General features: G+C 36.9%; 6 protein-coding genes and 1 long non-coding RNA gene across 12 annotated transcripts in view; 3 read left to right on the top strand and 4 right to left on the bottom strand.

Annotated features, from left to right (window-relative positions):
* LOC132183730 (peroxidase 7-like) overlaps window positions 1-3,951 on the top strand; it is a 6,588-nt gene extending 2,637 nt beyond the window's left edge. The window contains exons 3-4 of the mRNA XM_088518654.1: window positions 2,952-2,966; window positions 3,832-3,951. Of these exons, the coding sequence (XP_088374780.1) occupies window positions 2,952-2,966; window positions 3,832-3,951 (135 nt within the window). The remainder of the gene's footprint in view (window positions 1-2,951; window positions 2,967-3,831) is intronic.
* A 5,359-nt stretch (window positions 3,952-9,310) lies between these two features.
* LOC148584516 (uncharacterized) lies at window positions 9,311-10,063 on the bottom strand. Its single transcript, XM_088518489.1, has one exon. It carries the CDS (start codon window positions 10,061-10,063, stop codon window positions 9,311-9,313), a length of 753 nt encoding a protein of 250 aa, XP_088374615.1.
* Window positions 10,064-17,503: 7,440 nt separating this feature from the next.
* On the top strand, window positions 17,504-35,247 carry LOC132183727 (peroxidase 7-like). The gene is made up of 2 exons (XM_088518289.1): window positions 17,504-17,728; window positions 34,501-35,247. The coding sequence occupies exons 1-2, from the start codon at window positions 17,504-17,506 to the stop codon at window positions 35,245-35,247; spliced, it is 972 nt and encodes a 323-aa protein (XP_088374415.1).
* On the bottom strand, window positions 20,996-22,001 carry LOC148584515 (uncharacterized). Of its 2 annotated transcripts, XR_015912852.1 has the most exons (4): window positions 21,674-22,001; window positions 21,344-21,569; window positions 21,151-21,210; window positions 20,996-21,060 (listed from the first exon to the last, which is right to left on the bottom strand). It is a non-coding gene; the product is annotated as an uncharacterized LOC148584515 (long non-coding RNA). The 2 variants fall into 2 exon arrangements; XR_015912851.1 differs by having other exon boundaries at window positions 21,151-21,569.
* On the bottom strand, window positions 24,672-27,278 carry LOC148584514 (uncharacterized). Its single transcript, XM_088518288.1, has one exon. The coding sequence runs from the start codon at window positions 27,249-27,251 to the stop codon at window positions 24,672-24,674; it is 2,580 nt and encodes an 859-aa protein (XP_088374414.1). The 5' UTR covers window positions 27,252-27,278.
* Window positions 35,248-54,276: 19,029 nt separating the features above from the next.
* Window positions 54,277-54,702, top strand: LOC132185207 (uncharacterized). Its single transcript, XM_059599012.2, has one exon. The coding sequence runs from the start codon at window positions 54,277-54,279 to the stop codon at window positions 54,700-54,702; it is 426 nt and encodes a 141-aa protein (XP_059454995.2).
* Window positions 54,703-62,859: 8,157 nt separating this feature from the next.
* Window positions 62,860-65,359, bottom strand: LOC132185797 (uncharacterized). 5 transcript variants are annotated; one of them, XM_088518271.1, is made up of 5 exons: window positions 65,185-65,359; window positions 63,859-65,032; window positions 63,513-63,774; window positions 63,306-63,362; window positions 62,860-63,030 (listed from the first exon to the last, which is right to left on the bottom strand). In XM_088518271.1, the coding sequence occupies exons 2-4, from the start codon at window positions 64,850-64,852 to the stop codon at window positions 63,314-63,316; spliced, it is 1,305 nt and encodes a 434-aa protein (XP_088374397.1). In that variant the 5' UTR covers window positions 64,853-65,032; window positions 65,185-65,359; the 3' UTR covers window positions 62,860-63,030; window positions 63,306-63,313. The 5 variants fall into 5 exon arrangements, 4 of the variants coding, with proteins under 4 accessions (XP_088374397.1, XP_088374396.1, XP_088374395.1 ...); XM_088518270.1 differs by having other exon boundaries at window positions 63,513-64,634; window positions 64,712-65,032; XR_009440640.2 differs by having other exon boundaries at window positions 63,306-63,386; window positions 63,513-65,032.
* Between the last annotated feature and the right edge of the window lie 6,730 nt (window positions 65,360-72,089).

Here is a 72,089-nt window from a genome sequence, read left to right as displayed (position 1 = left end):
AGAGAGTTTAGGAGGTCAGTTGTGCCATGAGGTCGGGAGCTAGTGATGAGAGTGTCGTCAACATAAATGAGGACGTAGGTAGTGCATTGAGGTGTGTGGAGGATGAACAAGGAGGAGTCAGATCGGGATCCGATAAAGCCAAGTTCCAAGAGGCGATCACTAAGGCAGGAGAACCAGGCACGATGACCAGGCACGAGGGGCTTGTTTGAGGCCATAGAGGGCCTTGGGTAATTTACAGACATGCTGAGGAAACTGAGGATGGATGAAGCCAGGGGGCTGGGCCATGTAGACATCTTCGGAAAGCCAACCACGGAGGAAGGCGTTTTGTACATCAATTTGTCGAATGAGCCAACCTGAGGAGATGGCGAGGGACAGAACAAGTTGAATGGTTGTAGGTCTGATCACAGGGATATAAGTATCTCCAAAGTCAACGCCAGGTTGTTGGTGGAATCCTTTAGCAACTAGGCGAGCTTTGTGACGATCGATGGATCCGTCGGCTTTCCGTTTGAGACGAAAAACCCATTTGCAGCCAACTATATTCATTGTGGAGGTGGGAGGAATGAGAGTCCAGGTGCCATTGCGGAAGAGGGCATCAAACTCGATGTTCATAGCATCACGCCTGGCGGGGTGCTTGGCCGCTTGGGAGTAGCAGGTGGGTTCAATCTCGTCGAGGTTGGCAGTGGCAAGGAGCGCTTTCGGAAGCAGGTAGCGAATTAGACCGTCTGGAAGAGACTTGGGCTTGAAAATGTTGTTCTTGGACCGACTCTGCATTGCATGTCCTGGTTGAGGCATGGGAGATGCGGAGGCTGGAGAGGTGACAGGAACCTGCAAAGAGTCAGAAGAAGAACTAGTGTTAGTAAGGGCAGGTGTGTGAGATGTAGGAGGGGATGGTGGGTCAAGGGATGGAATGGCAGTTGTTCTTGGTGCATCGCAGGGTGAAGTAGATGATAGGGTTGGGGTAGGAGGGTTTGCAAAGGGGGAAAAATAGTGGTGTGGGAAGTGGGGGATGGAACTTGGGGAGTTTAGGAAGGGAGGTGAATGGGTAAAGTGATTCATCGAAGTTGACGTGTCGAGAGATGTAGATCCGACTGGTTGATGGATGAAGGCATTTGTAGCCACCGTGAAAGGGACTATACCAAATGAAGATGCATGTGTCGGAGCAGAAATCGAGCTTGTGTTTGTTGTAAGGGCAAAGATACGGCCAACAAGCACATCCGAAGACGCGTAAAAAACTGTAAGTTGGTCGGAGAGAGAAAAGTTTTTGAAAGGGTGATTCATTATTGAGGATGGGTGTGGGTAAGCGGTTTATGAGATAGCAAGCGGTTTGAAAAGCCTCAGCCCAATATTTGAGAGGGGCGGAGCAATGGGCCAAAAGGGTGAGGCCCATTTCGACAATATGGCGGTGTTTGCGTTCCACAGACCCATTTTGTTGATGGGTGTGTGGGCACGTGAGTCAATGATGGATTCCATGGGATGCGAAGTGGTGACATAATTTTTGATATTCACCACCTCCATCTGTTTGGATGGATTTGATCTTACGATCAAATTGGCGTTCAACATAGGCCTGAAACTTAGGAAAAATAGAGAAAACATCAGATTTGCATGCAATGGGATAAAACCACGTGAATTTACTAAAATGGTCGACAAAAATAACATAAAAGCGTGCACCATTATTGGATAAAATAGGGGAAGGTCCCCAAACATCAGAAAAGACAAGTTCAAGTGGGACACTTGATTTATTTTCAGAAATATTAAAAGGAAGCTGATGACTTTTGCCTCGCTGACAGGCCGGGCAAACAGGAGGCTTTTTATTTTTGGTAACTGGAAGTAGAAATCTAGTGACGACATGACGAACAATGCGATCAGCAGGGTGGCCGAGGCGAGCGTGCCAATCCACGAAGCTAGCACTTTCACTAGAGAAAATACTAGGGGGTGCAGCTGTAGGTGAAAACCAATGGTAGAGGCTGTGTCTACTCGAGCCGTGGTGCAGAATTTTCCCGGATGTACGATCCTTGACAAAAAAACAAGAAGGGTGAAATTCCATATAAACATTATTATCATAAGTGAATTTTTGGACTAAAAGTAAATTTTTGGTTATTTTAGGAACATGTAAGACATGACGTAAAAGAAAATTAGGAGAAAGTTTAGAGTTGCCTGTATGTTGGATGGCAAGGTGGGTACCATTGCCCACTTGGATTTCATCGGGTCCATCATACGCTTCCGAGTGAAGATTCAAATTGTTGAGGTCGGAAGTGACATGGTGAGTGGCGCCGGTGTCCGGATACCAGTTGAGATCCCGGGTTTGGGCCTGAGCAGCAGTGTAGGCAGTGAGATTGGGCCCTGTAGTTTGAAAGGCTTGGTCAAATCTGTGATAACAGGCCATGGTAGTGTGGCCCAATTTGCCACATACTTGGCAGGTGGGCCGAGGGCCTGGGCCTAAAAGAGAGGCGGACCCATGTGAAGATGAGGAATTTTGAGAGGGAGGCGTGATATTTCCACGCCCCATTGTTCTGTATTGCCCAAAGGAGTTTGGGGCAGAACGGTGCTGCCCATTTGAGAAGCGTGTTCTCATGGAACTGAGATGCCGTCCTCTGCCACGATGAGGACTCCGACCGCGTGAAGCAAGGTTGGCGGCGACAAGGAAAGTGTCGTTCCGGTGGTGTTGTTCGAGTCTAGTTTCGTGAGCTAGCAGATGGCCGAGCAGATCGTCCATGGTGAGAGGTTCAACCCGGGTAGTCACGGACGTGACGAGGGGGTCATATTCGGGACCCAGTCCGGCAAGGAGCGACGTGGTGAATTCGTAGTCGCTGAGTGGGTGACCGGCGGCAGCAAGGGTGGTTGTGGTTTGCTTGAGCCTTTGAAAATATGCTGTGATAGAGGAATTGCCCTTCTTTGTAGTTGCAATTTCATAATGAAGGGTCATGGTACGTGCTCGGGAAGCTGAAGAGAAGGTGCGTGCTAGAGCAGTCCAGAGGTCTCGGGCAGTGCGGCTTCCAAGGACTTGGGGCAGCAATTCTTCAGAGATGGTGGACATAAGCATGCTCAAAATAAGCTGGTCCTGGCGGAACCATCGAAGTGTCTCTGGGTCGTTGGAGATGTGGAGAGAGCCATCAATGGCGGTGGAGGTGTGAGGATGGGGAGGCTTATTGGTTCCATCCACAAACCCATAAAGATCGTGACCTTGAAGAAAAAGTTTGAAGTTGATGGTGCCAGACCAGGTAATTGTTTTGGGTGAGTTTAGAAATAGATTGGGCAAAATTTGAGAGAGATGCGGGTGATGGGTTTGAGTTGTTTGGGTTGTTTTCATTTTGGGTAGGGGGAATAGGATTGGTGACGTTCTGGGTAGAGGGGTTTGGGTTGTTTTCATTGTGGGTAGGTGGAATGGGGTGGGTGACATTCTCGGCAGAGGGGTGTGGGTTGGTTTCAGAGGAGGTGGATGAGGCCATTTGGTATGCAGTTTAAGTGTTTGATGAAACACTTCAGAGAGAGGAAGAAAAAAAAAAAAAAAAAAGGGAGACAACGTGGGTTGCTCGTTAGTGCTTTGATACCATATAGAAAGAGAGATTGAAATAATTTTGCCTTGCTAATTTTCATTGATATGATGGGTTTATATACCTGAGATTGCATTTACATAATAGGAAGAAAATACAAATCGAATAAATGATTTCAATTTTAGAAGTAGCCGTTGCTGCATTTATTCTTGATTGATTTGGGTTTCCTTGTTGATGGTAGCCGTTGCTTGATTTGTGGTTGCATTGATTTAGGTTTTAGCCGTTGCTTTAGTTCCCTTAGAGAGAGTGGTTTCTTGTTGACCATATGTAGGTTCAATAGTCTCAACCCGGAACCTTTGAGGAGCTATTTTCGGATGCAATGGTAAAGCTTGGGAACATTGGAGTTCTTACCAGGAATGAAGGTGAAGTTCGCGTGAATTGCAATCTCGTCAACAGTTAGTTGAACTTGAAAATCAGTAGTGTCGTGGTCCTTGATTCTGTAATTTTCGCATTCAATAAAATGTTGGGAGTACGTGGATTGCATGGCTCCATGCAAGTATTTTAATCAAGGTTTTGTTTCTTATAAATTGGTTGTGCAATGTGGTGAACATTTTTAATTTTATACGATTTTCTGAAGGTTATTTATTGATGTAACACTTCATAACAATTATTAAAGTACGTTTTATTATTATTATTATTATTATTATTTTTTACCAAACTTTGCATTAGAAACAAGAGATCATACTACCCTCAAGGGGGAAAGAAAACAGAAGGTGGTGCTACACCACTACAGTTAATAGGAGGGAAAGGAGAAAAAGGAAAAATGGGAATGCAGTCAGAGTGTACTCTAGCCGCGGCCCAATAAGCCACATGATGGGCGCAGAAGTTTACACTTCTGTTAATCTTCTTTGCCTCCCACTCAGGAGAAGGAGGAAGAAGAGCTAAGGTATCTTTGATGGCCTTTTCAATGTGCTAGTCTTGAATGATCGATGGATGTTGAAGAGCTGTGATAACAATGAGGGAGTCTCCTTCGATGGAGAATTTTTTGAGCTTCAATGACACTGCTAGAGTGGCTGCCAACTGAGCTGCTAGAGCTTCCCCACTGTTAGGAGTGCAAGGAGGACTGATCATGGAGATAGCTTTGATGATTTTTCCTTTATGGTCTCTGCAAACGACTGCTTGAGCAGAGAAATGCTCACTAATGGCTGTATCAAAGTTGAGCTTGTGATAACCTTCCTAGGGAGGAGACCAGACTTCTATTCCTCTAGGAGAAACAGATTTCCAAGTTGCAGCATAAGGTAAAATGGTCTTTTTGATGGATGAAGCTATCATGGCAATATCTGGAATGACACCTTCATGAAGAGCTTTATTCCTGCTGAACCATAACAGATCACAAAAAACAGCAGCATAAATTTGGAAAAGGTGAACCTCAGATTTTGAAATGCCAAACGTAATATGGGGATTTATGATACCCTTAATCCAACTAGAGAGACTCATAGAGGACCAGGCCATGGAATCCAAAGGCTAGAAGGAATTTCTCCAGGCTATACGAGCAAAGCAGCACCTGAAAAATAAATGGGGAAGGGAATCTTCTTTAGAATTGCAAAGGGGGCAGAGGGACTCTGAAGGGGGGATTGGGAAAATAGTCTTAAGTATGGCTTTAGTTGGGATTACCTCCCAGACTATTTTCCACATAAAAAGTTTGAGTCTGGCATTCAGCTTGAGGTTCCACAGAAGTTTCCAGGAGAAAGAGCTAAGAGGGGAGAGGTGAGAGGAAACTCTGGGGCTGCTGATCAATTTGTAAGCTGATTTTGTGGAAAATTTCCCAGAAGAAGAGAAAGGCCAAAAAAAATCAGCACAAGGAGAAGGGCTGATAGAGATTTTAAGGATTTCCCTAACACTATGTATGTCAAAAGTAGAGAGAAGAAGGGGGTTTTGCAGGTGGCATTTGGATTGATAAGGTCCGAGATAAGACGAGGAGGGGAAGAGAAAGAAGCTGGAGAGAGAGGAGTGGGGAAGAAGGAGGGGATAGATGGGATCCATGGGGAATGCCAAATAGAAAAGCTGGACAGAGAATGAACTCTATGGCAGGCTCCTTTGGAAATGATAGGTTGAGAAGAGAGGATGCCTTGCCATAGCCAAGAGGGGGAAGAATGGGGTGGGGGGGAGAGAAAAGAACCAGATGGAATATACTTACCTTTGAGCTGCTGCACCCACAAGGAGTCAGAGTTGATTTGGAGCTTCCAACCTAGCTTAGCAATGAAAGTAAGATTAACTTCTCTCATTTTCCTGAATCCCAAACCTCCAGCATCTCTCGGCATACAGAGAGAGTCCCATGATTTAAGAGAGAGATTTCTAGCTTTTGTTGGAGGGAAACCCCACCAGAAATTCTTGAACATTTGATCTAGCTTTTTGCAAATGCTAGCAGACAACAAAAACGTGCTCATAGCATAAGTGGGGATAGCTGCAGCCACTGCTTTGATGAGCACCAACCTACCAGCTTGGGAGAGAGTCTTGGCTCTCCAACCTTCAATCCTGTTCTGGACCTTGTCTATGATGCTTTGGCAGGCAGCACTTTTGGATCTACCAATGAGAATAGGGAGTCCAAGATAAATGGAGCAAGATGGATTAGAGTTGTAGGGAAGGATATTTATGATGGAGGAGGAGGTGGAGGGATTGGTATTTTTTCTGAATCTGATAGAGGATTTGCTTGTGTTGATAGATTGACCAGACCAAGAACAATATTTGTCTAGATAGGTTTTGATACAATTAGCTTCAATTAAGGAGGCCTTTCCAAAGATAAGCAGATCATCTGCAAAAAGCAGATGATGGATGGCTGTGGATCTTTTGGCTATCTTCATGCCTTTTAAGTTGCCAAGTCTTTCTTCTCTAAATAATAATCTGGACAGAACTTCTGAGCTCAAAATGAAGAGGAAAGGGGAAAGGGGATCACCTTGTCTCAACCCTCTTTCAGGAAAGATCTTGCCAAAGGGGCTGCCATATATGAGAATGGAGAAGGAGGAGGAAGATATGCAGGTTTCAATCTAACTAATCCAAGTGGCATGGAATCCCAACTTCTTCATGACTACCAGAATCAAGGACCATTCCATTTTATCAAAAGCCTTTTCCATATCCATCTTTAGGAACATGAAACCACCTTTCCCTTTCTTATTATTGAAAGAATGCAGAAGCTCATGAGCTATAATGGAGTTGTCTTGAATATTTCTCCTAGGAACAAAAGCTGATTGAAGAGGGGATATGATCTTTGGGAGCACACATTTCAGCCGATTAGCTAGGATTTTTGAGATGATCTTGAAGACAATATTGCATAGACTTATGGGCCTAAATTGATTCACTGTGTGAGAACCATTATGCTTAGGAACCAGTGTAATGAAGGTATGGTTTTGCTCTTGGGTCAACTGCTTGTTTTTGAAAAAATTCCACACACAATCCAGCACCTCTCTTTTAACAGTAGGCCAGTATTTTTGGTAAAAGAAGGCTGTGAACCTATCTGGACTTGGAGCTTTTTTTGAGCCAAGACTGGAGAGGGCTTGAAACACCTCTGCTTCTAGGGGAATAGAGCATAGGGAAAATTTTCATCTTCGGAGATGGTGGGGCTGAAAAGTTTCAGAAGATCTTCTTCAATAGGGGGAGAGGTGGAGGAGAACAAGTTGGTGAAATGAGAAACAAAATTTCCACCTATTTCTGCTCTAACCGAAACCCAACCCCCATTTCTGGTTTTAAGGAAATTCACTGCATTTGATCTCCTTCTGATGACAGTGGAGGTATGGAAGAATTTAGTGTTAAGGTCAGTGCAGGTAAGCCAGACTTCTCTAGACTTAGATTTCCAGAGAATCTCCTCTTTGATGAGAAGCTCATGAAGATTAATCTTCAGGTTAGCTTCTAAGGAGCAGGAGCTAGGACTGGGGAGAGCTGTTGGACCTCATCAATCTTAGCTTTAGTGGCTTTAATCTTGGACTGAATGTTTCCAAAGTGGAGAAAGTTCCATCTTTTGAGAGAGGCTTTGGTGTGATTTAATTTCTGGCTAAGGAAGAAACTAGGAGAACCAAAAACAGGCTGATTCCAGGCTGCATTGATGACAAACCCCCACATGAAGGATCTCTAGTCCAAAATTCTTGAAATTTGAAAAGCCTAGGCAAAAGGGTAGCATTGTAGTTAGTGTTGAGGGAAATGGGATGATGGTCAGACATTGTGGCAGGGAGGTGAATAAGAGAATATTCAGGGTGCAAATGAATCCAGCTGAGGGAAGCTAAACCTCTATCTAGCCTTTCTTTGATAGAGGCATTACCTTGCCTATTCTTACTCCAAGTGAAAGGATTCCCAGCAAAACCAAGGTCAACCAGGCCAAATTGATCAATAAACTGTTTGAAAGGGCAATTAGAGGAGTTAGCTATAGGCCAACCTCCTTGTTTCTCCGATTGATCAAGCACAAAATTGAGGTCCCCAATACAAAGTCAAGGACTAACAAAACCTTCACCAACAGAGGTGAAAGAGTCCCAAAAAGCAGTTTTGTCTTTCTTACAGGGGGCCATATATATAAGAAAGGATCCAAGGGGAATGTGGGGGATCAGAATAACACCAGGCTGAGATGTTATTCTTGTTTGTGATGAAGCATTCTAAATCAATACTAGGGCGTCATGCAAGCACAAGACCACCACTAGAACCGATAAGGGCAACTTGAGACATTAAGAAGAAACCAAGAAGGTTGAGAGAAGCTGAGACAAGAGAGGGGGAGGATTTTGTTTCTGAGAGGAAGAGAATGTCAGGGCTGTTTTCACGGATAAGCATCCGTAGGCAACGAACTGCAGCTGGCCTGGAGAGCCCTCTGCAGTTCCAAGAGAGGATCTTTATATATTCTTTGGGGACATATCATTGTCCCCTGAGAGAGAGAAGTTTCTGAGAGTAGGAGAAGGGGAAGCAACCACCTGTTTGTTCTTGTGGGTGGCTTGGATGTTTGGTCGAAGGTGAGGAGGGATGATAGGGCTGGGGGGGTTAACAGTGGTGTCCAACTGGTAAGTTGTGTCCATTTCATTAGATAATAGGACTCCATGGTGAGAGTTATTAGAACCTTTTTTGAGAGGGCCAGAGGTTCCAAGGCTACCCTTTCTTTTTCTGGTGAGATGAGAGGTTAAGGAGATGGGGTTAGCATTTGGGGGTTCTTTCTCAGTGTGGAAAGGTCTAATAGGTTTGAGATGTTGAGAGGGGTAAGGGGAGGACCTGTTTTGAGATAATTTTTTGAATGAGGTTATGGCGGGGGAATCTAATATGTTTTGAAAATCAGTTGATGACGAGGGGTTAGTTGGGCTTTTTGGAGGGATGGAATAGTTTTTAGGGTGGATCACATGGGAGTTTTTCTGGGCTTTTTCTACTGCTGATTCGTTGGGCCCAGGGTGGAAAAGTTGGAGTTCAATGGAGATTGAACCAGGAGCTAGATTTGTTGGGGATTCAGGGGTAAGGTTGTTAGCTTTTGTAGGGGTTTGCAGGAGGGGATGGTTGATATGAGGGGGTTCATTTAAAGAGGAAAGGTCACTTCTCTTAGCGGTGGGAGAGTTTCCAGATTTGGCATTTAATGAGGTGAGGGGTGGACTAGGGTTGCTTTCTTGAGTAAGGAGTATAGTGGGTGGAGTAGTGGGATGCACGTTCTGATTTTTGATGGGAGTAGGAAGGGAAGGGGTTATGTGGGTGAGTTTGACAGGGTTGTGGTGATTGGGAATCAGGCCATTTGCCTGAGATGACTCAGCACCTTGGTTTAGGGCGGTGGAGAGTTGCACTACAGCTGGTGCTTCGTCTGAGTAGCCCTAAGCACCGAAATGCATGAGAAGCAGATTTGAGAATAAATTGACTTTGAGAGAAATGGAATACTTATCAGGGAGGCTTTCTTCGGGAGGTACTCGACAGTTTTGATCTGAATGCCCAATTCTGCCGCAATTGACACAGTAAATGTCCAACCTCTCGTACTTCAGAGAAATCCAGGTTGGCTCGACATTTTCTCTTCGAAGCAGGAAACCAGGGTTCAAGGGCGCAAAAACATCTATCTCAACCAGCAACCTAAGAGAGCTCCTGAAGATTCGTTTATCACCACTGTTTTCTTCAACCTTAATGAGATTGCCCAAGCCCTTCCCAATTGCAATGGCGTTTTTGAGAGACATGTGAACCAGAGGCAAACCATGCACCTGAATCCAGAAAGGGAAAAATTTATTTGTCAACTCTCCCAACGTTGCATGAGGGTACCAGGGTTGAAGAGTGAGCAGGGATCCATTCACATTCCAAGTGACTAGCCTATTTATCCTATCAATATGATCTTGTTTACTGAACTTGAACAAAAACTTGTTCGGGCGAAGAGCTGCAAAGGAGAATGGGCAGGCAAAATCCCAAGCTCTTTGAAGGGCTGCGTTTACGGAGTGGTTGTTATGGGTTTTTTGGGAAATAATATGTCCTACTAAAGGTAAGATTTCAGTAGGATTAGTGTTTTGGGGGAGGGTTTCTATTTGAGATGCGGGATCTTCCCAAGAGAGGGCTGCTGTCTGAGCAATAACGCCTTCAATATCCATGAGGGAGAGTGGGTAGGGGAGGGGAGGAGAAGAGGAGGAGGAGAGGAGGAGGAGACTAGGTCTCAGGGAGGAAGAAAACTTCCAGGGAGAGCTCTTCCAGGACCAACAATTGTTCGTTTTATTATTATTTGTAAATGAGATATGCTATTTAGCATTTTTTGCTATGATGCCGCATGTTTAAGTCGCTCCTTAATTAAAAAGTTTACAAAATTTAAAAGTGGATTGAGTATGCCACATCAACAAAGAAGCATTTTCCTTGTAAATCATAACTTAACCTCCTATACTTTCGTCGCTTTTGTAATCATTTTTCTAAAGTTCAAAAACTCTCAATTTATTATATATATCTTTAAAAATTTTGCAATGTCACTCTTACTGTTAGGTTTTGGAACTAAATTAGATGAAGCATAGGTAAAATGTCTCTTATACCCTTGTATATAAAAATTATTTAATTTTTAAATAATTAATTAATTATTATTATTATTATTATTATCATTATTATTATTAAATGGAATCCATAATTTGGCATTGGCTCAAGTGTGGGTTAGCCCTCCTGAACTTTCATCACTTTAGCTGCAATGTCCCCCAAAGTTTAAAAACTCTCAATTTAGTGTATTGAACTTCTAATTTTTTGCAATGACACCCATCTATTAGGTTTTTCCGTTAAATCCTATTAAAATTCTAAAAAATACCCCTATAGTTTAATAATAATTAAAAAATCAATGATTCAGGCGTGGATATTTTTGCAAATTCTGTTAAATCTTGACCAATGTTTGAATCTTTGCAATTTATTTATTTATTTATTATTTTTTTTTAAATGGGGTATTTTAAATAATTTTGACACTCTCCATTTAACAGAAAAATTTAACAATGGGTGACATTGCAAAAAGTTAGAAGTTCGATATATTAAATTAAGAGTTTTTAAACATTTGTGGAATAATTGCAAAAGTGATAGAAGTTTAGGAGAGTTAAGTGAAATTTTCCCCTTAAACAAAGAGAAATGATAACATTCATTCATTTTTCAACCATCTTTTAATCATCTTCATAATGAATGGATGAATCTACCATTGAATTTGTGTAGAGTCCATATGAGTTCACATATCTAATGGTTGATCTATTGAATTTGTAGGATGAGCAGAAGAAAGAGAAATGAAGAAAATCTAAAAAGTCACAATCGACCCCCATACAAAAGGCAAACGCTTTAAAAACAAAGATTTAGGGCCATACCCCCATGCCACGTGCAAGCCTGGGAGGCCACGACTTCAACTTTGAAAAACCAAAAGGTGCGTCCTTAATAGGGCACCACCTAAAACCCCAAACATCATGTCACACCCAAGAAAAAGCATGCACCCAAAGCCTCGCGTTGAATGCCACGTGGCCCCTATTGAAGAGACTCAACGTGCAGTTAGAGCATCGCCATACGAACCAACAATTGTCGTTAACGTCACAGGCACGCCACATTAATGCTCCGCAGAACCTCACTAAAGGGACTACTAGAGTGGGCCCTGGGAAATGCCCACCAAACTAGATTCCCATTGGGCCACTACAGTGGCCAAGGGAATGGTAGACTACTAGAGTGGACCTTTGAAAAGGCCCACTGAAATAGGTTCTTATTGGACCATTACCATGACCCAAGGGAATGACGGACAATTGAAGTGGGCCATTGGAAAGGCCCACCAAATTAGATTGTCATTGGACCGCTACTGCAACCCAAGAAAATGACGAATTACTGGAGTGGGTTCTTAGAAAGGCCCTCCAAACTAGGCCCAACCAGCGATATCAGACCCACGGGAAAAAGCCCAGGGTCATGCCAATGAAGTAAGGAGCAAGCATTGCATATCCCCCAGCTAAACAAGTCCGCAGAGTAGGGAGCAAGTATCTTTCTTACCCAGTGCGAGATCTTCCCCAAACAAGGAAAATATCTCACCCTAGGAGGAAAAGTCAAGAAACCTGAAAGCACATGCCATCTCCGGGAAAGAAGTCCGACAAGATCTTTCCCTCCTAGTCACCCTCCTCACGGCGTAAGAAGGCTCTCTTCTCAAACCCTAGCCACAATTATAAAAACCTAAGGGTTAGAGCTCAAAGGACAAGGTGATATTTCGTGATTATTAATTATCATTATCCTCATCTGATATCTGACTTAAGCATCAAAGGAGGAGAGGCTGCCATCCTACCATTTCGTAGTCTTCCATAACTGATCTCTCTATATTTCTTGCAGAACTTAGAGTTTTTTTTTTTTTTTTTTTTTTTTGAAATGAATCAGTTCAGTCTCATTCATTGATAAACAAAAATAAAGCTCAAATAACACAGAGCAAAAGTTCTGAAGCAATCATAGCTGAAGCTACGAGATTACAAGCGTCAAAGATGACGTATTACATTCCAGACTCGAACAAAATTCACTAACCTATGACTAATTTTCAAATTAAACAGCAGATTTGTGCCAAACAAACTCAAACCAATGCATAGATAGCTCTTATTCCTTGGCACTAAGGGTAGAGAATCCCAAGCCAAAGCTCATCCTCCTCAACCCGAAAGCCAGGATAACGTTCACATCCACAACTCAAAGGTCTAGACCAAAGCAACAAACCCGAAGGACATCAGGTAGATAGATCGAGAGAGAGGACCAAGCATTATTACAAGCAAAAACAAAAACGGTAACAGGGAAACAAAACAAGATAGAAAGAACAAAAAAAGAAAAGCCAGAAAAAATTATAGGGAAATAAACAACATAAAAAGCACACCAAGAGGATGATAGCAGCTGAAAAGAAGAGCCGATTGCGCGCTCACCAGAAATCAAAAATGGAAGGGGTGTTGGAAGCTCATCGCGGTGGGGGCGCGAGAAAAGGCCTAACAGAGGACAGTGGGTGGCGGAGCACGCAGAGGAGATTGGCGGCGCACTCAAAAGGAGGGGGAAGTTTGAGTGAAACCCCAAGAACATCACCAACAAATTGTACATAAACAAGGAAAAAAAAAAAAACAACAAAAGCAAATACAGAAAGAAACAGAAACAACTAGGGACCAAAGGAGGGGGAAGAGGCGGAGAGGAAGGGAAAGGGAAAAAATCGTCCAAAGAGCTAGGGGTATTAGGTAAATAGGCTAGCTCATTAAGCGAAAGAGGGCGATGGGAGGGGAGGGGGGAGGCAAAAGAGGGAGAGGGGAGGAGGGCCGAAGGGGGAGAACAAAGGTTCTCCCCCTCCGACGGCTGCTAGAGATGAAACCCTAGCAGAGAGGGGAGGGGCTAGAGAGAGAGAACTCATGGGTTTTCAAAAAAATCACTAGGCGCAGAACTTAGAGTTGAAGGATCAACAAAATCTCTAGCCTCTCGGTGCTTGTCGACGTCGGCAGCCCTGCATCACATAAGATGAAACTTGTAAGCAGAGAGTCCGCAACCTGAAATATAATTGAAGTGCACAAACTTTTTGGGCAAATTCATCTTTACAACCAAACTTGCTCTAGCTAGCTATAGCTGAAAGAACCAGAAGTAGAATGAACAATTTGGCTAGAGCTGATAAGTTTATGGACAATAAGACATAATCAAAAGCATCATAACACTGATCTAAAAGATCTAAGCATAATTGACTTTGGAGGATCTAATATCCAATATCCAATATCGGCCTTCTTCAACATAACCATAGCAGATTAAGCATTTACAAGCTAAGTAATCCAAATATAGACACAAAGAAGATAATTCATGTAGCAAGCGTTTATAAACTTATTACAGGAAGCATGACTCAAAAGGTAGTCATACATGCCAACAACAATTCTAGAAAATTTATGATAATCCAGGGAATATGCCAAATTACAATTAACATATTTATGGAATTAATTGAATTTTTTTACAACTCAAAATGACAATAGGAAAAAAAAAAAAAAATAACAACCATAAAATGGCCCAAAAACATAAAATTTGCAATGCACATCAATCTCGCCGAGTGCATTGCCGCTCTTCTGCGCAGAAGCGGGGACTCCATTTTTGGGTAGAGCCGTTGCGCCACACACCCTAAGAAATACCAGGTCTATGATATTGGGTTTTTCTACTCATAGCGACAACGAGATTGGAAGCTGACGCCCGGCAGAACTAGGAATGTTCTGACAGTGTATAATAGCAACAGAAACTAAGAATTGAAGATTAAAAAGGGAACTCAGGAAGAGAGAAAATAACAAATAGGGAAGAGAAAATTCCTAAGTGCCCTAAATAAGCAAACAGAGAAATAACTCTAAAAGACTTAAATTTAATTGATAGTATAAACTGAATTTTTAAAAACAACAAAGACTAGATGCCTTTATATAGGCTAGATACCTCCTAAATTAACAAGGAAAATGAGAAGCAAACCTATTTGGAAAAGGAAAACAAATCCTAATAGGAAACGGAAAAACCCAATCCTTATTGAAAAAGGAAGACTAAAACACACATGTATAATTAAAAATAACAATTTTCTAAAATTCCTCCTGCATCAGAAGCATAAGAGAGGTCACTGTCGATTCAGGGCTGTCGGCATCAACAAGCACCAAGAGGCTGGAGATTTTGTCGATTTTGGGTTTTTCTACCCATAGCACACCAGAGAACACAGAGAGATAGAGAACGCAGAGAAGTTTTGGAGAAGAGAGAGATGGGAGAGATGGGAGAGATGGGAGTTAATGGGCACTACAAAAAAGGGCAATCTTTTGACGTGGCAAATTCTATCCATTTTTTGCCACGTCAGTAAATGTTGAAGTGCCAAAATTTTTTTTTGACGTGCCAAAAGTGGCACATCAACATTTACTGACGTGTTAACATTTGACACGTCAGTAAATATAATGTGTATATATATATCTATATATATAAAATAAACATGATATAAAAAATAAAAAAAAATAAAAAGGTAAAAGAAATTCTGACGTCAGGAATTTCTTTTAAATATTTTTTTGTTTCTTTTTTTTTTTTAGTTTTTTTCATATCATTTTTATTTTATATTATATATATTTCATCTAAATTTTGTTTTTTATTAGGAAGGATTTTAAATGAAAATGAGACTCAAAATCTTTCCAGATCTTTATTAAATAACTCTATTGTTGCTTTTGGCCTTCCGATCCGGATTTCTTTGATTTATTATTCTCCATTCGCTTACTATAGAAATTAAAAAAATTAAAATATGTTTTCTGCTCTATGTCTTCTTCTTTTTTTGCACGAAAAAACACTATTTATTTGCAGATAAAACAAAGAAAGATGAAATGAAATTGTCGTTGCATCTACAAGGTTTTCTTCTTCATGAATTCTTTCTTCCACGTCTTCTTCTTTGGTCTTTTCTTGTCAATTAATCGGACCATTTTACAAAGTTGTTTTAGTGTACAACAAATAGTTATATATAATACGGGCACAATGACAATTTGATATTTTCCTATATATATATATATATATATATGTGTGTGTGTGTGTGTGTGTGTGTGTGTCAAAACTTCAATATGAATAATGTTAATTCAATTATTTTAATCAAATTCCAAATGAACGAGGAAAATGTTATATATTCTTTAGGTTTGAACCATGCACATTAATAAATTTTTATTTAGTATTAGATCAGTGTGGGTTAACCACATCTTACTTATTGAGTGAATTAATATCTTCATTCATTTTATTTACTCTTGTTAATAATTTTCACCATCACCTTATTATTTAGTTTGAATTTGCCAAAAAAAAAAAAAATAGTTAATATAAATTATGACGTGCCATCTTTGGCACGTCAGAAATTCCTGACGTCTCATAATTGGCACGTCATAATTTCTTTTATCTTTTTTTTTTTTTTAATCATATATATTATATGTTTCTGACGTGCTAAAACTAGCACGTTAGGAAAAAAAAATAGCGGGACAATCAACTTAATTTTCCCTCTTTTATTATTTATTTTTTCCCCAGATTTACTTTTTTTATTTAATTCCAAATCTTCTTTCCCTCTCTCAATCTCCCTCTTCTCTTTCAATCTCTCTGCACGGCAGCAGAGCTAGAAGAAAAGTAGATCAAGAAGAAGAAAAACAAAAGGAGAAGAGAAGATCGAAGAAGAGAAGCAAAAAAAAAAAAAAAAAGGGAGAAGAGAAGAAGATCGAAGAAGAGAGATTTTTGATTTGAAGAAGCTCTGATTTGGTTTATTTTGATTTGATTTGAGAGATTTTTGATTTTTGATTTGAAGAGAAGAAGATCGAAGAAGGATAAGATTTATTTTTTGATTTGGGTTTTTTATTCTTTGAAGATTTTTTGGGTTTGGGTTTTTGAAAATGGAGGAAAGAAGAGAGAGAGAGAGAGTGAAAATGGAGGAAGGAAGAGATCAAGGAGAGAGCTGGGGGGAGAAGGTTGTATTCCAGAATTAAAAAAATATTTTTAATTGAAAAAAAAATCCAGAAAAATTTTCAAAAAAGAAAAATTATTTATTTTTAATAATTTTTCTTTTTTAAAATTTTTTCTGGATTTTTTTTTCAATTAAAAATATTTACTGACGTGTCAAAATTTGACACGTGAAAAAAAATTTTTGACACGTCAGAATTTAATTTAATACGTCAGAAATTTTTCGTTTTTGACACCTATAATTTTAACGCCTGAGACACGTCAAAACCGACCCGTCAGGAGGATTTTCTGATGTGTCAGACCACCTGACACGAAAGAAAATGTAAGTCAGCAAAAATTTTATTTTTTGTAGTGGGGGCATTTTCCTGCTGTCATTTTTATTTTATTTTATTTTATTTTTTTAAAAAAGCACCTACTGCCGTTTTGGGTTAAAATAACCATTTGGAATATCTCAGCCTTCCTTTGCGGTAGTTTAGAAGGACCACATGTAAGCCTTGCCCAAAGTTAAAATAATATTACTCATTTATCACACCAATGTCAAATTGGCTGGCATAACTAAAGAGTAAATTACTTAAAAAAAAAAAAAAAAAAGTTATATTATATATTGAGAAATTTTGCTACACACTATCAAATATATACTCGCTGACCTCACCTAATAATAAAAATTACCAGCATATCCAAAATTTAATAGTAATTTTTAATGTCATATGAAAAAGGTACATTTGAATATGTGAGAGTCGGAAAGTGTGTAATAATATCATTTCGCTTATAGATTTATGCGACAATAAAGAATTGAGTTTTATTAGAATCTTGAGCATATCCAAACGTACCTAACAATAAGCTTGCAAGCCCTCTTTCGTGCTTTTACTAAAGAAATATTATCAAAGCTCCAAATTAACTTTGGCGATTAATGTTTTAGTTGAGCTTTACAAGATCAACAGGAAACAAGATAGATAGTTTAATCCGTCATGCGTCATTGGATTATGTTAAAGGATATAAATCATTTATCTCTTTATATTATTATTATTAGTTTCTGTAGATCATATAAATGAACAATATTTACTCTCTGCATTAATCAGCTCGTCTTTCTTATAACTATTCTTGGTAGAAAAAACTCCAAAGTAAGAAACATGAAATTTGGGTATTGGGCTCTCAATGTCCTCCTTGTACATTTGGAATTATCAGCCATTGAACCTGTTAACGCGGATGCTAATTACTCTGAGGATTATTACTACGTTGAGCCATGTCCGGATGTTGAGGACATCATCGACGAAAAAGTGGACGCCTGGATTAAGAAGGATTTCACCTTGGCTGCTAGCCTCATTCGTTTGCAGTTCCATGACTGTGCTGTTAGGGTAATTAGCAGGGAGATATACTTCATTTAAATAGATCACAGTTTCTATATATTAAATCAAACTCATTGGTGAAACTAAATCCTTTCCTTGCTTTCTTTCTTTTCTTTTTTTTTTTTAAACTGAAGAAATCATGACCAATCATAATAAACTAGATTATATATATATCAATGTTATGTGCTATATGTTTATCCAACAATACTACCGTGTCAATATCAACCAACTCATAGATTAGTTATTGTTAAAAAAAAGAAAGAAAGACTTTATTAGGTTTATTACATCAGCATTATGCGATAAAAATGTAATTTATAGTATTACTCATATATAATATATAATTAACTCCATTTGTCAAAAGAAATTTGCTCATTAGCGGCGACCCAAAGTCGCCGCTAATGAGCAAAACGTCGCCGCTATTGATCAATAGCGGCGACCCTTGGCCGCTATTCAGTTGCTGGTATTAATCCGCCACTGATGATCAATAGCGGCAACGTTTGGGGTCGCTGCTATTGATGGGTCAATAGCGGCGACTTTTAGTCGCCGCTAATGACTTTTTTTGTTGCCGCAAAAAAAGCTTGAAATAGGCCGAGTGTCGCCGCTGATGATGGTCAATAGCGGCGACCATCTGGGTGGCTGCTATTGACTATCAATAGCGGCGACCTTCTAGGTCGCTGCTATTGATAATCAATAGCGGCGACGTTATAGGTCGCTGCTATTGACTATCAATAGCGGCGACATCTCTAGGTCGCCGCTACTGACTATCAATAGCGGCGACATCTCTAGGTCGCCGCTACTGACTATCAATAGCGGCGACATAGATGTCGCCGCTATTAGTAGGTCGCCGCTATTGATAGTCAGTAGCGGCGACATCTAGGTCGCCGCTATTGATAATCGTAAAAAAATAAAAAAATCATTAGCGGCGACCTTGAGGTCACCGCTAATGATATTTAAAAAAAAAAAAAAAAATAGACCTGCTTATAATAGATGTTATTATATAACAGTTATGAGAATTACATCAAGCCTATTTATAGTCAAATCGCTCGAGATAACTAAAGTTAATTGGTGCAAGCATTGCATATATATGAAAGGACAAGTGGATTCAAGGATTCACTTCTTATCATGAAACAAAAAGTGAAAAGAGGGAAACAACAACACAAAATAATGACATGTTGGGACGTTTGGACAATAAGGTTATAATCAAAAGTAAACTCATGCCAAGTCAATCAAACTAAACCACCCAATCCAAGGCTTGCCTTTGAATTGTGGACTCTAAGAGCAACAAACCTTACATATATTGAAGGGTTTGAGTCCTCACCTATGAGCACAAACTATGTCCAAAAAAAAATAAAGGACTTCATCTCATCAAGCAAAGGAATAATAGGTAAACCATTAAAACAAGTTGGTGCAAGCATTGCATATGGAAGGACAAGTGGATTCAAGGATTCACTTCTTATCATGAAACAAAAAGTGAAAAGAGGGAAACAACAACACAAAATAATGACATGTTGGGGACGTCCGGACAATAAGGTTATAATCAAAAGTAAACTCATGCCAAGTCAATCAAACTAAACCACCCAATCCAAGGCTTGCCTTTGAATTGTGGACCCTAAGAGCAACAAACCTTACATATATTGAAGGGTTTGAGTCCTCACCTATGAGCACAAACTATGTCAAAAAAAAAAATAAAGGACTTCATCTCATCAAGCAAAGGAATAATAGGTAAACCATTAAAACAAGTTGGTGCAAGCATTGCATATGGAAGGACAAGTGGATTCAAGGATTCACTTCTTATCATGAAAAAAAAGTGAAAAGAGGGAAACAACAACACAAAATAATGACATGTTGGGGACGTCCGGACAATAAGGTTATAATCAAAAGTAAACTCATGCCAAGTCAATCAAACTAAACCACCCAATCCAAGGCTTGCCTTTGAATTGTGGACCCTAAGAGCAACAAACCTTACATATATTGAAGGGTTTGAGTCTTCACCTATGAGCACAAACTATGTCCAAAAAATAATAAAGGACTTCATCTCATCAAGCAAAGGAATAATAGGTAAACCATTAAAACAAGTTGGTGCAAGCATTGCATATGGAAGGACAAGTGGATTCAAGGATTCACTTCTTATCATGAAAAAAAAGTGAAAAGAGGGAAACAACAACACAAAATAATGACATGTTGGGGACGTCCGGACAATAAGGTTATAATCAAAAGTAAACTCATGCCAAGTCAATCAAACTAAACCACCCAATCCAAGGCTTGCCTTTGAATTGTGGACCCTAAGAGCAACAAACCTTACATATATTGAAGGGTTTGAGTCCTCACCTATGAGCACAAACTATGTCCAAAAAAAATAAAGGACTTCATCTCATCAAGCAAATGAATAATAGCTAAACCATTAAAACAAGTTGGTGCAAGCATTGCATATGGAAGGACAAGTGGATTCAAGGATTCACTTCTTATCATGAAACAAAAAGTGAAAAGAGGGAAACAACAACACAAAATAATGACATGTTGGGGACGTCCGGATAATAAGGTTATAATCAAAAGTAAACTCATGCTAAGTCAATCAAACTAAACCACCCAATCCAAGGCTTGCCTTTGAATTGTGGACCCTAAGAGCAACAAACCTTACATATATTGAAGGGTTTGAGTCCTCACCTATGAGCACAAACTATGTCCAAAAAAAAAATAAAGGACTTCATCTCATCAAGCAAAGGAATAACACTATCTTTTATTCAAATGCTTCTAGTATTTGCTATTTACATGCTTGCAAATTCTTATAAAAAGAAGAGCAACTCACATAACGGTGGAACAAACAAATGTTGAAAATAAAATTCACCAGAAAACAGACAAAAATTTAAAAAAAAAAAACCATCCAAATGAGACCTTCTTGGGGTGTCAAACTAGTTGTTAGATCTAACTACAAACTGGGTATAGCTCACTGATCTGAAACAAACATTCATATGAACAAACTAAAAAAAAAAAAAAAAAAAAAAGAATTAACTAAGACTAAAAGCAATTCTTTTTTCCTGAAACAAATAACGTAAGACAAAAAAAGATCGTCGGCCTTAATTACCACAATCAAACACAAACATAAGCTTATATGATTAATGAGGTCACAAACGCAAACCAACAAACAAATATAATCAAAAACCAAACACTCCAATTCACATTCTACTCATCCTTATAACTCCATGCAAGCCTCCCACTCGCTACATTTCACAGTACTTCCACCAACAAGTGAGTGACAATAGGTTTGAAATAACTTACCATCAATTGAGTCCTTTAGTGCAACAATTTCTTGCCTATCTTTCTCTCCAGCCATTCTACATACACTAAAAAAAGAAAATAGTGTTATATACTTGTATTAAATGGAATTAACTTCCCACCAACAAATGAATGACAATGGGAGTGAAATATCTTACCCATTGTTATTTGAGTCCTTTAGCGCCACAACTCCTTGCACATCTTCCACTCATGTCATCCTGTATACACTTAAAAATGAAATATTGTTATATAATATTACTCTCTTGCATTGTTTACTCAACTTGATAAACATGTCAAGAGAGGTTCACTAACTCAAAGTTCTTAAACAAAAAAACTGTTTGAAGTTCTTACCTTCTAACACAAACCAAATTTGTTATAATCTTTGTAATTTTAAAACTTCTTCAACAAAGTACAACTAAAGCACCCTCCAAGTTCTTAAACATTCAAACTATTTAAAGTTCTTACCCTATAATACAAATCTTAATAATATTAAAACAAAGTCTTAAACTAAATACAACAAAAACTCTTTCAAATGTTGCTTCCGCTTGCTTGAGATCCATAAGAGCTCCCTCCAATCCTAGGAATAATAGAATTCATATCATAATCAATGATCTTTCTAACAATTACTTGATATGTGTGTGAAATAAAAAAATAAAAAAGTTATAGGCAAGATTCTTTTACCCTCCTATATGTTTTAGCAGCATTTCCATTTGTGCTTGCATAGCAGCTTGAGATGCTTTTGACTCCTTAATTTGGGCCTGAAATGCTGCCTCCATAGCAGCTTGTGATGCTTTTGACTCCTTAATTTCGGCCTGAAATGTTGCCTCCATAGCAATTTGTGATGCTTTTGACTCCCTAATTTCGGCCTGAAATGATGCCTCCATAGCAGCTAGTTTCTCTTCGGTTTCTAGCTGTTTAGCCAAGCATTCATCATGGTTTTGTTGGTTGCATGAGGAATTTGACTTGGTAGGTTTGGCACCACAACCTTTTCCTCTGACATGTCCTGAGCGGTGTCCACCTAGGACCTTTAAGAAAATGTCTTCTTGGCTGGCATTAGTGTTGTCGGAGTTTGCTGCTATTGATTCCATTTCATTCTGCACAATCCATATAAACCTCAACTAAATAAGCCATGCAAGTTCATTAGACATATTCATCATGAGTACCCATTTCATTCACTTACATATTTACTCTCAGCGTACTCACTCACAAATATCCCATCCTTGTTAGTGTGCGTGTCCTTGTATATTTCTATCGGATTGGGTGCGGCATTAGTTTTCTTTGCCTGCACATAATACACATAATTAACTGTTACACTGAAGAACATTACTATAAAAGCCTAACACTATATATTCTTACCTTCTTGTGAATGATATTGACGAACGTCGTGCTGCCAGTGGTATGATTTGTTTCCATCTTTGCTCTGTTTTTCTTATTTCGCTCAGATTTTTTCTACAAAAATTCAATCAAAAACCATATTAATTTCATTTTTTATAGCTGAATACAAATCTTAGAAATAATAATTGACTATCTATTTGAATAAGATGTGTTTACCTTCCATATATCAACTTCGAATGAATCACATATAGCAGGCCATTGTTCCGGAGAAATACCAGTTGGAACATTGGCCCTCGCCTCAGCTTGAGCATTGGCCACTGCTACTAAATCATCGCTATCCACATTTTTGAAATAAATTTGGTAGTTCTTGAGGTGTAATGCGGAGCATTTCCTATTATAGGCCTTACCTAGTTGATGCTTTAAGGCATCCTTGTGCTTCTGTAGCTCCGGATCCAAAACAAACTTACCCTGAGACATAGTAATTACGAAAACAATGGTCAAAAGTTTGTCACATTATTTGTAGCAAGTGACATAATACACATACACAATGAGATTTATACCTTCACTCGTTCTTCCAATCTTTTCACCATTTCATCTGGGACCATGGTCCAACTCTGATAATGGAGGTCGCAATGATCAAGGACAATCTTAGAAATTATCCTCGACCACGCCCCGGAATTGTCGCCCACAGGTACGACATACTCATCCTTGAATTCCAAATTGAGCGGACCATCTTTATCTATCATATCATTAACCTTAGAATTCTTGTTCTGACCCCTTGGCCGTCTAACAGATGTGCTAGCTATTAATCAAAATATGAAAACGTAGTTAGTTGTATCTGGAAAAGAAGTTCGCACAGTGTATGCAACAAACTAATAGGAAAAAGATTTTATATTCACTTACAGCTTGCAGTGGGTGCAACTCCCGATGAGAGTATGTCATTAGACCGCTCATGGGAAGAATGGCTATGGCCCTCCGCCGAATCGAGGGTCACCGGTGATAGCATGTCCATATCATCATCAACATCAACGAGAGTCGGCCTATCACGATCCTCAACATGACACAGGCCTCGGCCTTGACCTCGGAGTTGACCACGACCTTGGACTCGGCCACGCCCTTGGCTTTGCCCTATCACCATTTGTAGTTGTTCTGATAGATCTGCAAACAACACAAAATAAATGTGGATCAGTCATATAACCATAATATTGCATGCTATATGGTTTGGACAAAAAAAATTGTTCATATACTTAATTTAGTTAATTGCACATAAGTGGTCAATATGTAGAAAAATAAAAACTAAAAATAAAATATGAGTAGCAACACATCATACAATTTGTTAATCCAATTCCAACTTGATCATTCTGTATCATAGTCTGTATCATTGTTGCTTGAGGATGACTGTTCGTGTTCAGAGTTCTCTGTGTGCTCAGATTCTGTGTCATAGTTGCTACTTAACTCTTCTTCACTATCAGAGTTAGTATTGTGCTCCTCAATCGAAGGGTTATCGTCAATGAACATGCTTGCATCAAGTTGCACATATAATTCGTCAATAGGTATTGTCGAATCATCTCTACGTAACATAGTAGAGTTTTCAACAATTGCAATATTACCCCCAACACATTCATTTTCCTGGTATACCTCATTGTTGGTTCCTTGGTCACCATTCTCATTATCTTCCCCTACCACTGTTGGATTATAGTATGTGTTTCTATTGGTCAGCGTCTGTGCTACTTTCCAACTGCCACCCAATTTAGGATCACTCAAGTAAAACACTTGCGCAGCTTGGCACGCTAATATGAACGGGTCGGACTCATACCATTTACGAGAGGTATTCACAATTGTAAAACCTTGTTCCTTTCTTATTCCCCGTGTATTACTCCCAGTGTCCCACCAATCGCACTCAAACAGATACACCCGATTTCGGCCAGGGTAACATAACTCAAAAATGCTCTTCAACTCACCATAGTACTCATCGTCTGACGTGTTGTACCCACCTTTCACAACAATACCACTACTCTGGGTAGTACGAGTTTCTGCACATTCTTTTGTGTGGAACCTAACCCCATTCACAATGCAACCTCTATACGATCTAACTTGACGATCAGGCCCGAGTGAAAGATGATATAATTGTTCTGGGACATTTTCTGCATTACGCCCACCACTGTATATATTATCTCGAAACCAGCGCTCAAATGTGGCCTCATGCTTCTTCTCAATGTCATGGCCACCTTCCCGTTCGATCATCTGATAGTGTTCACTGCGTAGAAAAGTGTATGTCGTTAGTAATCATCTAGTGTCATGATTAAACAAAAGAGAATCGGATAAGGAACCCACAATTATACACTTACTGCAAGTATGAAGCTGTTTCCTTACAATTACTAAGTACATACCATCGAGCCCTCGCAAAAATGTTCTCATCAAGTGTCATATATTTTGCCGCACCCAATGGTCGAACTCGCTGAAAGAACACATCGAGGCCTTGTTCCGTTTCTTCCATACAGCCGTCAGCATTTCGCTCTTCACGGCTCCATCTTGTCTCAATCCCACGAAGATACATGGAGCAAAACGTCAAACACTCATCAACTAAATAAGCCTCAGCAATTGAAGCCTCTGGTCGCGCTTTGTTTCGCACCTTCCTCTTCTGTTTACCAAGTGTCCTTTCCATTGGATACATCCAACGGTTTTGTACCGGTCCCCCAAGCTCAGCCTCTCGAGGTAAGTGAACCGCTAGATGGACCATAACATCAAAAAATGCTGGTGGAAATATTTGTTCCATCTTGCATAGAATCACAACAATGTCGACCTTCATTTGCTTCAAGATATCTACTTTTAATGTCCGTGCACACAACTGCGTAAAAAAATTACTCATCTCAATCAATGTTTTTTCTATTTCAGGCGTTAATTTTCCACGGATCGCAACAGGAAGTAAGCGCTGTAAGAAAACATGACAATCATGGCTTTTCATTCCCGATATCCTGTCAGGAAGCTTGTTCACACATCGACCAATGTTAGACGCATACCCATCAGGAAATTTTACACATTTCAGCCACTCACATAACTGGTTCTTCTCATCTCTTGTCAAAGTGTACGCCGCAACTGGCATCTTGGTGGTTGCACCATTTGTCTGCAAGTGCAATTCTTTACGTATACCCATCTCACGTAAATCTCTTCGTGCGTTGGCTGTGTCCTTTGTCTTCCCAGGAATATTCATCAATGTACCCAAGATACTATCACATATGTTCTTCTCAATGTGCATGACATCTAAATTGTGTCGTAATTTCAATGTTGACCAATAAGGCAACTTAAAGAAAATATTTTTCTTCCTCCAATTCGACACATTTATATCACCACCACTTGTGCGATGCTTTCTCTTGTTCCCAATATGTTTCCCAAACTGCACATGTTCAACATGTATTAGTTGTTGCAACAGTTGATCTCTGGACATTTCTTCAGGTTCCAATCTATGCTCCTCTGTACCATCGAACAATTCTCTTTCTTGTCGCCACACATGGTCTTGAGGAAGCCACCTACGATGACACATGTAACACTCTTTAGACCCATACTTCAACCTATAAGACATTGTATCCTTGTTACATACCGGACATGCCAGTTTTCCCTTCGTAGAATAACCAGACAAGTTTCCATACGCAAGAAAATCGTTTATGGTCCATAGTAACGCTGCATGCAACTGAAATGTCTCTTTAGTCAAAGAATCGTAAGTGGTTACACCTTCATTCCATAATTCATGCAAATCATCAACCAAAGGCCGCAAATACACATCAATGTCGTTTCCAGGTGCAGTGCGACCAGGGATAATTAAGGACAATATCATATTTGGATCCTTCATACACATCCATTGAGGTAAATTGTACGGCATTAATACTACTGGCCATATGCTATATGTGGTACTCATATTACCAAATGGGTTGAAACCATCACTTGCCAAACTAAGTTGCACGTTGCGGGAATCACGAGCAAACCATTCATGTTCTTTATCAAACTCTTTCCATGCAAGACCATCGGCTGGGTGTCCTAGAGTGTTGCCGTCATCTTTTCGTTCATCTTTGTGCCACCTCATATTTTTGGCCATATCTTTCGACATGAACAATCGTTGCAACCTCGGTTTTATTGGGAAATACCGCAAGACCTTTTGAGGAATTTTCTTGCCGCTACCCTTAACACAACTCCATCTTGAAGTGTTGCATGTTGGGCATTGTACTTTATCAGCATGTTCCTTCCAAAAAAACACACAATCATTCTGGCATGCATGTATAGACTCATAACCAAAACTCAAGTCCCGGCAATATTGCTTTCCTGCTCGGTAGGAGCATGGCAAAGTCTCTCCATCAGGAAGGGCCTCCTTTATCAACTTAATAATCATATCGAATGCCTTGTTACTTATGTTGCAAATCGTCTTTATATTAAGCATCTTCAAAATAAAAGCTACTTTTGTAAATTTATCACAGCCTGGATAAAGTTCACCCATGCCATCTTCCCATAATTGACCAAAACCAGTTCTATGTTCGTGATTGTCAGTTGTTGGACCCCGACTAGTAGAGGATTCACCTATGTTGGCTTCCAAAAATGTCCCCATTTGAACATCGCCTAACAATTCTTGGATCTCATCAACCTCCTCTATCCTCGCATTTATATTAGTGTGTAAGTTGGCAGTCACGTTTATATTACACGGATCTTCTTCCCTATGAAATATCCATCGAGTGTATGTGCGATCAATTCCATGTAGATACAAGTGACTCTCCACCAATTCAATATGATGAAAATATCGATTTGCACAATCACGACATGGACACCTCATAATACCATTTACATCCACACATGGACGCGCCATTGTAAAGAATTCTTCAAGTCCTTTTAGATATCGATCTGAACATCGAATAGGTTCTTGCATCCAACTCTTATCCATCTCAATGTCACTATCACAAGTTACTCTTTCCCTACATTTAATCACAAGCGTGTTTAGAGAAGATAAACGTTACCTCTATAATATGAAACTATTCAACTTGGAACTATTTATCAACATCTAAGATACATAAGGGTTATGACATTAAATCATTGGATGTCATCTTGTGCAAGAAACTGACATCTTTTATTTGTAGTTGTAAAAGATGTCATCTTCTTTCATGCGTGACATATATATAATTTGCAGTTTATGGAATGGTTTGATATTAAAGGACAAAGCCCATATAAAACGGATATTTGTAATTTTATAATTACAAATGGTTTCATTCTATAAATTTTACCTCTGTCTTCATTGAGGCTTAAAAAAGATGTTAGTTTCTGCAATGAAACTGACATCTTTGTGGCGTTGATCACCATACACGTTTACATGTTTTAATTTTTAATTTTTTTTTTCACCTTTTTATAATCTACCTTTTCATCCATTTTGCTCAAACTTTTATTCTATAAATATATCCACCTAATCCATACGGAATATCTAATAATTATGCTTTGTCTCATTAAAGTCATTTGCTTTAAATGTTTACTGATATCATTGAATGTCACATCACCCCCATCCAAATCCAAAAGCCTCGTTTGTTTCAATACTAATATAAAGAGAATGGATCTTAATCAAACCTATTTTTTTTGAAATTGAAGCCAAGAATGGTGATAAATTCAAATTAAGTTGTTCATAAATTCAAATCCTCCTTTCAATATTAATTAACCTAAGTTGATATATTGTTTCAGCTTGAACAACAGGCAAATCAATGCAACACATGTACAAGTTAGAAAAAGTGTTTGGACTTATTCTGTAGCAAAGGATGAATTTAGTGACAAAGCAACCAGTATATTTAATTAATTAATGAAAGGGATAAAGTAATTAACTTAAAAATTAAAAAGAAAAAAGAAAGAAAGGTATAAAGCGATAAACATGTACAGAGTTCTTTTGCCTCGATATATAGTCATGATTATTTTGTACAGTAATTATATAATAATTTAACACAAAGCTGAACTATGATAATATAATTTAACAACTATAGTACTATTAATAGAAATAAAACTGAAATAGGAGGGGGCCGGTGGGGATCCTTACAAACACCTAAAACAATATTAGAAATAAATGAAAAATGAATAAAATATAATCCGGTCTCATAGTAGCTTGACCAAAAGGCTAAGGAGAGGTCGTCTTGATAGCAGTACAAAACACATTACAAACTATCTAGCAATAAAATAATCTTTCAGTCAATTGATTTTTTTTTTTTTTTTAATGAATAGGAACTTTATTAGCACCCAAACACATTACAAACTATCCAGCAAACGCTGAACAACAAAGATACAACCAACAATATCAAGAAACAAAAATCAAACACTAATAAACACAGACACACAAAAAAAAATTAAAAATAAAAAACTCAATCCAACAACACTTTCTAAAACAAACACCAAACACCCCAAAACAAAAGTTTCCACATACTGCATAAACTAAACTAGAAAAAACCAGAAAACATCCCTTATACCAAAATGTCTTCCTTAAGATTCTAGTTCCGACAAAGGTCTGCATTCTCTTGGCTTCTTTTGAATCTACCCATTCCCAGCACTCTCGTACGAACTTCCCACATGATTTTCTGAAAATTTTGTTCCTCACGATCTGTTTTCAGATGAATCCCAGATTATCATTGTATAGTCCTTTAATATTTTGAAATTTAAAATAAGAATCAAATGAACCTGCATCATTTTTGAATTGTCTTCGATCTATCAAAAGTTGTGAAGCACCCTTAAGTCTATGGGTAAATGCCAACTACCCACCCACATTACTAAACTATATATATATATATATAGAGAGAGAGAGAGAGAGAGAGAGAGAGGCCAGGTATAGGACTACAACTAGGGGACCCATTTAATTAACTAAACTGTGGTGGAATCTTTAGAATTTCAAATTCAAATTGTGGAGAAATGAGAATGAATAATTAAAAGGTGCCAGTGATGAAGACGGTGTAAAAGCTGTATATAAATCTACCTATACCAATTATCACTAGTCTTTTTGTAGTATTTTGGCTAATTAATTATTCCCAAAGCAGTTTAGGAACCCACTCATGTATAATGTTCTTACTAGCTAGCTAGACTAATACTAAAAATCACATTTTTATTCTAGCTACAATTATTTTAAAATCACATTTTTGTCCACTCCATATATAACTATTATACTAGTTTTTCTATTAAAGCATGTTAGAATTAATATGGCTGTTTTCATATATATATATATATATATATATATATACCATTATGGAAATGGGTTCATCATTATTTATATCAAATTTCAAAACATAGCAGAGCACTTGTTCTACTGCTTCATGGCTTCCCGGAAACCTGGTTTTCTTGGCGCCACCAGATAACCCACTTGGCTAACCAGGGGTATCATGTGGTGGCACCTGATTTGAGAGGTTATGGCGGCTCAGACTCCCCAATCAGCCCCAGTTCCTACACTTGTATGCATATTGTTGGTGATCTCATTGGCCTGCTTGACCATTATGGTGAACACCAGGTATATATATATATATATATATATATATATATATATATATATGTTTTGTGTGTGTGTGTTTGTTTCCTGTGATTCGGATCCTCAATAATTTTTTTGCAGCAAAATTGCTATTTTTAGTAACTTATATCTATTGGCAGAGACAACTCAAAACAAAGTTACTATCAAAACAATAGACAACTTGAAGAAAATTTACAAATAAACCAGTCAAACCCAAAAAACCACGTTCAACCCAAATCTCCTCGTGGAACTAGAATAAAATGGTGTATCTCTCACTCACACAAAAGACGTTGCCTCTGACATTATAAGTCACTCTTTTTCCTTTTTCTCTCGCACACGAAGCTGCTGCTGCTGCTTTTGCTCTCATAAAATGCCCAAATGTTGGAAGCCTTCACCATGAGGTAAAGTGAAACAAGACTTCTCTATGAAGTAAATAAAGAGACAAAAAAGAAAGCAATAAAATCAAGGCACCACACGACATTAATTAAGCATCTTGCACTTTAAAATGAGAATGTAGTTCTTAGGCATCACCACTTTTGTTATCCAATCCTTTCCTTAAATTCGTAGAATTATGCGACCACTTCCTCACACAGAGATTTACAACTTACAAGCAACCCTTTTGGAAGACAGCCCGTCCAGCCCCGTAAGTAATTACTTCATCTTTTTCATCAAATTTTGCGTTTGTATAGTTAAATTAATTATCTCATTATAAGGTTTTTGATTTACTAGATGAGTAAGAAGAAAATAGGTAAAAAAAATTATACACTATTTTTAGAAGAGCAACAAAAGTAGTGATCTAACTCCTAAAGAAAAAGTGAATGTTGTCCGGGAGGCAAGCATTTAGGAGAAATTCATACCGGAGAGAGGTACGCCGGAGAGAGATCGAGCTACCGGAGAGAATTGAGTGCGCCGGAGAGAGAGCTGCCGGAGAGAGTTGAGTGCGCCAGAGAGAGAGAGCTGCGCCGGAAAGAGAGCTGCCGGAGAGAGAGAAACGTTCGCCGGAGAGAGAGAGAGAGAGAGAGAGTGAGAGTGAGAGAGTACTGATGGGGAGGTCTGAAAAATAAAAAATACAGCTGAAAATAAAACAGAGCTTTCTAAAAAATAGTACTGATCGATGAGGGATTTTGATCCAAAAAAAAAAAAGAAAAAAAAATAAAACATGTCTGAAAATTTAAGAAATCGCGCCAATATAAATAGCTGGCGCCAATTTTTTATGCGCACTCATTAGCGGCGACCTTAGTCGCCACTAATGAGCTCAATTATTATTATTATTTTTTTTTTTTTAAAATTATACTTACAATTTTGGGTAAAGTCCATGTACCCCCCTCAAACTACCACCCAATTGACAATGTCCCCCCCCAAACTTTTAATTGTAACAATGTCCCTTCCAAACTACCAAAACATTGACAATGTCCCCCCCAAAGCTAGCAATAAGACAAAAATGCCCCTATAGATTTCTCAATAAGACAAAAATATCTCTATAAATTCAAAAAAAAAAATTGATTTTTTTTAAAAACGAAAATTTTAATTTAAAAATAATATTTAACTATTTTTTAATTTAGTTTTAAAAAACAAAAAATTTCATTTTATTAAGCGAAAATTTTATTTTTTTAAACATAAATTTTTATTTAAATAAAATTATAGAACAAGAATAAAATAAAATAAAATAACGAAAATTTTCAATATTTATAAAAATAAAAAAATCAAAATCAAAATTTTTAAAATTTTTTTCTTATAAAATTGATTTTAAAAAAAAAAAAAAAATTGGCCAAGTTTGGATTTTTTTTTGTTAGTTTTAGATTTTTTCTAAAAGTTTTAGTATTTTTGTTTATATTTTACTATAGGAAATTTCGTCATTGGGGTGAACATTGACAATTTTTTGTAGTTTGGGGGGGACATTGTCACAATTGAAAGTTTAGGGGGGACATTGTCAATTAAGTGGTAGTTTAAGGGGGTTATGTGGACTTTCTCCTACAATTTTTTAATTTTTATTTATTTATTTATTTAGAGTTTTTTTTAAAAAAATTTCTCTTGTAATATGTTTTTATTATTATAATATTAACTAAAAATTTCCGTTTAATAAATTTTTATGATAAAGATCATTAAGTTGATATTTATCTTATAATTAATTATAAAATAATACAAAATTCAAAAAGAATATAAAATCAATATAACTAAGGCACTAAGATAATGTAAAAAGCTTACAGTTCAATTGAGTATTCGATTGAACCTTTAATTGTATCCAGTTTGATCTATCAATTGATTATATCACAATCAATCAAACTAATTCATTAAGATCGATCGGATGTTTGATCGAATATTTAATCATATCACGATCAATCGAACTAATTCATTAAGAGTGATCGGATGCTTGATCGATCATTTGATCATATCACGATCAATATAATTAATTTAGTAGGATCGATCGGATGTTTGATCGATAATTTGATCCTATCATGATCAATTGAATTAATTCAGTAGGATCGATCGGACATTTGATTCTATCTCGATCAATCGAACTAATTCATTAGGATCAATCAGATGTTTGACCGAACATTTGATCCTATCACGATCAATCGAACTAATTCATTATGATCGATCGTTTGATCCTATCATGATCAATTGAACTAATTCATTATGATCGATCGGAGGATTCGATCAAATGTTTGATCCTATCACGATCAATCGAACTAATTCATTAGGATCAATCGGATGTTCGATCAATCATTTGTTCTTATCACGAGCAATCGAACTAATTCACCAGGATCGATTGGATGCTTGATCAAACATTTGATCCCATCACGATCAATCGAACTAATTCATAGGATCGATGTTTGATCGATCATTTGATCATATCACGATCAATTGAACTAATTCACCTGGATCGATCGGATGTTTGATCAATCATTTGATCCTATCACGATCAATCGAATTAATTCACCAAGATCGGTCAATTGTTCGATCAAACGTTTAAATAAGAATAAGAAATAGAAAACTTCAATAATAATTAATAGGAGAATTTGTTTTCTTTAAAAGAAAAAAATAAATATTGATTTTTTATATAAAATAAGAATAGAAAATAGAAAAATAGAAAAAATTCACCAATAATTAATATAAAAGAAATAATGACATATTATCGGAGGATTCGAGGTGAATTTTTGGTAAATAATTTTTTCTATTATATATGTAGGATCAATAGCATCGCCCCAATATTTATAATTTTTTTTTTTTTTGGTGGTGTCAATAGCGGCCATCCCTATAGTCGCCGCTATTGAGGGGTCATTAGCGGCCACTAAAAACGTCGCCGCTAATGACCCATTAATAGCGGCAACTTTTGGGTCGCCGCTAATTAATTTAAATTACTTTTTCCCGTGTCAATAGCGGCCACCCAATAGTCGCCGCTATTGAGGGGTCATTAGCGGCAACTTTTTTAGTCGCCGCTACTGACCCATTAATAGCAGCGACTTTTGAGTCGCCGCTAATTAATTTAAATTACTTTTTCCCGTGTCAATAGCGGCCATCCCTATAGTCGCCGCTATTGAGGGGTCATTAGCGGCCACTAAAAACGTCGCCGCTAATGACCCATTAATAGCGGCAACTTTTGGGTCGCCGCTAATTAATTGAAATTACTTTTTCCCGTGTCAATAGCGGCCACCCAATAGTCGCCGCTATTGAGGGGTCATTAGCGGCAACTTTTTTAGTCGCCGCTACTGACCCATTAATAGCGGCGACTTTTGGGTCGCCGCTAATTAATTTTAATTACTTTTCCCGTGTCAATAGCGACGACCCAAAAGTCGCCGCTATTAATTTTAATTACTTTTTTCCTCTGTCAATAGCGGCGACTCTGTTATCGCCGCTAATTATTTTTTTAATTTTTTCTTATGTCAATAGCGGCAACTGTAGAGTCGCCGCTAATGACCACTTATTAGCGGCGACTGTTCAGAGTCGCCGCTGTTGACTCTCATCAGCGGCGACCCTAACGTCGCCGCTGTTTGGTGTATTATTAGCGGCGATAAGGATCGGCCGCTATTGTTGTTTAATAGCGGCGACCCCGCAGAGTCGCCGCTAATGATGCTTAATAGCGGCGACTTATAGTCGCCGCTATTGTTGTTGCTGCTAAATAAATTTTTTTTTGGTTTTTAGTGTCGACTATTAGCGGCGACCCACAGGTCGCCGCTATTAATGGATCATTAGCGGCAACTAAAAAAAGTCGCCGGTAATGACCCCTCAATAGTGGCGACTTTGGGGTCGCCGCTATTTGTTTGGTCGCTAAAGACCATATTGCTTGTAGTGACTACCGTGTCAATATCAACCAACTCATAGATTAGTTATTGTTAAAAAAAAAGAAAGAAAGACTTTATTAGGTTTATTACATCAGCATTATGCGATAAAAATGTAATTTATAGTATTACTCATATATAATATATAATTAACTCCATTTGTCAAAAGAGAAGTATTACACTTCCAAAATTTTTTCTCTAAAAGTTGGTTGTCAAAGAAAAGCACCATAAAAGAGAAGGATTCCATCGTTCAACTAGAATACTGGGGCAAGTTTGCATATCATATTAATTTGCTTTAATCAATCAAAAGGTAGATATGTTGGTATATCTTCTTAAGTTTCTTGTGTGGTATATATTTGTAATTCATAGAAAGAAAAGTCTGTGCATTATTACAGGGATGCGACGGATCCATTTTGCTGAACTCTACAGGAAGCGAGAGGACAGCATCTGTCAGCAGTACTCTGAGAGGTTTCCATGTGATCGACGAAATCCAGGCAGCGCTCGAGAAGAGGTGCCCAAGAACTGAGTCTTGGGCCGACATTCTTGTCGGCGCGGCGAGAGAGGCCAGCTTTTTTATCCATGGCCCCATCTGGCCAGTCCCGTTCGGGCGCAAGGACGGGACAGTTTCTATAGACAAAGAAGCCGAAATGGTCCCTCATGGGCACGAAAATGTCACTGCCTTAATCAATTTTTTCGAATCTAAAGGTTTAGATATGCAAGATTTGGTCACTCTCTCTGGAGTGCACACCATTGGGAGTGCTTCCTGCAATGCATTTATAAACAGAGTCAACAACTTCAATGGATCCGAAAAGCCCGATCCCTCACTCGATGCCACTTACATGAATTTGTTGAAGAAAAGATGTAGCCGCAGGACGGACCTTGTTAATCTCGATGTAACAACTCCGAAGACATTTGACACTGTTTATTACAAAAATCTTCAGATGAAGAAAGGATTGTTAACGACGGATCAAGAACTCTATTCAGATCCGAGAACCGCTCACATGGTGGATACAATGGCGTCGTCTCAACCCAATATCTTCAGGGACCAGTTTTCGGATGCAATGGTAAAGCTTGGGAACATCGGAGTTCTTACTGGAAATGAAGGTGAAGTTCGCGTGAATTGCAATCTCGTCAATAGTTAGTTGAAGAGTGGTACGGATAGAGGTCCTTGTGTTATTTTCGCATTCAATAAAATTGGACGCTTGGCCTTGTGCGTCCCGAAATGTATCCAACATTTTAATCAAGGTTTTGTTCCTTATAAAACCTTGATTAAAGTGAGCTTTCATTATTATATATAAATGAGATATACTATTTAGCATTTTCTTTTATGATGCGACTTAAATGAGATATATTATTTAGCATTTTCTTTTATTAAAGGTACTGTTTTGGTTAAAAAGACAACAAATAATACCGTTTTGCACCGTTCAAACGGCATTATTTGGTTTTTTAGTCTTGCGCTTTTTGCCATTTGCAAAAAGTCACTAGTTACATGTCACTAGTGACTTTTTTGGCCCGCAAAATCGTCATAATATGACAGTCATTAAACTCTTAAATTTTTGTAGTGTGGAGATAATAGCGGGTGACATGCGGGTGGAGCCACCCCCTCTAGGGCATGAATCTCCACCGCTACAAAGGTGCTGGGGTAGAGTTCTAGTCTTTATCGTTCTCTCTACGATGGTTGAGGGTGCAGAGGTCCACTCTCACTGCCCATCTCCACCTTTTTCGGTTATAATTGTGTATTTGGTATGACAACATGGATCTAGATACACATAATTCGTTTTTATTAGCCTGAGATGGATAGAAAATATGATGGAATGAATAACTTGTTCTAAAGCCAAACTTGGACTTTTAACTGTCAAAATTAGAGATTGAGAGTTTTCGTTATCATTTTAATTATCATTGAGACAAAACTCATAGACTTTCGAAAAAAATTCAAAAGATTTTTAATGTATGTTTTAGATATTTCTTATTCTGGTGATGTCTCTGCCATAATGGTCTTGATATATATCTCATGGGAGACAACCTATAGGGAGAAAAAGTGAATGATTAATTTCATTTCCCCCTTCAAACTACCACTCATTTACACGTTGCCCTTATGATCTACCATCTATCACCACACTCAGCCTTCTTGAACAACAATTTTCTTGCAAAACATCTCGCCATTTTTTTTTTTTTTTTGAAACAAATAGGAATTCATTGATCATAAAGAAACTTGCATGGCAAGTACACGTGTGAGAATACAGACAGGGAAGTCTTGTAACCAAAGTTGTTCGTAGCTTAAAGATAAGGCAAACATGGCAAGGATATGTGCATCCTCGTTGGCTTGTCTGGGCACGTGGACCATCTTCCATTCAAGAATTTTTCTCTGCTTCTGCTTCGCGTCTTGCACCAGTACCCCATTACTGCCCCTCCATGATTCTTCTCTGTTAAAAGCCTGAGTGATTTCAAGAGCATCTCCTTCCAGCTGGGTCTTCATCCAGCCCATTTTCTGACACAACTCCACCGCTTTCCAAGCTGCCCATGCTTCAGCCGCCGCAGAGTCCTGTATGAAAGGTTTTATGTCGCCAAAAACAGCAAGCACCTGCCCCAAGTGGTCTTTGCCAATGATTCCAACACCCATTTTCTTATTTTTCATGTCTAGCATTGCGTCCCAATTGACCTTGGTAACTCCCGTGGGTGGCTTCTCCCATTGCTGCATACTCCTATTATTAACAGGGACCCTAGCATTTGGATTTGGCGTCGGCCTGGCTTGCGCATATTCTTCCAGTTGGGTACAAGCTCGTTTGATCACCACCGCAGGGGATGTCAATCCTTCTCCATAAATAGGCGCATTTCGGCGGAGCCAGATTTTATGAGCTACAGCTGCAAAAACTTGCATCTCATCACCCTCCAGTCTCTCCGAAAGTTTGCTGAAAATGAGCATAAAATCACCTTCAATACTGGCACATTTCTGCAATTTCCTTGAGCACTCTAGCCACACATCTTTTGCCGCTGGGCAGTTCCAGAGAACATGCCCAGTTGTTTCCTCCTCTTTCTCACAAATTGGTCAAAGACAGTCCAGAGTAATGTGTCTTTTGTACAAATTCCTTTTGCTTGGAAGAATGTTATGACAAGCCTTCCAAATGAACAACTGCACCGTCCTTGGTACATTTAGATTCCACACATTTCTCCATAGTTCAGCTGAAGTCCCCATGGATGAGCATAAACCCTTTTTCATTTTCGTCAGAGTCTTCGCTAAATGGTAAGCACTTCGTACAGTAAAATTCTCATTCTTAGTGCAAACCCATTCCAGCTTATCCTCCATCCGTGCAGGGCATATAACCATACTACGGATTTTCTTAGCTTCCTCGCGCATGAAAATCTCATGTACCAGCTACACATCCCACCAATGAAAATCAGTATCAATTAGTGCACTTAACTTTGCCTCTGGAGAAAGAACACTAACCAGGGATTGGTCAGTGTATGACAGTGGGGAAGGTATCCAGCAATCTCCCCAAATCTTAACAGACTTACCATCACTACTCTCCAAATCAAGCCAGCTTCCAACAGATTCTTGGCATTCCAAAAACTTCTCCAAGCATAAGAAGGGTTATTACCTAAACAAGACTGAAGGAAAGACCCATTTGGGTAATACTTAGCCTTCATAACTTGAGCCACCAATGAGTCCAAATGTTGGAGAAGTCGCCACCCTTGCTTAGCCAAAAGCGCCTTATTGAAACAGCCAATATCTCGAAATCCCAAGCCTCCATTTCCTTTTGCCATTCCCATTCTTTCCCAACTCAACCAAGAGACATGATTGAGATTTTCTTTATGTCCCCACCAAAACCTCATCATCATAGAATTTAACCTTTTACAAAGCACTTTTGGTAGTTGGAATACGCTCATAGTATACATTGGGATTGCCTGGATAACGGCTTTGAGGAGAACTTCTTTTCCAGCAAGTGTCAGAAACTTGTCCTTCCACCCATTCATGCGCTCCCAAACGCGCCCTTGAATTTTATTGAAAGATCTCACTCTAGACCGACCAATTAAAGCTGGTAAGCCCAGGTAAGTCTCATAACACTGAGTCGAAGGCACACTTGCTGCAATGATAAGTCTATCCCAAGCATCTGCAGGGGTATTCTTACTAAAGAAAATAGAGGTTTTATCCCTATTTAGTCTTTGTCCAGAAGCCCTCTCTTAACCTTCAAGAGTCTCTTGCATTTACCCTATTCCTTCATATTAGCCTTACAGAAAAGTAGGCTATCATCAGCAAAGAACAAGTGACTTAAGTGCACACCATTTCTAGTAATAGGCATACCAGAAATTGTCTTATTTATCTCTGCCTTCCGTAGCATGTGGCTTAATCCCTATGCGCATAAGATAAATAAATATGGAGAAAGTGGGTGGTCACCTTGCCTTAGACCCCGGGTAGGGGTGATATGGCCATGGAGTTGTCCATTGATTAAGACTGCGTATGAGACCGCTCGGACAGACGTCATAATCAACTGAATCCATTTCGGGTCAAATCCCAACTTCATCATGATTTTCTCTAGGAACTCCCACTCCACCTGGTCATAAGCTTTGCTCATATCCAGCTTGAGCACCATGTATCCCTCTTTTCCTTTTTTCTTGCTATTCATTGAATGAAATGCTCTAAACGCTACTAAAACATTATCAGTGATTATGCGATCTGGTACAAAATCACTTTGATAGAGAGATATTATATCGGGAAAAATCTTTTTCAACTCATTAGCTAGAACTTTTGCATTTAATTTATAGAAAACATTGCAAAGACTTATAGGTCGAAATTCAGTTACAAAACAAGGTTTCTTCTTCTTCGGGATAAGTGCAATATAGGTATGATTAATCCTATGATAAAAAATACCATTATTCAAAAAATCTAGAATTTTCCGACAAACTTCATTGCCAACCATGGCCCACGATTACTGGAAAAAGCAGGTTGCATATCCATCCGGTCCAGGCGACATAAGGGGGCCCATTTGTTTAGTGCTGACTCAACCTCCACAGCCGAAAATTTTGCCATCAAATGTTGGTTCATATCTGCATGGACCCGAAAGTCCAGTCCGCCCAAACACCTCTCAGTATCCACATAGCCACCCGTCGAATATAGCCTAGCATGGTAACGAATAAAAGCCTGTTGTATCTCCTTTGGTTGTGTCCACATTCGCCCATCTTCATCAGCAATACATGTTATTCTGTTGGTTTTCCTTCTTTGATTGGCCCAAGCATGAAAGTAAGGGGTATTGCGGTCCCCTTTTGTGTACCAAGCCTGTTTAGCACGTTTTTTTTTCATGAGATCTCCTCCTGGTTCAATAAGCATGCGATCTCCTGTTTTAGAACTTTTATAGCCTCCTGATTTTGTGGCCCTTCATGATCCTGCAGAGTTGCAAGTAGGGCCCTTTTTTTGCGTAACTCCCTCTCCATGGCACCATATTTCCTTCTACTCCAATTGGACAGCAGCCCACGGCAATACTTAAGTTTATTAGCCACTCCTTCCACACCGATCCCATGCAAGTCCTCATTATGCTAGGCCTCACGTAATATCTGATAATACTCCTCATCTTCCAACCATTTTGTCTCAAACTTGAAACCAAATTTTGGGGTTCGCCTTTCCTGACTGGACTAATCAAAAGAAACCAGAACTGGCACATAGTCAGAAGACCTTGCTACCAAAATGTGCACATCCATTTCAGGGAACATTGCACACCATTCTGCATTAGCAACGGCGTGATCTAATCTTTCTTTCGTGAAGCCTCCATCTTCTCTTGCATTAGACCAAGTGAATTTTAGGCCAATAAACCCAAGTTCACTAAGCTAGCATTCCTCCAATGTGTCACGGAAGTTCTCCATCTGAATCTCACTTCTTCCAACATTTCCCCATTTCTCAGTGAGGTCCACAATTTCATTGTAGTCACCAACCAATAACCGTGGTTCAGGTGCACATGATTTGAGATGCTTTAGGATTCTCCATGCTTCATCTCGTTTTGCTATCTCCGGGTGGCCATAAAATCCTATGAACTTCCATTCCCATTCTGCCACTGATGTAGTATTTTTGTGACCAAAAATATCAATTATAAAAATAACCACTCGCAATAGGACGAATCTTTGTAGGATACGGCTATAGAGAGGGTGTCGAACCTCAAGGACTGCAGGGGTTTTATTATCAAAATTCGAAAGATTAAAATTAACTTAATTAAAAAGAGAATTGATTTGATTTTCTTTAGAACTAAAGTGCATAAAAATAAAAGAGATTTAAAATAAGAGAGAGAGTGTAGGATATTGACCTCACCTCTATCCGCACAACAATGGTTAATCATAATTAATCCCAGAAATTCATTCTATGCATGTTATAAATAAACAAGAAACTACCTTATTAAAAAATAAGCATAATCTATCTTCGGTTGGCACGGATCGTCCACCTAACCACTAAGATGCGGTACGACCCGTCTTCTCTAGGTATAAATTATCAAATTCTTTAACAGGATACACACAATCAATGAATAAGTGTAACCCATCTTCGGTTGGCACAGACTGTCTACCTAAATTACACTAAACTAGGGTGTAGTACAATCCGTCTTCCCTAGGCATGGCCTATCAAATCCTATTGATCATATGTCAATTAAACCCATTGTATAACCATCATCCTCATAATCACTGAAAAACAAGAATGATTTGATTTCAATAAAAGTAAAATACTTTCTAAGACAAGAGAAAAATTTCACAAATATTGATTTTTGAATTTAAGAACAATTGCATTTAATAATTAAGAACATAAATCAATTGTAGCAATCCTCATAGTTATACAATCAACATGCATAAATTGAAAATCTAGAAATTAAATACAATCAAACCATTGTGCTTGGATAGGGTTACATCAACACCCCACGAAGGGGTTTAACCGCTCATGATCTTCTAAGCTCCAAAGACAATTTACTGAATTTTGCTCTAAGAGGCGGTATATCTGTTTACAATGTTTAGAGCCCTATTTATAGGGAATTGGAAACCCTAAAACCCTAGAAATCCTCATAAAATCGGAGGTCAATCTCCCAGTCTAATTGGGAGACTGAAATCCAAGTCCATGCTGGAGAGGAATTCTTGCCGTGCACTGTACGCTCGTGTGCGCTCGATCCAAGATTTGGTGTGCTCAAGCGCAGTGCGCTCGAGCCTAGCTGGTGTGCGCGCGAGCGCAAGCATGCACTCGATCCTTAGCCGCAGACGCTCGAGTGCATGTGCTCTCGATCCCAGGAGTGCTGCGCTCGATCCTAGTTCCAGAATGCTCAGCTTTTTGTCTTTTTAAGCCCAATTTCCAAAGGTTTGTCAAATGAAACCTGAAACTCAAAAACAAAACAAAATCAAACAAATAACAATGCTAAGGAATTAACATATGTAAATTAAGGGGCTTAAATGTGCAACATTCGGCGCTTATCAGCCACCGGTAATTTGATCACTGCATTTATATAGTGCCTTGAAAAATTTTGCACGGATAGCATACATTCATCCTGCCAAAGGAGGGCAAGGCCCCCACTCCTTCCAACAGAGTCAATAGTAAGTAAATTTGTAAAACCAAGCTGTACTCATATCCACTCCATTTCATAACGTGACCTTTTGGTTTCCATGAGAAACAAAAGGTCGGGTTTCTTTTCCTTTGCCAATAGGCAAAGGTCCCGAACTGCCCGGGGGTTGCCAAGCTCCCGGCAGTTTCAGCTGATAAGAATCATGGCGTTTGACAGGGTTGTTCCGCAGCCACCACCAATTCCATGGTATTTGGGCCATGCTCCCCTGTTTTGACTTCTTCCCATCTCAATCCATCACCTTGGTTTTGGACATCATCGTTCAACCTCAGAATAGGACTTGGACTATTCCTAGCCTTCCTCCTCCAATGCCGTGCACTCCCCCCTGGTGAGATACCACACCCAAACTCCATAGCCGTCAAACCATCGCTGTCACGTTTTCTCTTTGGCCCAGTAATGCCCCTGTCATGCTCAAGACCGGTTCCAGAGTTTGGGACTATAGTTTGCCCCTTATGGGCCAACCCATTATCAAGAGAATGAACCCGGCCCTTTCCCTCTTTTCCAGCCCATTTTGTCATCACTAGGGCCCTTTTGACTCCAGCTTGCTGACCCACCCATAAAGAGCCTTTTCCTTTTATTTTTCCTTCCCGCTCCTTCTTCATACCAAATTGCGCCTTTACCGGGATCTGTTGTGCAAATTTTAATACTCACAAGTGCACTAATCATTTGCAATATAATGTTTTGCAAGTGTGAGATCGAAACCACAGAGAATTGTATTTTTGAAAGAGCAATTTATATCTAAACTAATTAAATCCTAACCTAGTTCAAAAAGAGTTTTGAATTTTGAGTTTTGAAAATTAAAATGACTAAACATAAAATAAATATACTAAGTAAATCAATAGATAAAGGTACTATGGATGCGGAATTCATACTCATCGAATCATAACAACATACTCTATGTTCATCAATATTAATTCGAAGTTCTCACAATTTAAATCTTATGTATGTTTTACTATGTTTCAAAGAATTAATCAAAACCATCCCATGTACCTTTATCTAAAACCTAAACCTAAACCTAAAGAAAAACTAAACTAAAAGAAAAGCTGTGGATTACATTCTGTCTCCAAAATTGTATCTCAAAACTAGTCTCTGAAATTGTGTCCCTTTTCTTGAATGCAAAGAGGTCTATTTATAGGCTTAGAAAAGTCCTAGAAGCCCAAGTAAACCTAGATAATTCGGAGGTCTGTCTCCCACTCAAAATAAAAGTCTGAAATCGGAATAGGATTCGTTTAGATTTGTATCCTCTTATTGCGGGGCGATTTTGGCATAGTAATCGTTCAAATTAGGAAAATTATATTTCACAATGAACTGTATTATTTTGGCATAGTAACCTCAATCCGATACTTGAGCAAAAAGTTATGGCCAAAATACTGAGACATGTTCAGAATCTGAATTTGAATCCAATCCGATTTTGACTCCAATTAGAGAAATTTCAATTTAATTCTTTCCATGATTGTGCTAAATTTAACCATATCATCTAGGTCTTCTCAAAGTAAGCTTTCTTCCAAACTTTTTTTTTTTTTTCTTTTCTTTAAAGATGCAGTTTCTCTTTAACAACCTACAAAACACTAAAAACACAAAAACTAACATAAAACATTAAATAACGACACAACTAAAGGATTAACTAATGTAAATTAAAGGGTCCAAATATACAATATTTGACACTTATCAAGATCCTTTCTACGTTAGCATGCAAGGGTTCCTTTCTTTCCTTCTTTTGACCCATATTTTCCTTTCCATTTGAATCCTACATCACCGCCTCCTTTGGGACCGTTTCTGATTCTTCATTATTGATTTCCATGTGTTGAGAGAGAACACTCTTAGGGTTCCCATATGAGACGCTACTTGCCATATTAGTCTCACTATGGGACTAGTTTTCATCTTTCCCTTTCGGCGGCTGCTCCCCCGCTGATTCTGGTGCACCACTTTCTCTGGTACCCCTAAAAAAACTGCCGCCTGTTTTCTTCCGTGACTCCTCAGCCCTAAGCCAAATTCCCCACGGTTTTTCCCCCTCTGGCACATTTACCTTCCTCGAACGGTTCACAAGACAGCCCCTATAGCAAAGTTCTTCCTCGTTCTAACGGCCGAGTAAGATCTAGAGTGACCCTCAACCGTAAACTGCATCCCTATCATACTCCTTCATTTGCCACATCCACCTCCTCCAGTTTCCCCAAGGATTTCCCTATTTTTGTTCCCACGGCCCTTGACATACACAAGAGTGGCATTTCATGGACCTGAATCCAGCATGGTGAGTGCGTAAAGTCCATTTTTGACGGGGGGTTTATCCTATCAAATTCGTTTAAGCCCAGGATCTGTCTTTCAAAAGACCATGGGCGGTTCGCCATCACTCTCTCTTTAACAGCCCCATTAGAGAACTCAAAAATCCACAGGTTGTCTTGGATTTCTTTGAAGCCAACACATCCATCTGCCCGCCAAATTCTTGACAAAACCGATTTGAAAGCCTCCTTGTTGACCTTTTTCTCTACCCAAAGTTTTCCAACCAGACAATTCGCCCCTATGGCACAAGTTTCCTCAATGTCATCCTCTGTGATGGGAATCCCCACTTGCTCCCCAACAGTTAAGGAAGTCCGTCTCTCCTATTTTCACATTTGCCTGTCATCGGTTGTTAAACTCCACGTCCAGATCACGGCTGGAGATAGTCCTTCACCACTGTTATTCGCTCATAAGGTTGCTCGATTCCCTAAGACAGAATCTCCATCTCGCGATTAGTATCTCTTTAAATCAAATGGAATCTCCATCACGTGCGCATCACATGTGAATGTTTTCTCTCACTACAAAAAATTGACATAAACCAGGCATTTCCAATTCCAGCGGTTAGGGAAAACGCCATGTAAAACGATATATGCTAGCGTGTTGTGTAGATGTTGGGAATGGGCTAGCAATGGATGCGTGTTTAGAGGAAATGTTGTCCCTGGGTTGGCGTTTGAGAAAAAAATGCTGTTCATTTTGGGGTAAGGTGTCGTTTCTTTCAATCATTTATTAAACACTGTAAAACCCAATCCATTCAACTTCATTTTGAATATCTCTACAACCTATAGTCTCTTGCGAAGAGATTTCTGATCTGCTGCCCCTATTTGAAAGTTCACTCTAAGTTTCAAACTCATACCCAAGCGTTGAAGACAAGGGCGGAGGGAGGTAAAAATCTTCCATAGATCCTAAGTTTTCACCCTCAATATTAAAAAAATATTGATACTCATTTTATTAAATAATTAAAAAAAATTGAAACTCCACTTTCTCGACAACCAAACAGTAAGAAAAGAAATTCAAAATTAGAAACTGGGAAAGATGACTGGTCCTTGTCTTTTTACCCTGTTTCTTCCTCTTCTTGTTTGTCTTCTCGTCCACTAAGTGACGCACAAGTATTGAATCACATCAAGCAGAACATTGCAAACTAGGGCAGGTGTAGAGGATGTTCTTATTAAGCCATACAAGACAAGGAGACAAAGTATGAAAATGAAACAAAGTAACGGCTACAATATAACGGCTAGTACAATCACTTGTATAAATAAACCATCAGTGAAAAGAAATGTGTTGAGGGAAAAATGTAGTCCCTAATATTTCTCAGTGTTTCTTCCTCTCTCCCTCCTTACCTTCTCAATAATCAGCAACTTCCATATGGTATTAAAGCCTGCTGGCTCATGCCTTTTTTACACATCCTGGTTTTTTTTTTTTTTTTTTCTCTTCTCTTCAGTTGGTTGCAGCATAGCCCGTATAGGCAGTGTTTTAATCTTTGTTTTTTTTCAACATTTCAACAAACAACACACCACCAACACAAATAACCTCTTCTTTTAGGCATTTCCTCAAACACCACAGCCACAACCATGGCCTCTCAGTCTTCATGTGTTCCTACTGAGCAATCTTCTTCAAGTCTTCTTCATTCGGTTCCTCTTCCACCCGTCATAGTGGTTCTCATTTTCGGTCAAATTTGGACAAATAGTTCCATAATTTGTCTACTCCTTCATTGCAGCCTCATCTGAAAAAGAAATAATTTCAGAAACAAGGTTGCAAGGCTCATATTTTCCAAAATGTGAAGGATCCATCACCAAACCCCGCCACACGCGCCTCCACGCGCTGCTGAGTATTTTACTATGTGTCTCATGCGCCACCGCATGCCACCATGCGCCGGCAATGTCACCAGTTCAGAGACAGACCACTAGATCGCAGATCGGGGGCGGCCGATCTTCACAAACTAGTCAGAATCAGTTCATTCCGTCCATTGACGCGCCCTCATGCGCCTCGCCATCTCCTGTTGTTCCCGGTCAACCGCCGCTTAACTGCTACATTCGAAACCAAAAGACGCTGGCCCTCCGCTAGCCAGCATTAGCCCATCGCAGTAGTGTGCATAGGTAACATCTTTTTTCTTGAGAGAAAGAGAGTAGTTTGAATTAGCTTGTGAGTTTGTTAGTCTGTGAGAAAAAAGAAGAGAAAAGAAAAGAGAATGAAGAAAGAGGGCACTGCAACGTGAAAGAAAAATAAAAAGAAGAAAAAAAGGAAGAAAGAAGTGATGTCGTGGGAGAAGGAAGAAAGAAGAGAAGAAACAAGAAGAAGCCAATTTCACCTTTGTTAGTTAGCCGTGAATCTTGATTGTCTTTGATATATATAGTGAAAGTCCCTTACGAGATCTAAATTATATTTGGGCTATCAGCTAAAATTGCAGGAGCCCAAATATACTTGAAGGCTAATGTCCAAATTACGGGCTATCGGCTACAATTGCCAGAGTCAGAATTTTTGAAGGCCAAAGTTCAAATACGGGCTATTAACTAAAATTGCCGAAATCAAGTTAAATTTGAAGGCCACAATTGTCAAGCCCCAAGTTTCAATCATAGTTATCAATTGTTCAAGAGGTCCAAGATCCACAATCGTATCGGACCGTTCATCTCGAGGTGGAGTATTAAGCCATACAAGACAATGAGACAAAGCAACAAAAGGAAAAACAAGGAGACAAACCAAGAAAAAGAAACAAAGCAATGACTACAATATAACGGCTAGTATAATTACTTGTATAAATAAACCATTAGCAAAAGGAAATGTATTGAGGGAAAAATGTAGTCCCTAATATTTCTCATTGTTTCTTTCTCTCTCTCCTTACCTTCCCAATAATGAGTAACTTCCATAGTTCTCAAGGGTTTGATTCCTAAGGTTGAAGTAAGAAAATAGGGAAGATGAGAAGAACAAGGTTTAAAATTAAAGGGCATTTTGGGAAGGGAAAAGTGGCGAGAGAAAACTTAATTTTTGGAAATAGCTTAAATATTAATGATTCAATATGACTGTGTATAGCTTAAATGACTGGATGTTGTGATCTTGAGCGTTAATTATGATAATCAATTTCAAGAGTTAACTTAAATCGTTTGATCAAATCTACAAGATTGAGCTCACGGTTATTCAAAGCACCATATAATTTGCACAACATGAGGTGGCCTACACCTGGATCCCATTTTCCCTTCACCAACGGTTCAGATTAAATATAAAATAATCTAACGGCTCATATTAAAAATCAAAGATGTGATTTTTGGCCTCGGTAAGTGTGAGCGTCAGGCGCAGAGAAATTATTAACTGTGGGTTTCTCCACGCGCAATTACGCTCCACGTCGCCCAATGATTGATCCGAACCATAGAATAAAAGATCTTAGTTGATGATTACATGAAATCGTTGGATCTTTGTGCGGTGATGGACATGCGGGACATGAGATTATTGCATTTTGAGTTTTTGCGTATCCCACCATCACGCATCAATGGCTCACACTTAAAAAAAAAAAAAATTGAACGGTTCAATGCATTTTCACGAGAATTTAGGTGATTTAAATACAAATCCTTAATTAGACAATACCAAAACGCACCATTTTTTTATTTTTAGCATTAATTACTATTAACTTAGTGTTTAATGCAATTCAAAGAAAATAATTTTATGTTTAGGTTATTTAAACATTGATCAATTATTATGCACATTTAAGGATAGTTAAGGAAAATTTGGTAATAAATATTCAATTAAAAATTCAAATTTTATTTGAAAGATGGAATTTTTTTTTTATTAGCTTTCTCATATTTACATTGGTCAAGATTCTTTATAATTCTTATCAAATAATATTTGAAATAAAAAAATACATTAAATTTGTATTTATTTTGGTTAATTCAATTTCTTAAGGTAATGTGTTTAATGTAATTCAAGAATAATTTTATGTCTAGGTCATTAATTAATGCGATATTTTGAAATAAATTAACATAAATTTCAAAATTTTAATGCCTCATATTATCATACGAAAACATCTTAGGGCCTGTTTGGGAGTGCGATTTCAATAAGTGCGATTTTAAAAATTGTATTTTTAAAAATTGTGTTTTTAAAATCGCTACTTTTTAAAATCGCACAGACGTTTGGTAAAACATACTAAAAAGTACTTTTTTTATCAATTGAGTGTTTGGATAACATTAGCATATAATTGTGGTTTCATGACCAAATTACCAATAAGGATGAACAAGACAGAGATGATGAAGAAAAAAATAAAAAGAGAAAATAAGGGTTTTAATATATTTTAGGTGGGTATTCTTGGTATTTTTTTCATTCCCGTTCTAAAAAATGTAACTATTGCGCCAAATATCTTTTTAATAAAAATTGTGATTTTGTTTTAAATTCGCACTTTTTCAAATAAGCACCCTCTAATCAGCTTATGAAAATCGCAGATTTTTTTGCGATTTTAAAATTTGCGTTTTTAAAATCGCAATCCCAAACACCCTAAAATTGCGATTTGGTTTAAAATCGCAGATTATTTTTTAAAAAACGCACTCCCAAACGCAAAATTACAATCTGAAGTTTTACGTTTAAGGGAATAAATGTTTTTTTTTTTTTTTTTTTTTGAAGTAGGAATAAATGTTTTTGGTGGTTGAGTTATATGATTTATATCATCACCATATGAGAGTCTAAGACCGTATGACACTTGACCGTATGATATATTAAAATAAATAATTCAGATGATTAGATCAAAATTTAAATGTCCGATCATTCAAAAAAATTAAGATTATCATATCAAAATCTGATCTTCACATCTTTAAAAAGAATATATATACTGAAATCTGATTGTCTCATGTTCTTAAAAAACATAAATATGATAGTCATATCAACATACGACTGTCTCATCTTTTATATATATATATATATATATATATATATATATATAAACTAATATAATTATATTAAAAATTCATCAAACAATATTATGCGACACTCTTAACTAACTTTCTACTTAGCTTTTAGTCAACAATATTTAGAACTCAATCCTACATTTTCATCTATTATTGATTTTTAACTAATTAATATATACAAAGTAGTCTTTTAATGATCAAACAAATTGCTCTTTTTTTTTTTTTTTCCTTTTTTTTTCGTTATCTTTTAATTAAGTTTTCTCAGCATGCTTTTAATTAGTATTATCAGCATGATTTTTTTTATAAAATATATATATCCCAACGTTGTAAGAAAGCACTGCGAGAAGAACTGAACAATTGCGTTTCAGTATCTGTAAATTAGTTAAAAGGTCGTGATTTTCTTCTTAAATTTCAATCAATATGACTAACATATTATATATGTAAGTTCCTACTGTTGTCATTAACAATTTAACATAATATTAATTATCACAAAAGATAAAAGAAAAAAGAATTAAAGAAAAATAATAAAAGAGAGTGGATTCAAATAATATCTATCTATGCAAATCAACATTCCCAAAACTAGGTTCAACTAAACAGTCTAAATTTTCGAAAATCTCTACAAATCAACACGTACTCTTAAATCAAATCAATATCTTGGTCTGATCTTCTTCAGGAATATCATATATGATTTAATTAATTATATGACTAACATATTATATATGTAAGTTCCTACTGTTGTGAATCTTGTGATTAACAATTTAACATAATATTAATTCTCACTTAAGAGAAAAGAAAAAATTATTCAAAAAAATAAAATGAAAAAGAGCGGATTCAACTAATATCTATCTATGTAAATCAACATCCTGAAAACTAGGTTCAGCTAAAACCGTCTAAATTTTCAAAAATCTCTGCAAATCAACACTCCTAAATCAAATCAATATCTTGCTCTGATCTGCTTCAACAATATCATATCTGATTTAATTAATTATATGACTAACATATTATATATGTAAGTTCCTACTGTTGTGATTTACAATTTAGCATAATATTAATTCTCACTTTAGAGAAAAGAAAAAAGAATTCAAAAAAAAGAATGGATTCAACTAATATCTATCTATGCAACTCAACGTCCCGAAAACTAGGTTCACTAAGCCATCTAAATTTTCGAAAATCTCTGCAAATCAACACGCCTAAATCAAATCAATATCTTGCTCTGATCTTCTTTAACAATATCCTATATGATTTAATTAATTATATGACTAACATATTATATATGTAAGTTTTCCTACGGTTGTGATTAATAATTTAACATAATATTAATTCTCACTTAAGAGAAAAGAAAAAAAAAAAAAAAAAAAAAAAAACAGAATTCAAAGAAAAAATATAAGAGAGTGGGTTCAACTAAAATCTATCTATGCAAATCAACTTTCCGAAAACTAAGTTCAACTAAACCGTCTAAATTTTCGAAAATCTCTACAAATTAAGATCTTGCTCTAATCTTCTTCAGCAATATATATAGGCTATGTAGCCCCTTATCACGCCATTGCCTATTGCAAATTCCGCCCATTCCTACAAATTTCTTGAACGCTTCTCAATTCATACCAGCTACAATGGTGGGGAAAGTTAGAAAGACGACCCTAGTAAGTAAATTTTTCTTGTTTATTCTGATGAGTTTTATGCAAAATAAAACCTATTTATTTTTTATTTTTTTATTTTGCAAGTGTTAACACTCATTTTAAGAGTGCTTGTAGTTCAATTTTTAAATTTTTTCTATTTCTTGATATGACAAAAAGTCTATTTTTAAGTAGCCAACTAAGTTATGTGTATTGATGCATGTGCCTTTCTCAAATAGTACGTTTGTCTTTGTAGAAGAACTAGGAGATTATTATTTTATTTTTTTGAGAAAGAACTAGGAGATTATTATTTTGTGGTACCGGTGTACCTTTTGTTTTTAATTTTTTATTTTGTATTTAGTGTAATTAGATATGAGGTCTCCCCACCATATGAGATTACTGGATGAGAGGTGCTTGCATACCGTATGAGATTATTGGATGAATTTGGTTATGTTTTCTACTAGACCGTATAAAAGCACCTCTTATCCAGTAATCTCATACGGTGGGGAGACCTAATATCGAACTGCACTAAGCACAAAATAATAATCTCTTAGTTCTTCAACAAAGACAAATGTACTATTCGTGAAAGGCACATGCATCAATACACATAACTTAGTTGGCTACTGAAGAAGAGACTTTTTGTCATATCAATAAATAGAAAAAATTTAAAAATTGAACTACAAGCACTCTTAAAATGAGCGTTAACACTTGCAAAATAAAAAAAAAAACGGTCAGATAGCACCAGAATTGGTAGCTGTGGTGCAAAGCAACTTTTAATGACATTAAAGAGCTACCATACAAATTGCCTTCATTATTGTACTGCTTCTTTCTGTGTTTTTCATGGTTTTGCTCCATCTTTTTGAACAAAGGCTTTGTTTGTTAAACTCCACCCCATCTTCTCAAATTTCATCATATTATTCATTTTATTATTTTTTTTAAAAAAAATGTACTTTTATATTAAATTATTTATTTTTTATATCACATAATTTATTTTTTATTATTATTCAAATAAAAAAATTACTACTAAATAAAATTTTTCACTTTTTAATACCATTTTTTTAATTTCCCTATATCAATTATTATTATTATTATTATTATTATTATTATTTTTTACACATAAACAACAGTGCCGTGGTGGGAGGTGTCGTTTACGACACCCCCCTCCCAAAAGATTTCCTGGTGCCGGATTGATCTTATAATATGCAAGTGTGATTGGCAAATGTCGTTTCATATATATATATATATATATATATATGAAGGTAGTCTAAAGAACAGAGTGGCCGAACTAAAATGCAATGACAATATATATATATATATATATATATATATATATATATATATATATATATATATTTTCTCTTTATATACTATGTACAAAGTTTATAATAAACACAATTCCAAATAGAATTGAAATATTTTTATAACATAATATAGGTATCACATATCTATCAAAATTTAAATTCATAAGTATGTACAATGGTTGATATATTAGTATTTAGTATTTCAAAAAAAAAAAAAAAAAAGTACACAAAAAAAAAAACAAAAACAAAAACAAAATTAAAGTATCTAAAATTGCAGATAAGAAATAATCATTGCTTTACTTTGATGTTGTAGCAGATAAGACAAGACAAATTAGCTTTTAAGTAGTAGGATGATTTGTCTATTGTCTTTTGCTTTGTTAGACAAAAGAAAAGTCTAACATAGCAAAAGACAACACTCTAATGAATGAAGCAACAGACGACACTTTGCTCTCCTCTTTTTCCTCCACATGGCAATTTTTTTTTTATTCTTTCTTCTCTTTTCTTTTTCATCAGCAAGGTAGCTGAGATTTTGAAAGAACAAAACGTTTTTGTTCTACTTTCCCTTTTTACCTTTCACTCATATTGCAGTATTACCAAAATTATTTTTTTGTTATTTTGATGTGGTAATTTAATTAAAATGGCCTAAATTTTCATCTCACTATTTTAATCCAAAAAAAGTAGTGAGGTAAATAGTACTCACTAAATTTAAAAATTACTATTCACTCATCTATTGATTAAACAAATAATTTTTCTCTTCCTTTTTGCTTTTCGTTTTTTTTTTTTTTTTCTTTTTCTTTCCCAAAAAGTATGATTAAACAAATATTATTAGGTTTTTTTCTTCCCCAAAAAGTGTGAGGGGAAACTCCCCATATGTTAATACTTATTAAACATATGGTATCATGCATAATGTGAACAGGATAACTTATTAAATATTATTAGGTTTTTTTTCTTTTTCTTCCTGAGAAAGAAAAAGAAAAAAAAAAAAAGAAACGAAGAGCAAAAAGGGAGAGAAAAATTATATTTGTTTAAGTAATAGGTGAGTGAACAGTCATTTTTAAATTTGATGAGCTCTCAATTTCTCACGCAACCGTGCTTAGCGTCCACCGGAGCTCCGATCAGCCAACATCTAGGTTAATCTCTTTCTGAATCTCTTTCATTCTATCTCTATCTCTTTGTTTCCATCTCTCTTTCATTCTCTCTTTCGCTCTGTTTCCCTCTCTCTTTCATTCTCTCTCTTTGTTTCCCTCTCTCTTTCATTCTCTCTCTCATGTCAGTTTTAATCTCATATGATCCAATGCTGCAATGGGCTCTTCAGTCTTCTCCACTCCTAGCCTTGTCTCTGCCTTTAGGCCTTTTTAGCTCAAACAATATGATTTTTAGGGTTGGGGCATAGATGATGGACCCAATTGGATTAATTATGAGCTGGATGTTAAAAAAAATCATTTTTAGAAAGCATACATGATCAATCATATTTAGAAACACATACACATTAACCAATTAAAAATCGGGTCGTAGACAATATTATCATACAAGTATCTAATAATATTGACCAAAGCACACGTTCAACATATCAACTGTCTTGACTAGTATGTTCTCCTTCTCCCACGACTGGGATGGTATGGAGGATTGGGGATGGAAAATCAGTGAATGTTTGGGGGGATAAATGGCTTCCTAAAACTTTTTCTTCGATGATTCAAACTCCTCGAAATGTTTTGGCAGAGGGAGCAAAAGTCTGTGATTTGATAGATCCATGTACCTTGGGGTGGAACATCCCTCTTATTCGAGACATTTTTTGGCAAGAAGAAGCAAACTATATTTGTAGTCTTCCGCTTAGTAGATATCAAGTCCAGGACAAGTTGATTTGGAAGGCCACGATTACTGGGGAGTACACGGTAAAAAGTGGTTATTATATGGAGAAGGATAGATAGAATTATGGCTAGCCTTGGAGAAGAATCTCAACCTTCAGGATATGATATTATTTGGAAGGCTATGTGGAAACTTCAAGTTCCTAATGCAACGAAGGTCTTTATGTGGAGGGCGTGCAATGATATTTTGCCCACTCTGAGCAACCTAGCTAAGAGAGGTGTAGTGAAAGATGAGTTGTGTCCATTCTGCTATGGGGAGAAGGAAACGGTGGCACATGTATTGTGGTTATGCCTGGCAGCTAGAGATGTGTGGGGGGCGAGTGAACAAAAATTTCATAAGAGCAATTGTGGGAGAATTTTGTTTTCTGAGATTTTTGAGTACATATTAACCCGATGCAGTAAGGAAGAGGTGGAATTATTTGCCATTACAGCAAAGTGTATATGGGCAAGAAGGAACACATCTGTTCACGGGGGTGAGTTTCTTCACCCAAATCAACTTGCTACACAAGCTGCTGAAATGCTGAACCAATTTCGAAGGACAATGATGAAGGAGAACGTGTTGGGCTCAAATACGTGTGCTGTAGTTCCGGCAAGATGGACACGTCCTTTGGGTGATTTTTTTAAGGCTAATTGAGATATTGCTCTGAATGTTGAACAAAAAAGAATGGGCATAGGGGTTATTATCAGGGATTCTCAGGGGCTTGTAAGTGCTGCTTTAAGCTTCACTAGAGAAGGTTTTCCTGAGCCAACCACAGCAAAATCAATGGGGGCTCTATGTGCAGTGGAATTTTGCAGAGATTTGGGGATGCAGAATATCATCTTTGAGGGGGATGTTGAAGTGGTGGTCAAGGCTATAAATGTTAATGTCTCTATGTGTAGTAGTTATGGACAAATCATTGAGGATATCATAAGAGTTTTAGCTGGATTCAAAAAATGGGAGGTGTTGCTTGTCCAGCAGGAAGCTAATGAGGCAACCCATGGTCTGGCAAAACTTGCAGCACAGGAAAAAATGGAAAAAGTTTGGATAGAGGAGATTCCCAGTAGCATTTATTCTATTGTAACTTTAGAGCATTTTGCTCTTTTTGTTTAGAGTCTTGTACTCTAGATTTGATTATGAAATGAAGTCAAAGTTTTCTATAAAAAAAGAAAAAAAAAAAAAATGAATTTTCAAATTTAAAAAGAAAAAAAGAAAAACTTTAAATTGAACTTTTATTTAAAAAGCTCACTAAAATTGCTATTCAACTGTTTGTATTCGTGTTAAAATATTTATGGTTGAAGTGGGAAGTCATGTACCCTCATGCTAATTAGACCATGCCCAGAAATTTTATTTTTTATTTTTAAGGTACACAAAGGAAAGGCCTCATTTTGAAGAAGGACACAAAAGAGGAATGGTAATAACTTATTACCACCTAATTATTATTTTAGAAAGTATAAGAAACAAAATAAATAAATAATTCAACCAAATTTAATTATTATTTAGAAGGCATTGCAAGTCTTAATACTTTGAAATTGCTGCATAATTTTTTTCATAGCTAATAGTGAGGACTCAAGCACGTAACACGTAGTAATAATTCAGAATTTGTCTCGACTTTTCAAGAAAGAAATTATATAAAAAAAAATGACTAACTTTTTACTATTTTCTAATAAGTCTCTTTATTGTTCACCTCTCAAAAACAATAATTAAATTAAGTATATGAATTTAGTTGTTAAATGGCTTGAAGATGAAGAATTTGACTGACTCAATTCGCAAATCGCAAATATGAAAGACTGAAATTGTCGTGGCACTTGTATCAAACTTTGCGAATTGTGAAATCACAACAGTTTAGGCTTTAAACTTTTTTGAGAAATGTTAGGTTTTTCAATTTTTTTTTTTTTGGTTTTTTTAAAAAAAATTGATTTATAAGTAATGTGTCAACATTCTATCTCCTCGTGCCTTAATTTATAATAAATCATATGAGATGATGAGTAGTGACACTTTTGAAAACCAATATATATATATATATATATATAAAGAAAAATTTGAGAACCCTATCATTTCTCAACTTTTTTTAGCATTTTCCTTTTATATGTCTATTTCATAATCATGTATCTCACACTGCCACGCCTCAAGCTTTAGTGAAATGGTGAACATGAAGTAATTTTATTTTTTTATTTTTTTATGAGAAGGAAGCAAACTCAAAAAGTCAAATATAATCTTGCAACTCCTTAAGCACCACCGATCCTGTCAGGTGCCATAACCTTGACAAAACATATTTGAAAGCTTCACGATTTATAGGTTTTTCAGGTCTTATCTTGCCAATCAAGCATCTTTTCCCAATCTTCCAAACAGTAACCACTTCACCCTCCGTAACGGATATCCCACACTTCTCACCCTCGGACAAAGAAATCTTGCTCCATAATTTCTCCAGATCCGAATCCATACCTACATACACCCTACACGAAGCAAACTCCTACACCCTCCACTTACAATAATGGAGACTAATACCTCACCCCTAGTTAATCCCAGAGAGAAAAACGAGAGAGAAGACAGAAAATCCGTGTTCTTTCTTTTCTTTATTAGCCCTTTTTAATAATTAATTAACAACCATGAGAATGCACGCGGCGCCTCATGTTTCTCTCATGTCTCAAGCTGCCAAGTGCCAAGGAAAATAAAAAATAAAAAATTCTAACACTGAAGGTTAAAGTGCATCCTCATGCTTTAGTGAAAACGTTGCGTTTAAAGGAGCTTTAATGAAAACGGTGCATTTAGCTTTTAATTGTCTTCTTCATGGATTTTAAACGCCCCGTTTCAATCATCTTCTTCATCCTAAAATTTTAAATCTCAGAAAGACTCAAACTAAAATTCTAAATCATCTTCTTCGTGAGTCTTGCTCCTTCCGGCAATGTAAATTGCCCTGATGGTTGGTTGAGGGTGGGCAACCACAGTGGCGAAAAAAATTATACCCATAAGTGTGGGAACCTCCCCGGGCTCCGCCCCTGGTAATAACCTAATTAATTTTAATTCTATAGGGTTTTGTTTCACCTATTCATTACTGTTCTTCAGACTTTCCTTCCCTTTTTTGCAGTTTGGCTCTTCCCTTAACTTTTTTAGTTTTCTCTCCCCATGTCTGCATCTTTCTTCCTTTTCTTTCTTTCTCTTCCTTGTAAACCAAAAATGCAAAAGCCTAAAGGATCAATTTCTAGAGAAGTAAATTTAAAGCCTGAGGGAGATGTTTATTATTTGGGTGTAGGCATGATATTGATTTCTTTTTGTGGGCATCTTTATTTTGATTGTGTTTTCTTCTAAACACATTATGTTAATTGTTGATGCTATGGTTTTCTTTCTCCGGTTACTTGTGGCTGTCCTTGAGTAAATAGCTTTTTTATGGTTCTCCCACCTTTTGGTATCATTAGCACTATTGGAGTAAATAGCGTTACTCTGCGTCGGTAAACGAATATTATGGTTCATAAGCTTTTAATTTGCAAGATTATGTGAAGTGATTTTAATTCGAATTTAATTTCTCATTGTTTTAAATTTTAACCTGCTTCACACAATTTTTTTTTCCCTTTTCTGGTGGCTGGAAAAGAAAGAAAGGTCAATTGGAAAACACAAGGAAAGATCCAAAGAAGCAAGATGATATTAACTCTGAAGCATGTGGTGATGATCTAGTTGTTGAACGAATCCGTCTCCAAAATATGGAACTAAGGTCTTATTATGGCTTCTTCATATTGCACTTATTATGGAACATGTTCAAGTACCACAGCTTTAGGATTTTATGCTTGCCTGAACTAACATGTGGGCTAATACAACATCTTTTAAGTTCTTGGGAACTTGGATTTTTTTAGTTAATCCTAGATTTGCAAATTCCATTCAACAATTGAGATATGTTTACATAGCAGTTGCCTGGGTTACTATTGATTATTCTGACATTGTTCTCTGGTACCTGAACTATTTGGGACATGTTTTTTTTTTTTTCTCATCCTCAACATGATTTAGCTTCAGTCTCCCAATTGTTTTCTGCAACTCAGGATTTTTGTTTTTAATATTCCATGAAAATAGTTATTAATCCTGAGTTTATTACCACAAATTAGGTGATTAACTAAGTTATAAGTTAGAAATCATTAAAACTGAACAGTCAGAATCTTCTGATTTAGTAACCTAATTTGTTCAATCCTAATTGGGAACTAAGTTATAAGTTAAAAGCTTAAAGATTAATGGCATACAAGGTTACTAGATGAGTTGGGAATCATCAAAACTGAATGGTCAGAATTTTTTGATTTAGTCACCTTTGGATAGAGGTTTGCAACCTCTTTTCTGGCTTATTATATATTGGTCACACTTAATTGGAACTAAGTTAAAAACATTAAAGATTAAGTGCATACCTTGTAAAATTAAAATTTTGAATAAATGTCAGTCTAGAAGCTGAAATTAACTTGCAAATGCCTGAGGCTTAAAACCTTACCTTACACATATTACATATACATATATTATTTGCTACTTCATGACATTTTTAATGGTGTATTCTCCAGTGTAAGAAATTTGCTGGCCAAGATCACAATCGAAGAACCTACCTTTGATAGGATAATTGTCGTCCTTCTTATTTTTGTTTATTAATATATTGTTTTTCAACATGTTATTGTGAAGAATTCTTCACATGGTTGAATTGATACTTGTTTTTCCCCATTCCTAATTAGATCAATTAGGTGGTTATTTTTTTAGTGAAACTATACTTGGTTCCCCCAAGCTGATTTCCCTTTTGCAAAGATGCCTCCAAACTTCAATTTTTGATACTTGGCCTCTTCAAACTACCATTATGTTACAATTTACACAATCTGTTAGATTTTGCCGTTGATATAGATGGAAAGTTGTGCACGTGATCCACACATATATACAGATTTTTGACTTGAAATTTCCAAATTGCCCTTGTCACCCCTTACCAGTTTTGTTTGCTTTCTTCTTTGTTCGATTCTTTGGATAAACTTTCAGATGGACAATCCCCTACATTTTTTTTTTTGTTTTTAGTACAATAAACTTACCTGAACTAACATGTGGGCTAAAACAACATCTTTTAACTTCTTGAACCTTGACTTGAGAAGAATGAACTTTTTGAATAAGGAAATGGGTGCCTTAAGGTGGGATATAGTACATATTATAGAAGATTCTGCATAGTATACTCTCAATAAGCTATTCCTTTTTCTGTTGGATGGGGTGGAGGGTGGCGGCTGGAGAGTAGGAAGTGGGGGGACTATCTACATTGTTATTTGGGTTGATACCCCTTCGAAACAAATTGATTGTAGCTGTTGAATAGTATCAACATCTTTGAACTTCTTGAATCTTGACTTGAGAAGAATGATCTTTTTGAATAAGAAAATGGGTGCCTTAAGGTGGTACATAGTGTATATTAATGTAGAAGATTCTACACAGTATGCACTCAATAAGCTATGGGATTCCTTTTTTGGTGGGGGAGAGGCTGGGGAATGGGGTGGGGGCGGGGGGACTATCTACATTGTTATTTGGGTTGATACTCTCTCATGAAATTAATCTTGAGAAGAACATAAAAGTAATTTATTGACATCTAAGAACGGCATGACTTCAGGCGAGCGAGTACAAAATTGAGAACATAAGGAGGAATATACATACGTGAAGCATTTCAAAAACATTCCAATGGCTGAAATATGGAAATATTTCTTGTGAGTCACTTGAAATGTTCATAAAATCATTTTGAACATATTTCTTTACTAAATAGCAAAAACCTGCATATCATCTATATGAATTAAATTTAAAAATTTATAAAGTTTAATCCTTATAAATACATCATTTTTCCAACCGTCTTTTAACCTTCTCTTTTTGTAAATTTAGTGGATCCACCATTGGATTTGTAGACTCATGTGGGTTTCACAAAAATTCAATGGTAGATTCACCCATTCACTATACGGAGATAATTGAAAGATGATTGAGATAATAATTTTTATCATTTCTCTTAAATATTTGTTCTCATAGATGTATAAAACGGAAGGAACTATAAATATTTTTTTGGTTAATATAGTCATTCAAAACAACCTTTTAACTACACCCACCGTAGAAAACCAATTGTAGGAATCTTATGAGTTCCTAAATGAGTATTGTAAATATTCTTGACTATAAAAAGAACACATTATCACACTCACACATGGCGTATTTCTTATATTAACTGATAGGCTACCCAAAAATTAATTTGATATAACCTCATAAAAGCTTTGAAGGAAAAAATCATAGTCTATATATAATATATACAACCCTAAAAGCCAATGTCGTCAATCAATATATATATATTTTTTCTATGCTTTGATTTTTTCTACGCAATGTTGTGGGTCAATTAAACATGTAAACAATGTGCATTAAACACAGAAAAAAGCCTATCAATGTTCAACATTGTAAACTAAAAAATCATTATATCTCTTATCCTTTCTCTCTCTCTATCTCTTATAAAAAACATCAATAGGAAACTCTTTCTCTCTTTATTACATGTAAAATTTATAAAAGTAAAAAAAAAAAAAAAAAAAGTAGGAAAAGACTATTTTCTGTAGATTGTTTCTTTTAACCATCATTCGCATATATAACATAAAAGAAATTGTTAGAATAGTAAAAAAAAAAAAAAATGATAGGAAACTCTCGCTATGTGTGGGAACAAAATTCATCATCAATCTCTATCTCGCTCAAACTATCTCTCTGTTTTGCTTGAAATTCTTGTACACATCTTTACACATCCAAACGACTCTAGAAATTGTGTACCGCTGATTCAAGCAACCATACACACATCACAAATTGGCATCAAATATGAATAGGAATATTCCTCCGGCAAATTGTGAAAACAGTTGTCTCTTTTTCATCAGCATCCGCTGTGTGGTACCCAAATGATTCGCTCTTGAGTATTGGTTTTAGACCCACAACATGATTCTGATTCTGTCTATAATGCCCTTGAGAATGATTTTGTGAAAAACATAAGAAATAAATAAATGTTTAATTTGCTTTTGCTTAATTGTTTTGTTTAGTTTTCTGCCCGTTGATTTGTTTTTTTGAGACAAAAATTTGCACTTACTATAAGAGTTCACTTTGTCTGTTTTCTAGAGATGGTGCATGTTTGTCTTTTGTGTCTTCAACAGACACAATCACGAAGTATGTATTTGGTAGAAGAAAAGAACAACCGGAGATCATTAGTGCTGACATAAATAGTTGATATATATCACAACATAATTCATGAGAAACTCACTATCTGAAAAGCTGAAAATGCCAAAGAAATGTTATAGGTTCTGAGTAACTTAATGGATAGATGAGAATATTATAAGATACCAATTAGAAGCAGGTGTAGTGGTTCTACTTTATTAAGAAAGAAAAAAAAAAAATAAAATAAAATCATTAGTGCTGACATAAATAGTTGATATATATAGTTGATTGGAGACTCAAGAGGGTTTTTTTTTCCTTTCCGAATAATATGGCAATTCATGTTTTCTTGTGTGATCTGTTGTAAGTTATCAAATGTGTAATATTACTATGATTGTAATATATAATAGTAAACTATCGTTTCGATTCACAAAATATGCAAAATTTTGTCAAGTCTCATAGGATCACTAATTTAAGATCCACTTGCAACTTGATAGGTCTCAAATTTTTCTCTTTTTTTATGTAACAAAGCAACAGATAAAATTTCACACAACAAAATTAAGCAAATGATTAAGAAAAGAAAAGAAAGCATGACGAAATAGAATATTCATGAGAGAGTTCTTAAATTAAATTATAAAAGAAAAAGAATACGCTAGTTTATATAAACGTCTAGTTAGTATACTATTAGATCTGGTTTGTCAAATATAGCAAACGAAAAACCTGAGATTTCTTTAACTTCAAACGTGTTTTCATTTTCTAGCTAGAAAACTCTAAGTTTTGATTACTCAGAGATAGAGAGAGAGAGAGAACCTAAAACAAAATTAACTTATGCAAATTAAACACTAAAACATTTCGAAAATGTAAATTAGACTATTATTTAAGGGCATTATAAAAAAAAGGGGTTTTGAAATTATCTAAATTAGATAAAGTGGGTTATGATTAACCATTTTGCATAAAAATATACATAAACCAATGTGCATGCTCTAACTCTGAAAGAATCTGACTCTCTTCACTCGCTCGCCTCTTCAATTTTTGCAAAGCTCTTCTCTCTTTCCCAAATCTTACCATTCCTTCATCACTATTCACAAACCTTAATAGGAAAAATTAAATTTAGAGCTTAAGTTTTCATGCGATTTCAATTTAATCTCTAGGTATTCAATTTCGAAAATTACGTTCTTAAGTTTTCTTCTATTTTCTAATAGGTTCTCCTTTCAACTTAACAACCAATTAATTAGCGGTATGCCACATAGCTCTCGTTTGACACCTCATGTATAACAAAAAAAAAATTAATAATAGAAAAAAAGAGGTGATTGGCCGACCACCATTGTTAGATTTTATTTTTTAGGGAAAAATGTAGTTTACCCCCCTAAAGTTTCAGGAGCTTTTCAATTTTAATCCTAAAGTTCAAAAATTGGCAATCTACCCCCTTGAAGTTTCAAAAATTGGCAGTTTAAACCTTCTGTTTAATTTTTCCGTTAAATTGGACGAAAATTTTTAAAAAAATGCCTGAGAGTAATGATGTAATTTCATAGATTTTCGTCCATTTTGACGGAAAAATTAAACAGAGGGTTTAAATTGTCAATTTTTGAAACTTCAATGGGGTAAATTGCCAATTTTTGAACTTTTGGGTTAAAATTAAAAAACTCCTGAAACTTCAGTGGGGTAAACTATATTTTTCCCTATTTTTTATTTAAAAAACAAAAAAGAGAGGCCAAATTCATTTTATTGGCTGGAAAAGAAAAGAAAAGTGTGTTGCTATCCTTTCGTTCGGGGTGAGGAACGATTAGGGTGTCGTGTGAAATGCAAGAGATTGCAAATGAATGATTTTGTGAATAATAATAACTAACAAAATATTTTTTTAAACCAAAAAAAGACGAAGGAAAAAAGAAATAATTCTTGCATAAAAATAATGAATGAGGCGAGCTACAGTGCCGGCCTATAGATATATATGTGCGCGCGCGCGCGTTGGAGCTGTAGCTCAATGTTAGTTTACGGAATGTGAAGGAAATCTATTGCATCTCAATTTTGGAGGGTTTTCTCTAAATTTATAGGGAACCAAATTGGCAAATTGGGATTAGAGAAGCTATTTAGAGTGCTCTAAGAAAGAAATATGAATTACACCAAAGAGGGGTGAACAGATCATTGTCTATTCTTCTTAAATAAGTAATTACACCAAAGAGGGGTGAACAGATTCTGTCACCAATGAACAGCATACAATTTAAGTAAACAAATAAAAGAGCAGCAACAATCCTTCCTTGTATGGCCACACTCTGAATTGCTTCAACATCTCTATGGCTCCTGATCATACACATCAAACAGTTAGAGATCAATGCACACACAAATGTAATATTTGCTATTTGACAATTGAGCTTCTAGGTTTTTGGGTTTGGATTTGAATACAAGGTATCCCACAATGTCATCTTTCTTCTTTTTCTTACTTATCCATATGATACTTAGAGGCACATCTACAGTTAGATGGTACTATAATTGCAGTTAAAAAACACAAAAGAATGAAGAAAAAACAAAACATATTAATAGAGATTGCATAAGAACATGGAACAAATAGAGAATACCTAACATATTAAGCCACAATCTGCCCATAATCTGCTCCATAATCTGCTCCATTGCGCCTGCAAGTTTAACACCCATTAGCACTTACACAAGACATAAACACATTATTTCAAAAAATAAAACAAGAACACAGACTCGCCCAAAGGGGAAGCAACAAACTATTATAGATTTTCAATATTTCAAATCAAATGGGAAAAGAAGACACTTACAGTACAAGCAAATTTGACAATTTAGCGGATTCCATGGCATATTTTTTTTTCCACACCACCGATATATTTAAAGTCTTCCTCTCGGGGATCTGAGAAACATCAGCTATAACACAGTAAAGATAATGATCAAGTACTTCCCGTTTTAAGAAGCAGAACCTTTGATTCTCCATATGGATGAAGGCAACAACATCATTTATTGCCACCAAATCTTTAAGACATCCTTCTAGACACAGATCCATTCCCACAACTTTAAGAGGTGCATCTAGACACATATCCAAGTCAATATTGTAGGCAAACAATTGAATCTCATCTTTGAGATCGAGTCCGACCCAGTATATAGTATTACCTACAATTACGCTTGCTTCCCAGATAAAAGGGGAGGGACCGAAACTCCGAGTCAGATGCGTCCAAGATCCTCCATGCTGCATGTTATACAAATAGAGCCTATCACAACTGCTATCGCTATTGCTTTTGCTATTGCTATCATCATCGCTATCGCTATTGCTATTGCTATCATCATCGCTATGATCATCGCTACCTCTATCAAGGAGATAGACCAGAATCCTGTCTGGATTCTCGAGAGCTATGACTCCATATCTCCAAAATGGAAGAAACGGAGGATTAGGGATGGCTTCCCATTTTTCATTTACGGGATCAAAAACCTCACCCCAAGGAAAACTATCAGAATCAGAAAGTTCGTCAGAATCAGAAAGTTCATCCTCATCATAATAATTAAAATAATTGCAAACAAAAATCTTATTCCCTAAAACCGAAACATAAGGGCAAATTCTCGGAGATAACATAGGAGAAACAGGCACCCAATCATTGGCGACACATGGAAAAACCTGTAATTTATACACGTCCCGAATGCCCATTCCCGACAGACTATTAGTCGCCCCACCAAATCTGTATATATGGGAGCCTAGGGCTGCAAAGCCAACGTCGTTGGGAAGTTTTCCTGCCCAACATGCAAGGACCGGTTCTGGGTATAACTCGGCAGGACCATCGGCATGAATATGGATCTTATACCAGTTCGAATCGTCAAATTCCCCGTCACTATCTTCATCGTCACAATCTTCATCGTCACTATCTTCATCGTCGGTGGAGCAGAGAAGTTCCGCACTGAAAAAGATGTCGTAAGAAAATTTGGGTGGGAGATTATATAGAATTTCGGTTGGTGACGGAGAGGGCTCCTGTACCGGTAGTGTGGTCGGAGTCTTAGAAGCATCGGCCAAGGAAGTCTTGGTGCTTCCAGAGTATACTCTTCTTCTAATATTTGGCATGAATTCATCAATGGAGTAGTATTTTCTTCTTCTGCTATTTGGCATGAATTCATCCATAGTGAAGGAAGGATAAGATTTGGGAAAGAGAAGAAGAGGGATTGTTTCTCGAGTTAGGGGAGCGGCGTGAATTTGGTGGGAATAAGAAGGTGAGGGAAAGGCTTACGTGTATGGCTGAGACAGAGAGAGAGAGAGAGAGAGAGAGCTTGATTCGGTGGGAAGCCGGAACTCGGAATTGATCTGAAATAATAGAAATAAACTTGTTAGAAACTAAGACGAATAATTGTTACAACAAGAACAACACTCGATCTGAAATAATTGAAATAACACTCGATGGGGCTGATACAGAGAGAGAGAGAGAGAGAGCGAAAGAGATAGAATGAGAAATAAACCTGGTGATCGGAGCTCCGGTGGACGCTAAGCACGGCTGAGCGGGAGCGTCGAAGGGAAAATGAAGAAGCGGCGGCTAGGGCTTTGGAAGTTTGGAGGCTGCGTGACAGCGTGAGACGAGAGTGAGGCTGAGGGAGGCGTGAGAGAAAAGAATGAGATATTATGCATGTATAGGGAGTAGATATTTACGGCAGCAGCATTAATTTATTGGGAGTGAAGGGCTTATGTCGGTCAGTCGGTGGAAAGAGAAATCAAAATACTATGCTTTGTTGGATTAGTGGGCTTTGGCCCATTTTGCATTCCGTTTGAATCATGATGTTAGTTGGGCCTCTATTAGTTTTTTTTTTTTTTTGGAACCCGACAATCGTACATACATTAATTACATCACAAATTCCTTTCTCAGTTAAAAAAATTATAAAATAATCAAAGCTCCGAAATCCAATTCCCTTCGGTTAACCCTAGGGTTTATAACACTTTTTTTATTTGAGGACCCTAGGGTTTTAAGGATATTAAATCTGTTTTGAATTCTATGGAGTCAATGACAAGATAGAGTTAAAAATGTATTGACAATCAGGCTGAAGATTTATTTGTTAAGAATCATTCAAAAAATTCCTCTAATTTTATGTACCTTACTCTAGTGCGGCGTTTGGGAGCATCATGTATGTTATGATGCGCATTCGTCTTGTTTTAAATTATAACCATGAAATGGTTCAAAACTTAGACTCCAACAGCTAAGGCCTATAAATATTCAATATTCAAGAAGCATTACCAATTCTCTCTCTCTCTCTCTCTCTCTTTTGTTTGCTCTCACATTGTAACATTCAACCCAAAAAAAAAAAAAAAAAACAAAACAAAACAAAATTTTTATATCCCCATCTGTCCCACGGGTTGAACCAAATACAATTAGATACACAAGTGGGCATCAAATAATAACCTAGCAATAACGGGATGAATACGCCTTTATATTGCAAGTGATCAGTGATCCCAAAAATAATTAATTATCAAATTTTTTTTAAAAAAATATAACTAGACCCAGAAAACTGCAAGCTATTTCGAGGAGTTTATTAGATCTCTAAAACTGAAACCACCCAATCAGCTTTTGCTGCAACAGCCTCTCGAGGTTGGACACTAGCATAAGTTGCATAACAAATAAACAAGTCCGCACCTCCTGATTTACGAGCCTATGTATGAGAGCAAAAAAGCAAAACAAAAAGAAATATTACATTGGTAGAAAATTCTGATTTAAAAAATAAATAAATAATAATAATAATAATAATAATAATAATAATAGAAGATAACCGCGGACGACTCTCAAAGCAAATTGGAACCTCATAAAAAATCATAATCTTGTTGGAATAGGAAAAAAAAAAAAAAAGTACAAATTTGCCTGTTCGTATGAAGCAAGTTAGACTTGATATACACATTTCCTCTTATATGGACCACAAGAGCCGTCTATGGTAACATAACTTTTGAGGCAGATCTCAAAATCTATTAAGGCAAGCTGAGCATCAAAAAATTTCCTTATACATACATATTTCCTCGTACATGGATATGTTCAAACTCATGGAACAGAAACATCAGGGACATCAGCAGGTTTCTAATGGAAATTTGCCAAAAAGTAGACAATTTTTGGTGTGGACAACTTACCTCAAGATCAGTCTCCCCATCCCCAATCATGACCAATGACTTGTACTCATGAGCCTGGAAAACCAAATTCATTAGCTTCGCAAAGAACACACTTAACAAACAAATATTACACAAATAGCCAAGGGATTTACCTTTCTTATCTGTTGGACTGCAGTGGCTTTTCCTCCACTCCTTGAAGTAAGCTCCTTAGTGTCAAACCCCACAAACTCCCCAGCACTTCCAAATAGCAGTTGATTGGCAAAAATGTTTTCAGGTGGAACCCCAAGGATCGACGCAACAGGCTTCAAAGGAAGTTGTTTAATTAAAAATTAAAGAGAGTACTTTGATGTTCGATTCATTCTCCAATTTAAAATAGATATAGATGTTGTATCCCAGTGCCCACATAAAAAACACCTTATGAGTCCTATGACTATAGAATGTATCGCAAAATGGCATTAACCTTCAACGCATTTGAAGTGTAAGGCGCATTTGAAGCATAAGGCATGAAGGAATATGGGCTTTACATGAACAAACCACAAGCTTCTTTCTTTTGATATTTTCTCATAAAATTCTACTCAAGAATATAGTATGTACTCAAGTGTTATCATCAATTACACTTAAAGAGTCCAGCATGTTCCTTAACTCAGTTGGGGCATGTGTCATGTTAGGGTCCACTGCAACAGTGATTCAACAATGTTTTTTTTTTTTTTGATAACGTAGGAGAACTTTACTTAAACAATGTTGTAAGAACACCACCACATGCTCCTGTTTCCCAAGATAGACTACTTGCAACCACTATCCAATTAAATAAGGCAATTGAGTGTGTGTGTGTGTGTGTGTGTGTTTATTCTTCAATGGATGCTTCCAGCAAAAATGAAAGGGACTGTATTCATTCGATTATTGACAGCATACATTGATCATTTGAAGAAAGCCTCCAGAGATCAGGTAAACAGTGATATTCTTAGCCTTCAGCTTCTTGACAAACTCTTCTATGCCAGGAGAAAGCCTATATATCAAAAAATAGAAATGGAAGTTATCATTCCATTCAAATTACACTTAAAATATTGGTCATTGCTCGCATCAAGTTTCCATGAAAAAAATGACAAACAGACAGAAAACAACAATTATGACATATCCTATATAGCACTATGTATCGTTGTAGTTTCGGATAGCACTTAGTGAAATTATGTCTACAAAGCTTCATTGTTGTTCAGCTTTTGGTCGTTTTCTAACCTTTTACAAAACCCTCATTGTATAGACAGTTAATAGTTTTGGTTTGGTGGCATGACTGAATTAGTTATACTAACAGTAGGATCGTAACAACATACAGTCAATTGGAAATCAATGACAGCCATAACGTTAATAGTTTTGACAAGCCTTAGCACACTTCAAATTTCATGTTTCATGCTCATAACACTTCTCTAAAATGTATCATTTATATTTGGTGAAAGTCACAACTCACTAATACTAACGAGAAATAACAACAACAATAACGATAATGATGATAACAACGACAACAACAATAATCTACCAACTCACTACATGAAAGGGGTGGGAAAATTTTCAGAAATAATTATACGAATGAAGTACAAAACTTGCATAAGGTGGCTTCATAAAGGTCATTTAACATGTTTGGGAGCTTAGTTAATGTTTGTGATAGTGGCTGCAAGAAAACTTGTAATTATTAAGAGGATAACTGCAAGAGTCTCTTCCGTTATGATTTGATAACTAAATCCATAAAGGACGCAAACATGGAATTAACTTTGCTTGGTCCATGCAGTCAAACTAGCAGTAGAGTGAAAATATGCCCTACATGTCGAGAATTGAAAATACATACAAAAGTTTAAGAGGCTGCAGTTTTTCCCTTTTTGGTCCTGAACAATCCATGAGCAAATTCAGTATATGAATCCAATTAGCACAAATCCTTGACAGAAAAGTCCCTAAAACATTTTGTACAATCTACTAGAAAATCTAAAGTAAAATGTCTTCATGATTTGGCAACGCAGAAACCCTTAACGCAGCAGACAATTTCAAATGTAGCTACATGGAACAGAAAACAAGGAGTCTGACTGTAGTAGAAATAAAGGAAAAAAAAAAAACAGCCCAAGCGAGGATAAAACATGATACATAAAGTCATAAACCCTGACATAAAAGTGAACTCTATTCAAGGGATAATGCACTAAAAGAAGTGTTCAGAAATCTCAATGAAAATTGGATGCTTCTCCATGTTTTATATGATCTGGTGCAAGCACAAAGTGTCTTGACAACATCCGATTTGGCCCGCCTTTTAGAATTAAGATCAACTTTAGATATATTTTTGTATAAAGGACAACATATATTATTCCTCCTTCCACAAGATGGTAATGTTTCCATAGACCACTGCTGAATTATGTCTTCATATGCTACAAAAAACTCAATGCAGAATACAATTCTTTTTCTAATCAAGCTATCCAGCTCACCCTTATTAAGCAGACAAGTCAAAAAATGCTCCAGATAATTAAAAAATCCCTCATACCTTGGGGGCCACTTTTCAAGAAAGTCCTGGACTTGCGAAAAGGAAGGATTGAACAAAGATGGCCTGGCAGCCAAGGCCTCCTCAAAAGGAACAGAACCACTCATGGCTCTAGCAAAAACAGAAACCAAATCAGGCACAGACACTAACACCAAACCAATTGAAGTAGTTCCAACGAATGTGGGACATCCAACCTAGAAGTCCATTCTGCAACAGCCTTTCCAGCTCCACAAAATTCTGCAAGCTCATCGGTGCCCTCATCCAGGCACACCGTCCTATCCACATCAAAGCACACCGCATTGGCATATCTCCATAACTCAAGAACGTCTATAAATTTCAAATAGCAGTCATCAAGCACAGAAACAAAATTCTAAAATAGTCAAAATTTGCATGGAAAAAGTACATGGTGTATGTTTAAACAGTTCAGTAATTCGTATCATAAGCTCTTAAACTGATATCTAGGTAAGCCAACTCCAATCTTTGTACATAAATCAAAACTCAACTCAACTAAATAAAATAGCACACTGATTTAGAATTAAACCCTTGAAAAATTACAGATGCTAAGACATTGCTTGAGCATAACCTTTGGATGGCAGAGTGTTGTTTAAGTGGCCCAATTTTGAGGATTCCAATGGTTGAAGTGAAGCAGCAATTGATTTCAATGATTTAGGAGACTTGTTCATCCCAATGTGACTGATATTCAATTTTCTTGTAAATCGATGGGAAAATGCAGGAAGGAACGGAGAGCTATGTTGCCTACACTGAGCACTAAATGGTGCCGTCTGTGAACTCACCAACCTTTCCACCAAATTATCTGTTTCCATCAGATCAGAAAATAAGAATATTCAAATAAGAAACAATCTTTACCCAAATGCTCCTATACCAAAACAGCCACAAACCATCGCACACAAAACTAAAAACACTAATTCAACAAAAACACAAATACCCATTTATTCAAAACCGACAATTAAGCGAATAAACGTAAAACAAAAATCATTAAACTAAAAATAAGAACCTTTTGGCAGCAATGAAAGCGAAAAATAAAGAAAACAAAGATAAAACGTGGAACAACTTTCAACTTCAATTTTTAAAGCAGTAATGATTCATAACCCTCATATTAAGTTCCAGATCCGCAAGCAGTGAAAAGAAAACGCCAGACCCTCCGTCTGGGTAGCACAGAAAATGACGTAAAAACAAAAATCAATTTTCTCAAGTTCTAAACCAAAAAAAAAAAAAAAAAAACCCAAATTTTAACGCTTTTTGGATTCCCGCCTTTTCTTTTCTCGCAAACCAAACGGGCATTAACCAAAAACTAAGTAAAACAAACGAATAAAATGAATCTCACATGCAAGCTAAAATGGTGTACGATGAAAGCAAAATTTGAAAATGAAGAGCGAAAATCAGAGCATATATAAATATAATAATAACAATAATAAAAATGATCACTGTAATTACCAGTAACCGTGAGAAAAAGGGTGTGAATGTAGAATTTGGCTCCAAACTTTTCCTTCTTCTTAGATCTCTTTGCCTCCGGCAGCTGATGTATTGTGTAGCTTAGCTCCTATTGTTTGGTAATAAAGAAAAGAATCTGTGTTTGATTGGTCCTAAATTCTGGGAGGAAAATTACTCTATAGACCCATTCAACAACCACCGCTCCTGCCCCAGGGGTGTTGTTTGGTGACGTGGGTCCACTTATTAGGAAGCAGTTAATTTACTGTTTAATTTGGGCATAAACATGATTTTCATCTTAAAAAATCATGACATGTATTCTTCAAATCACATGACATGACAAAGCATGTCATTGTAAAAATGAGAGAAGAATTGGCTGGAATATAGAATCATTGTATTAGGTGATATAAATAGGCTTACAAGAGTTTTGCTGTAACTACTAGATAAATACAACCTATAATTCAAACTTAATTATCTACAATTACAAGGTTCAAAACATAGATAACAATTACAGAGTCAAACTAGGAGAGATCAACTCATGGATAAGGGTGAGGAGTTTGAAACACTTTTGGTTGCTGTAGAAGTCTTAACATCTGGAACACTGGTTGTTGTAACAGGAGATAAGGCATCTGGATCACTTACTCTAACAGCCCCCCGCAAACTCATGGGAGGGGCTGTAACCATGAGTTTGTCACGTAAGAACAAGAAACGATTTGATGTGAGACCTTTGGTAAACAAATCAGCACATTGATCAACAGTGGAAATAAATTTAGCAACAAGATCTTTGTGCAATATTTTCTCTCGAATGAAGTGATAATCCACTTCAATATGTTTAGTCCGAGCATGATACATGGGGTTAGAAGCTAATGCAATGGCTCCCATATTGTCACACCATAACACTGGTATAGTAGAAAGAGAGATGTGCAAGTCTTTGAACAACATGCGTAGCCAATATAATTCAGCAGTAGCGAAGGCCATAGAGCGATATTCCGCTTCAGTACTGGATCGAGAGACAACCGGCTGCTTCTTAGATTGCCATGAGATAAGACAATTACCTAGGAACACGCCATATCCACTAGTAGATCTCCTATCAATTGGGTCACCAGCCCAATCTGAATCACAATATGCTTGCAAAAGAAATGGGCCAGGAGTAAAGTAAAGCCCATGATCAGCCGTTCCCTTGAGGTAGCGAAGAACACGCTTAGCAGAAGAGAGATGGACACTTGTGGGGCAATGCAGAAATTGACATAATTGATTTACAGAATAAGAAATGTCAGGTCTTGTGAGGGTGCAATATTGAAGGGCTCCAACAATATGTCT

The sequence above is a fragment of the Corylus avellana genome, chromosome 7 (assembly GCF_965113065.1).
Source record: "Corylus avellana chromosome 7, dhCorAvel1.hap1.2, whole genome shotgun sequence".
Lineage (NCBI taxonomy): Eukaryota > Viridiplantae > Streptophyta > Magnoliopsida > Fagales > Betulaceae > Corylus > Corylus avellana.
The sequence above is the reverse complement of the archived record's forward strand: the minus strand, read 5'-3'. Positions and strand labels throughout refer to the sequence as shown.

Coding starts and splice junctions, on each gene's coding strand:
- LOC132185797 (XM_088518269.1), bottom strand. CDS start 64,852: ATGGATGAATTCATGCCAAATAGCAGAAGAAGAAAATACTACTCCATT. Junction 63,363..63,512: donor TTGTCAAATTTGCTTGTACT/GTAAGTGTCTTC, acceptor TTAAACTTGCAG/GCGCAATGGAGCAGATTATG.
- LOC132183727 (XM_088518289.1), top strand. CDS start 17,504: ATGAAATTTGGGTATTGGGCTCTCAATGTCCTCCTTGTACATTTGGAA. Junction 17,729..34,500: donor TCCATGACTGTGCTGTTAGG/GTAATTAGCAGG, acceptor GCATTATTACAG/GGATGCGACGGATCCATTTT.
- LOC148584516 (XM_088518489.1), bottom strand. CDS start 10,063: ATGGATATTGAAGGCGTTATTGCTCAGACAGCAGCCCTCTCTTGGGAA.
- LOC148584514 (XM_088518288.1), bottom strand. CDS start 27,251: ATGGATAAGAGTTGGATGCAAGAACCTATTCGATGTTCAGATCGATAT.
- LOC132185207 (XM_059599012.2), top strand. CDS start 54,277: ATGGGCATAGGGGTTATTATCAGGGATTCTCAGGGGCTTGTAAGTGCT.